Below are 72,089 nucleotides of genomic sequence, written 5' to 3' on the forward strand. Positions count from 1 at the left end.
GATTGCGTCTAAGCGCAGAAGGCAGTTTGCAGTTATAAATGGAATCAAAATGTAAACGTAAACTGCAAAGAAACTCGTTCGTAAAAGCGCAGAAGACAGTTTGCAGTTATAAATAGAATCAAAACGTAAATGTAAATTGTAATGTAAAGATCGTACGAAAACACCGATTTACGTCTGAATGCAGATTCGGAAAGATCAGAACTTAGAAACTTGTTCGTAAAAGCGCAGAGAGCAGTAGCTATGTAGGAGGTTTGCAGTAATGATAAAGTGCTCAAAATAAAAGCAAACCAGAGATTTAGAGTGGTTCGGTCAGTCTTGACCTACTCCACTTTTGGCTTCCTCCACCGACGAGGTCACATACGTCAACTAGAGGCCTTCCTTCAATAGGCGAAGGCCAACTGCCCTTTTATAGTTTCACTCCTTTTGACGGGCTCAGGAGACAACCCTTACAGAACCTTTCTCTCCTCTCTTTACAACTCAAGACTTGAAGAACAGAAAGACGAGAACTTTTGGACTTTACACAAATTTGAGCTCTTAGAATCACAGAAAAGATCAAGAATTCGGTGTAGGTCTATATATTTTCAGTGCTGAATGGGTGGGGTATTTATAGGCCCCAACCCAATTCAAATTTGGAGCTCAAAACGATCAAATCCCGGAATTCCGGGATCAGGCGGTTGCACCTCCTCACTGGAGAGGTTGCACCGCCTGGCAGAGCTCGAGGACTGAGTCCAAGCGGTTGCACCTCTCTGTCAGGGGCGGTTGCACCGCTCTGCCAGAGCTCGAAGACCGAGCTCAGGCAGTTGCACTGCCTGACTGGAGTGGTTGCACCGCCTGGCAGAGCTCGAAACTTGAGCTCTAGCGGTGCTACCTCCTAACAGAGGAGGTTGCACCGCCCAGTCTCGCTCGGAGACTGAGCCCTGGGCGGTTGCACCTCTTGGCTGGGGCGGTTGCACCGCCCAGTCTCGTTGGGAGACATAGCCTGGGCGGTGCTACCTCCCTACCTGGGCGATTGCACCTCCCACAGCAACCTGGGTCCGAATGGGTTGAACCATTCGACCCAATTTGAGTTCTTCAAGGGCCCAATTGCCCTAGGATTAAGCTAATGGGATCACCTCCCATTTCTAACTTAATCAAAGTGCTAACTACGATTGTTTCCTAAGACATATTCTGCAGCTTGCTTCGGTGCGTCACTCTCTTCTTCCGGCGAGTTTCCAGCGAACTTCCGTCGATCATCCGATGAACCCTCGGTGATGCTCCTGCGGACTTCCGGCAAACTCCTGGACTGCGATGATCCACTTGGCAAGTTCCGACGAGCTCCTTTGGCAATCTTTTGGACTTCTCGGATTTGTTCCCGCAGAACCTCCGACGACTGTCCGAACTTCCGTCGAGCTCTCGAACTCCCAACGTGATCATTGTCATGACTCCGGCGCAACTCCTACTGCATGTCTTTCTTCCATCGTAATTAATCCTGCACACTCAAAACAAAAACTTCGATCGAGACAAATAATCCTAAGTAATTAACCAAGTTGTCGGGCATGTCATTGGTCCCTCGACGCTTCGTCCGATTCTTCGGCGCATCGTCCTTTCCTGCAGCCTATTGCCCAATCGGCCAGTTGACTCCGCAACTCCGATATCCTTGGCACAATACCCGCTCTTCTTGGCCCGATGCCCGAGTCCACGGCCTGAAGCCTTCTGTCGATACGTCGACCGATCCATCGTCCCGACGTTCAATATTCTGACATGTTCCTCCGGCACAACATGATTTTCTTGCTTTAATTGTCTTATCCTGATCGAAGCATCCTGCGTCACTCAAAATGCAGATTAAATCATAAACATATATCAAGTAGTTTCATCATCAAAATACGAGATTCAACAATCTCCCCCTTTTTTATGATGACAACCACTTGATGACGGAGTTAAACTTAACTCCCGGAGTTTAAACAAACTCCCCCTATCAATATGCCATATTGATAGAATCTTGAATTCAAACTGAATTCAAGTCATTGCAATATTCATCATGAATACTTGCAACATGAACTTATGCATAAACTTATGCATAATATGTCATGTCATCAACATACTTCTCCCCCTTTGTCATCAACAAAAAGGAGAAGTACCACAATCAAGTGTTTGTGAATTTGGTTCAACTCATTACATGAAAAACATAATATCTATTGTTATCATCATGCAAGTTTGCTATTATCAAATGGTAAGATATCAACATGTAAAATTACGATTCAAGTTGTTGATATCTTAACATGATATGACATTCATAGCACCTATTCATATGAATGCTGCTTTTGATATCTCATCATAATATGGCATTCATAACATCTATTCATATTCTTCAAATATGGCACTCATAGTATCAATTATATATTTCTCCCCCTTTGTCATCAACAACAAGGAGAACGATATAAGTAAATTTTAAATATAAGTGCGATGCCATAAGTTGGTTCATGTCATTTTCCAACAGTGAGTGATAGGATACCAATTATGCAAACATCTCGAGGAAAACATGACATGGAGATAGCTTTTATTGCTTCTTCCTTTTTGTTTGTTATCTTTTTACATGAAGGAGGAAAGCCATATGTGAAGTTCAAATCGATAAGATATTAAAGCACACTTCATTTTTGCAAGGATTAAGATATGTAAGTGAGTCAAATCCTTGTATGTAAAAATATCTTCCTTTTATAAGAGGGAACCATCAAATATGTTTCTCGAAAAATATTTTTCACATGATAAGTGCATTTGCTAGATGATTCCATATGTCAAAAATCAATGATGTGAATTAAACTTGATATGACATATGCTTGTTAAATTCGGAAGAGGATATTGTATCAAGAAAATCCAATTGTTAGGATCAAGAAAATCCGAAAATGAAATTTGACACTTTCATACATTCGGACAGGGTTTTACTAGAGATATTCAATTACAATCATCAAGGTAAAACATGCTTATTATCATGGAAATTTTTGTATTCAAGCACATAATTTCTAACATGTAATCAGGGCAAGTAATTGTGTAAAATCATTATGGCAATCAAGTGATTTGATCATTTAATAAAAAAAGTCCGAAAAATAATTTTAACTCGTTTAATCATTCGGACATATTTTTGCCATAGTTTTTCAAATATAATCATGAAGATAAGACATGCTCATCATCATGATAGTATGATAGCAAGTTTACAGTATACAAGCTAGCAAAAAACTTTTCAACATTTTAAGACACGAAAGCTAGCAATTTTCTCTTTGAGATATGCACATTAGCAACTCTTTCTCCCCCTATGTCATTGGGAAAGAGAAAGGAAGATCCTTTACATTAATTTCTAAATCATGACAAGGGAAGGTTTCAATCTTATTTGTGCATCATTATATTTTCAAATTTGAACATGCACAATTTCAAAAACCTTATATTTCATTCATGCATGATACTGAATAAATCAATCAATATTATGAGCATATCATACATGATACTTAAATTTTTAACTATTTATCAACATTTTGATCATGATACCAAACATTCATCATTTAGAGTATTCATGACATTAAATCAACATACATCATTTTAGTAACAACTCATAGCATTTTAAATCATGATTTACATTATATGCAATACATCACATCATAATTAAAAAGCTCAAGTATTGCATGCATCATTGTAAATCATAAATGCTTCATATCATGATGGTATCAATTTTGTCAAATTATATCTTACCATGCATGATCATAACTTTTCATTTGTATACATCAAAATAAATTAATGAATATTTCATGTATTCATATCATCACATAATGAATATCAAGAAGAGTTGGTAATGAGATTTACGAATCATGTAGACAAATTATGAATATTAAGAGACATATTATGATTCATTTTAGATAACTCAAATAGCAAAAAGAAAGAATCACAGTAAGTTATTTTGATTTATAAAAAGAATTTTCAAGTTATAATTCCAAGAAATCACGATTCATTTCAATAAATTTCAATAAGAACACATCATCAAAATCTCAACATTACTTTCAAGAGATTCAAAATGGCATAGATAATTTTATTGATCTCTTAGTGAAAAAGTCAATACGGTAGAGAAAAATAAATTTTCAAGAAAAATACTTTTCTCTTTTTAGTTGTTTTAGTTCATATGATTTTATTTCATCTATGCCAAACATGTAGCATGTTTTAAAATCGAAAGTCCAAGTTTTATTACGACAAGGATCAATAAGGCACTTTCATTACCGTGAAAATTGAAAATCGCAAGATTCATCATCCATAATTATAAAACCAATAAACACGATTTTAAAATCTCATGCATAGAATAAAATCATAGTATCAAAACATCATTATATCATCAAGCATGATTTTATATTTTCAATCAAAATCATTTTGTTTGTTTATCATAAAATATGTATTTTCCATGATTATTTTCAAAACTACTAGCATGATCATAAATTTTGCATTTTCATCATAAAATTATTAAACATGCAATTTTCAAGAAAATTAAAAAAAAAGAAAAATGCTTTATGAAAAGCATCATGTAATTTCAAAGTAAATTAAAGGCATTTTGATTACCTTAGCATCGAAAGGCGTAAAGGCGTAGTTTGCCACCTCGCCTTTGTTGATTTTCTTCTCGTCTTCAGAGGAGCTCGATTCATCCCAATTTTTGTTCTTTTTCTTGCATTCAAAGCAAGTAGTTCCGTTCTTTTACTTTTTAATTTTTGTTTCATTTGTAGTTTAAGTTCACCATTACTTGAGCTTATGCTCGAGTGATCTTCAAATGTTCTATGTCCCAAATCCTTCCTGTTTTTTGGAAGGTGGTTCTCAGGTTCTTCACGTGCATTGCACGTCATTTCATATGTGATCAAGGAACCAATTAGTTCTCCAAGTGGAAATTGGTTCAAGTTTTTCGATTCTTGAATAGCAGTTACTTTTGAATCCCAAGGTTTAGAAAGTGAGCGCAAAATCTTGTTTACGAGTTCAAAATCCGAAAAATATTTTCCAAGAGCTCTTAAACTATTGACGACATCCGTGAAACGGGTGTACATGTCGCCTATAGTCTCGCTTGGTTGCATTCGAAAAAGCTCAAAATCATGCAATAACATGTTAACTTTCGAGTCTTTAACTCTACTAGTTCCCTCGTGTGTGATTTCAAGTGTTCGCCAAATGTCAAAAGCCATTTCGCACGTAGAAATCCGATTGAACTCATTTTTGTCCAAAGTGCAAAATAAGGCATTCATAGCCTTTGCGTTTAAAGAAAAATACTTCTCCAAATCCGACCATTCATTCATCGGTTTAGAGGGAAGTTGAAAATCATTTTCAACGATATTCCATAAATCCAAATTCAAAGAAATCAAGAAAACTCTCATTCGAGTTTTCCAATAAGTGTAGTCCAATCCATTAAACAACGGTGGACGAAAGACCGATAAGCCCTCTTTAAAGCCTTGAAGAGCCATTTCTCTCGGGTGTAAATCCGAAATGAGAAATACCCTGCTCTGATACCAATTGTTAGGATCGAGAGCACTAAGAGGGGGGGTGAATTAGTGCAGCGGAAATCTTTCAGCGATTAAAAACGAAAGCTGCATTCGTTCGATAAAAACTATTTTGATGCAAAAGCCGATTCTAAGATTACTTATGATTAAGTGCAGTTTACGTCTAAACACAGTTTGTGTCTAAGCGTAGTTTACGCAGTTTGCGTCTAAATGCAGTTTGCGTCTAAATGCAGATTGCGTCTAAGCGCAGTTTGCATCTAAGCGCAGTTTGCGTCTAAGCTCAGATTGCGTCTAAGTGCAGTTTGCGTCTAAGTGCAGTTTGTGTCTAAGCGCAGAAGGCAGTTTGCAGTTATAAATGGAATCAAAACGTAAACATAAACTGCAAAGAAACTCGTTCGTAAAAGCGCAGAAGACAGTTTGCAGTTATAAATAGAATCAAAACGTAAATGTAAACTGCAATGTAAAGATCGTACGAAAACACCGATTTACGTCTGAATGCAGATTCGGAAAGATCAGAACTTAGAAACTTGTTCATAAAAGCGCAGAGAGCAGTAGCTATGTAGGAGGTTTGCAGTAATGATAAAGTGCTCAAAATAAAAGCAAACCAGAGATTTAGAGTAGTTCGGTCAGTCTTGACCTACTCCACTTTTGGCTTCCTCCACCGACAAGGTCACCGACGTCAACTAGAGGCCTTCCTTCAATAGGCGAAGGCCAACTGCCCTTTTACAGTTTCACTCCTTTTGACGGGCTCAGGAGACAACCCTTACAGAGCCTTTCTCTCCTCTCTTTACAACTCAAGACTTGAAGAACAGAAAGAGGAGAACTTTTGGACTTTACACAAATTTGAGCTCTTAGAATCACAGAAAAGATCAAGAATTCGGTGTAGGTCTATATCTTTTCAGTGCTGAATGGGTGGGGTATTTATAGGCCCCAACCCAGTTTAAATTTGGAGCTCAAAACGATCAAATCCCGGAATTCCGGGATCAGGTGGTTGCACCTCCTAACTGGAGAGGTTGCACCGCCTGGCAGAGCTCGAGCACTGAGCCTAAGCGGTTGCACCTCTCTGTCAGGGGTGGTTGTACCGCTCTGCCAGAGCTCGAAGACCGAGCTCAGGTGGTTGCACCGCCTGACTGGAGAGGTTGCACCGCCTAGCAGAGCTCGAAACTTGAGCTCTAGCGGTGCTACCTCCTGACAGAGGAGGTTGCACCGCCCAGTCTCGCTCGGAGACTGAGCCTTGGGCGGTTGCACCTCTTGGCTGGGGCGGTTGCACCGCCTAGTCTCGCTGGGAGACATAGCCTAGGCGGTGCTACCTCCCTGCCTGGGCGGTTGCACCTCCCACAGCAACCTAGGTCCGAATGGGTTGAACCATTCGACCCAATTTGAGTTCTTCAGGGGCCCAATTGCCCCAGGATTAAGCTAATGGGATCACCTCCCATTTCTAACTTAATCAAAGTGCTAACTATGATTATTTCCTAAGACATATTCTGCAGCTTGCTTCGGTGCGTCACTCTCTTCTTCCGGCGAGTTTCCGGCGAACTTCCGTCGATCATCCGATGAACCCTCGGTAATGCTCCTGCAGACTTCCGGCAAACACCTGGACTGCGACGATCCACTTGGCAAGTTCCGACAAGCTCCTTTGGCAAGCTTCTGGACTTCTCGGATTTGTTCCCGCAGAACCTCCGACGACTGTCCGAACTTTCGTCGAGCTCTCGAACTCCCAACGTGATCATTGTCATGACTCCGGTGCAACTCCTGCTGCATGTCTTTCTTCCATCGTAGTTAATCCTGCACACTCAAAACAAAAACTTCGATCGAGACAAATAATCCTAAGCAATTAACCAAATTGTCCGGCATGTCATTGGTCCCTCGACGCTTCGTCCGATTCTTCGGCGCATCATCCTTTCCTGCAGCCTATTGCCCAATCGGCCAGTTGACTCCGCAACTCCGATATCCTTGGCACAATACCCGCTCTTCTTGGCTCGATGCCCAAGTCTATGGCCCGAAGCCTTCTGTCGATACGTCGACCGATCCATCGGCCCGACGTTCAATATTCTGACATGTTCCTCTGGCACAACATGATTTTCCTGCTTTAATTGTCTCATCCTGATCGAAGCATCCTGCGTCACTCAAAACGCAGATTAAATCATAAACATATATCAAGTAGTTTCATCATCAAAATACGAGATTCAACAATTACAGAGATAATAATTCATTGAGTTGGAAGGAGTTCTGATAGGTATGACTCATGGCCAGCTCGATATTGGGCCTAGAGGGTCACACATATATGGTAGGCATTGCGATGAGTAGAGGTTCGGATATGAGATATCCGACAGAGCCCTTGTCTTATTGGATGCAGATCCAATACCCACTTGGGGAGGACCCATTAGGGTTTGACAAGGGACCTCTATAAATAGGAGGGATTCAGAGCCTCATAGGCTAGAGCCTTTGCTTGCCTCTCCTATTCTCCTCCCCCTCTCCACCTTAGAGCAGGCCTGGAGTTTGGAGGAGCGTCGTCACAGCCCTACTGTGTGGATCACCGCAAGAGAGGAGGACACTTGACCTTCTTCACCCTCTCCTAAAGATATGCAAGGAAACATGGATATACGATCTCCCTAGGTAACACAATCTACTCTATACGCAGTTTTAAGTTTTGCGGATTTTGCGCACCAATCTTCGCACGACGATGAACATCTCTTTAGGAATTTTGGATTTTGATTTCTTATTCTTCCGCTGCGCATGTGATGTCGCCCCCACGATTTTCCAACATATTCATCATGAATACTTGCAACACGTCATCATGAACTTATGCATAGACTTATGCATTAACATGTAATGTCATCAACATACTTCTCCCCCTTTGTCATCAACAAAAAGGAGAAGTACAACTATTCTTTATGTTTGTAATATATGTTCAACTCATTGCATGAAAAACATAATATTAAATTTTTATCATCATGCAATCTAGCAATTTTACAACATTTTAGAACTTGCAAGCTAGCAATTTAGAGATGTTCAAGAAAGCAACTCTTGCTTCTTGAAATATGCAAGTTTTACAAGCTAGCAAATTCAAAGATATGCAAGTTGGTATATTTGCTTTTCTTGAGATAGGCACGATAGCACATTTTTGCATTTTCTTGATGTTTCAAGCTAGCAATTCTCGGTGATGTTCAATATAGCAATTTCTTCTCTTTTGAGAAGTGCAGTTTTTGCTTTCTTCTTGAATTGTGCAAGCTAGCTTTCTCCCCCTTAGTCATTGTCAAAAAGAAGGGAAGACCCTTTCTAAAGAAGGGAAGACCCTTTATGTCAATTTCTAAATCATGACAAATGTGAGTAATCATTCTTATTTCAAAATTTCATAATTGAGATAAACCTTGAATTCAAATTAAGGTAATTTTAATCATAATTCATATCATATGCAATACATCACATAAAAAGCATAAGTATTGCATGCATCATTTTAGTAACAAATCGTAGCATTTCATCACATGGCAAGATATCATCGAGTAAAATTACGATGTAAGTTCTTGATATCTTAGCATGATGCAAACATGGCATATGGCAATCATAGCATTTCGATTATCAATTTACCATATATTTCGATACAAGCTTCTTTTGATATCTTGACATAATTCAAATTCAAATATGGCACTTATAGCATTAATTCATATATTTCTCATTCAAATATGGCACTCATAGTATCAATTCATATATTTCTCCCCCTTTGTCATCAACAAAAGGAGAAGTAGCTCTAGCTATTTTAAAAGATATGCAAGTTTTTGTAACATGAAGCTAGATTTTCATCACAACATATAAGCACAAAAGCATAGCAAGATTCTTAAGTTCAATCATGGCAATTCAACACTTGCTTCTTGTGCAAGATTGCACTTTGCTTTTCTTTGCATGTTCTAACTAGCAAAAGCTTTCTCCCCTTTGTTTTTGTCGAAAAGAAGGGCAGAGTACAGGCTAGCCAGCATTTGCCTTGAGCTAGCAATCTTTCTCCCCCTATATCATTACCGAAAAGAAGGGAGAAATCAATGGCCAAAAAATTTTAATCATTATACAGGCCATATTACAAAATCTTATCATGATATCAAGAAAATTCAAGAAGTACATGATTCATTCGACAAATCCTTTTAATAGAGCAAAAGAATTATACAACTAAGGATCATGATTAAAATATATCAATATCATAGATCAAGTCATGATTCGTGATAAAGCAAATTAATTTTCAGTCATCACATAAGGCATTTAAAGAATTTTTGAAACATAGGAGAATGATAAATTTAAGCATGCAATGTTTCAATCAAATTCAAGTCATGAATACCAATACTTTCATATTGTGAGTATCAATTCATGAATACCAAAAGATATTATTTATGATTCCAATTTTGCAAGATTAAGATTATGATTTAGATAAAACTCATTCAAATCAAATCGTTAACTTGAAACTCATAATCAAGTCATCAAAATCAATTTCGAGATTCACAAAATATCATGAAATTATTAATCTCGATCAGATGGGAAAAGCATTTTTTAAGTGATTCTTTTTCATCTAAGCATGCCTTAGTCTTTATATGCCAAATCAAGATAAGCATGAAAGTTCAAGATGTAAAGGCAAAATCTTAGAAAACAACTCATCAAGTAAGATTTTAAACATCCATTTTCAAGCCATATAAAGAGTATTCAATTATCTCATGTCATGAATTCCAATAGGCATATCAAAATATCAACATCATATTAAAAAGATATTTCAAAAAGATATATCAATAAGTGATTCATTTGTATCATTTCATTCATTCGGAAGATTCTCCTCTTTGGTAAATAAATGTAGGAGAACAAAATGAATTAAGGAGATTTAACATGATTGAAGCATTGAACATGATTCATATTTAAAATGTGTCTCATGTCATAAGCATGAATCAAGCATTTGTAAAATCCGAAATCATCCTCAAAGTCACATTCAATAATTTCATACATGACAAGCATAGATTTATTGAAAAGACGATAAGATAGAGGATCACATTTTGTTTTTATAAATTTCTATTCATATGATTTGCTTATTATAAGCATGCCTTTACCTTTAATAAAACAAGTGTCAACATTTAAGACGGAAAGGTAAAAAAACAAATCATCAAGCATGATTCCATGATAACATCCTTTTAATATCTTGATATTCATCATCAAGTATGATTTCAAAAAGTATGTTAAAGAGAAATCATTAAGGCCAAATGCATGATACACTCATTTATTTTCAAAATATTCATCATGTTTATTTTCATGAGATTCACAAGATTGGTAAAATAAATTCATTAATCTCAATATGATAGAAAATTATTTCCATTTCATACAATTGATTTCATGTGAGGGTATTCAAGTCTTTTGTGAAAACATGTATCATCATTTAAACTCAAAACATAAGTTTCGTCATGAAGTCGTCAAGACCAGACACATCATGATATCACATCTATCATCAAATGACTATCAAGAAATTCTTACATAGATGTACATGCACTATGTCATCTTAATATGTCATGAGAATGTCATCTTAATTCGTCAAAGAAACAATTAGACCAAAAATAAATTAATCTAAAATGAGAGTTTCAAATCAACATTTACTTCAAAAACTCATGCATTAAATTGTCAATCATTGTATAAAAAACATTTAATATTTTCATTACATCATTATGCATTACTTCAAATCAAACATAATTTCATTCAACAATGTTAATGAAACATAATACACATTATTACTTCTTAACCATGATTTCATATTTTCAATCAAAATCATTTTGTTTGTTTATCATAAAATATATAATATTATCATTTTTGAAATTACTAGCATGATCATAATTTTTGTATTTTTATTTTTAAACATGTAATTTTTAAGAAAATTAATTCAAAAAAAGGAAATACATCATGAATGCATCAAGTAATTTTAAAATAAATCAGGGGGATTTCGATTACCATATCATTGAAAGTAGTTAAGCCGTAGTTTGCTACCTCGCCTTTCTTGATTTTCTCCTCGTCTTCGTAGGAGCTCGATTCATCCCACTTTGTGTTCTTCTTCTTTGGCCTCTTCCTCCGTTCAAGTTCATTGTTTATTTTAGATTTTTGTTTAATAAACTTATTAAGATTTAGTGTTCGAAGTTCAAGTTCATCATTGTCCTCATCACTTGAGTCATCGCTCAAGTGGTATTCATTTGTCCGGAGTTCTAAATCCTTCTTGTTCTTTGGAAGGTGATTTTGTTCATCATGTTCATCATATGCATTGTGCACCATTTCATATGTCATTAATGAATCAATTAGTTCTTCAAGTGGTAAGTTGTGTAGGTTTTTAGCTTCTTGTATTGTAGTTACTTTTGAATCCCACTTCTTAGAAAGAGAATGCAAAATCCTGTTTACGAGTTCAAAATCCAAAAAACATTTGCCAAGAGCTCTTAAACCATTGACGACATCCGTAAAACGGGTGTACATGTCACCAATGGTTTCGCTTGGCTTCATTTGAAAATGCTCGAAATCATGCATCAAAAAGTTGATTTCGAATCTTTAACTCTAGAAATGCCTTCGTGTGTGATTTCGAAATCATGCATCAAAAAGCCGTTTCCCACAAAGAAACCCGATTGAACTCATTTTTATCTAAAGAGCAAAATAAGGCATTCATAGCCTTTGCGTTTAAAGAAAAATACTTCTTCTCCAAATCCGACCATTCGTTCATCGGTTTAGAGGGAAGTTGAAAACCGTTTTCCATAATATTCCATAAATCCAAATTCATAGAAATCAAGAAAACTCTCATTCGAGTTTTCCAATAAGTGTAGTCCAATTCGTTAAACAACGGTGGACGAACAACCGAAAAACCCTCTTTAAAGCCATGAAGAGCCATTTCTCTCGGGTGTAAATCCGAAATGAGAAATACCGGGCTCTGATACCAATTGAGAGGATCAAGAGCACTAAGAGGGGGGGGGGGTGAATTAGTGCAGTGGAAAACTTTCGACGATTAAAACTGAGTTCGTACGATAAGAGCGATTTCGGTTCAAAAGCCGATTCGTAAATCACTTTAACTTGTGATCAAGCAAGATGCAGTTAAAGCAAGTCTATGAAGGCAATTTGCAGTTATGATGGAAATTAGAATGTAAGCGTAAACTAAAATATTATGTTCGTACGATAAAACTGATTTACGTCTAAATGTCGATTCGGAAAATATTGAACTTTGAAACACTATCGTAAATGCACAAAAGGCAGTAAGCTATTGAGAAGGTTTGCAGTAAAAATAATATACTCAAAGTAAATGCAAACCAATATTTAGAGTGGTTCGGTCAATCTTGACCTACATCCACTTTTGGCTTCCTCCACCGACGAGGTCACCGACATCCACTAGAGGCCATCCTTCAATAGGCGAAGGTCAACCACCTTTTTACAGTTTCACTCATTTTGACGGACTTAGGAGACAACCCTTACAGAATTTTCTTTCCTCTCTTGAAAGATTAAAACTTGAAAGAAGAACTTTTAACTCATACAACACTTTTGAGCTCTAAAAATCACAGAGTAAGATCAGGATTTTAGTGGTTTTTAGTTGCAATTTCATTGCTGAAAGAGTGGGGTATTTATAGGCCCCAAACCAATTTGAATTTTGAGCACAAAACTATCATCTCTCGGAATTCCTAGGTCTGCTGGTTGCACCGCCTGGCAGAGCTCGAAGACTGAGCCTCTAGGCCGTGCCACCGCTTGTCAGGGGCTGTTGCACCTCCTGCTAGAGCTTGGAGACCAAGCTCAGGCGGTGCCACCGCCTGACTGGGGCGGTTGCACCGCCTAGCCAGAGCTCGGAGACCGAGCTCAAGCGGTTGCACCTCTGTCAGAGGCAGTTGAACCGCCCAGCCAGAGCTCGGAGAGTGATCCCTGGGTGGTGCCACCGCCGACCCAGGCGGTGCCACCTTTGGCCAAGTAATCTGGGTTCGAATGGGCTGATCCATTCGGCCCAATTTGGGTCTATCAAGGGCCCAATTGCCCCAAGATTAAGTTAATGGGATCACCTCCCATTTCTAACTTAATCATCATGCTAACTATAAATCTCTAAAGACATTTACTACAACTTGCTCCGGTGCATCAATCGCTTCTTCAAGCAAGCTTCCGACGAACTTCCGGCGAACATCCGACGAACCTAAAGCGATGCTCCGACGGACTTCCAGCAAACTCCTAGACTTACGACGATCCACTTGGTGAGTTCCGATGAGCTTCTTTTGGCAAGCTCCTGGACTTCTTGGATTTGTTCCCGCAGAACCTCCGACGACCGTCCAGACTTCCGTTGAGCTCTTGAACTCCCAACGTGATCATAGTCTTGACTCCAGCGCAACTCCTATTGCATGTCTTACTTTCATCATAGTTAATCCTACACACTTAAAACAAAACTTTGATTTGTTAAATCTTGGATTTTGATGATGAAACTAATTAATTGTGTTTAGATGTTTAACTGCATTTTGAGTGATGCATGTCTACTCGATCAGGATTAGACAGTTAATGCAGGAGGAATTGACGTTGCGCTAGAGGCGATCACGTTAGGATATTGGATGGCAAAAGGCTTTGGACGTCAGGCATTGGGCCAAGAGCGGAATTGCTCCAAGTATATCGGGGTTACGGAGGTCAATCGTCGATTGGGCAACAAGCCGCAAGAGAGGACGATGCACCGAAGAATCAGACAAAGCACCAACCAATGACGTGCTGGGCAACAGAATGTCAATTCACTTTGTAATAATTCTCTAGATCGGAGTAGAGTTTTGGCTTGTGTGTGCAGGATTAACTACGATAACGACGAAGACATAAAGCAAAATAAAGTGTCGGAGTCAAGCGCGAAGGATTTGTTGTGAGTTCGAGAGTTCGACAAAGGTCCGAAGGTTCATCGGGAATGCTGCCAGAACTAGGCGAGAATGAGTAGGGAGCTTGCCGAAGGGTTTTTCAGAAGCCCGCCGGAAGGTTCGTTGGAAGTTCGCGGTGCTCGCCAAGAAAGATCGGAGCTTGCCGAAGAAGCTCATTGGAACTCGCCAAGATCAAATCATGAAGCCTAGGAGCTTGCCGGGAGTCCGTAGAATGGTTTCTAAGAGTTCGTCGAAGACCGTCGGAAGTTCGCCGGAAGCTCGTTGGAAAAAGTCTTGACTTGCGGACTTTGTAATAGCTTAGAAAATGTCTTTAAATTCATAGTTAGCACATTAATTAGGGTTAGGATTATGTGTTAATCCTATAAATCAAGTAGGGGCCAATAGGGCTCGAGTTCGGACTGGTTTGGGCCAAGTTTGGAGCCCAACCAGTGAGCTGAAATAGTGTAGGCGGTGGCACCGCTAGATTAGGCGGTGGCACCGCCTAGAACCCGAGAACCAAGTGGTGGCACCGCTGGACTGAGAGGTGACTCCGTCCAGCACCCGAGAGGTCCGGTGGTGGCACCGCCGGACTGGGCGGTGGCACCGCCAATACACTATCAGTGTCAGACACTGACAGGCGGTGGCACCACCACTGACAGGTGGTAGCACCGTAGTTCACTGTCAGTGTCAGACACTGACAGGCGGTGGCACCGCCAGCATCGGGAACAAAATAGAATTCAAAATTTGGAGCCCAAATTTGAATCCTCTTGAGGCCTATAAATACCCCTCAATTTTCAACTGAGATAACAACTTTTTGAGAAGCAATAGATTGAGAAAAAGGTCTTATAAAAGTCTTAGCAAGTCTTGTTTTCAATTTGTTACAGTGTTCACCTCCTTTCTTGCTGAAAATTTGTAAGAGTGTGAACCGCTTGTAAAAGGTTGTAAGAGTGGTATTTGTCCTTCCCCTTCAAGAGATTTGCTAGTGGAAGGTAGGAGCCTCATCGTAGAGGGCCTCGCAAGTGGATGTAGGTCATTTGACCGAACCACTTTAAAATTGGCGTGATCTCTGGTTTGCATTTTCTTATTGCTATTTACATTACTGCAAACCTTCTTACGTGCTTTATTTCCTCATTACCTTTCCTACACACCTTTACGAACACGCGTTCAAGTTAAGCTTTTCATGTTCGATTTTTATCGTACGAAAGATTTTCCAAAACCGACGTTTTAATCCGCTGCACTAATTCACCCCCCCCCCTCTTAGTGCCACTCCGATCCTAACAATTGATATTAGAGCCCGGTATTTCTCATTTCGGATTTACACCCGAGAGAAATGGCTCTTCATGGCTTTCAAGAGGGCTTATCGGTTTTTCGTCCATCGTTGTTTAACGGATTGGACTACACTTATTGGAAAACTCGAATGAGAGTTTTCTTGATTTCTATGAATTTGGATTTATGGAATATTGTTGAAAACAGTTTTCAACTTCCCTCTAAACTGATGAACGAATGGTTGGATTTGGAGAAGAAGTATTTTTCTTTAAACGCAAAGGCTATGAATGCCTTTTTTTGCGCTTTGGACAAAAATGAGTTCAATCGGGTTTCTTTGTGTGAAACGGCTTACGGCATATGGCACACTCTTGAAATCACACACGAAGGCACTTCTAGAGTTAAAGATTCGAAAATCAACATTTTAATGCATGATTTCGAGCTTTTTCGAATGAAGCCGAGCGAAACCATTGTTGACATGTACACTCGTTTTACGGATGTCGTCAATGGTTTACAAGCTCTTGGCAAATGTTTCTCGAATTTTAAACTTGTTAGTAAAGTTTTACGATCACTTTCTAAAGCTTGGGAATCAAAAGTAACGGCAATACAAGAAACAAAAGATTTAAATATTTTTCCACTTGAAGAACTTATCGGCTCATTGATGACATATGAAATGGTGCACAATGTATATGATGAACACAATCAACACTTGAACCACCTTCCAAAGAATAGGAAGGATTTGGAACTCCGGACAAATGAATACCACTTGAGTGATGACTCAAGTGATGAGGACAATGATGAACTTGAACTTCGAACACTAACTCTTAATAAGTTTATTAAACAAAAATCTAAAATAAACAATGAAATTGAATGGAGGAAGAGGCCAAAGGAAAGGAAGGCACCCAAGGATGAATCAAGAACTTCCAAAGGTGAAACGGTGAATTGGGCTTTGACGGGCTTCGACTATAAGGTAAGTAACTCAACTCTCTTGAATTATTTTGAAATTACTTGAATTTTTTCATGAGTGCTTAATTTAGATAGTAGGAATAGGAAATAAAAAATTGTTTTCCAAAAATTATATCATGTTTTTTTTCTAGCATCTTTGAAAAATTAAAAAAATTAAAGCATGAAAAGATAGATTCACCTAAAAAGAAAAATGTATGACTACAACAAATAACAAAATGATTTTGTTTGAAAATACCTTATGCCCAATGAAACCATCATTGATGAATATGCTTTATATTTAATAGTTTCTTTGGCTTATATGCCTTATCATGATAAACGTTTTGAAAAGTTTGTATCATACTTGATGATTGTTAGACATGATGATTTATTGGTCTTGAAGTTATTCAATTTTGATTAAATGAAATCATGTTTGACTTGAAGTAATGAGCTGAAATAAATTTTTTTTTTGAATTATGTGTTGCACTTTTATTTATGATTTTTGATCTTTCTGTTTTAAATGATGATGCATGGATTTAAAAAAAAAAAAGAAAAAAAAAGGGGCATGCATGTATGGAATTAATTAATAAGTTGAAACAAAAGGAGGAAAGAATTTTTTATTAAAAATTTTCTTTTTCTCTATCTTATTGATTTCTACCTAAGAGACCAATAAACTTATTTATGCCATTTTGAATCTCTTGAAAGAAATGTTGAGATTTTGATTATTTGGACGATTTGAATTTAAATGAGTTTTATCCAAATTCAAGATCTTGATTCCGTGATATTTACAAATTAAGATTTATTATGAATCAATATTTTTTCATTAATCGATCTCTTAAGATTTTCTTTTGATTATTTATGAGTAGGTTTTTCAAAAAGAAATCATGCCTTTTGGTATTCACATGTTCTAATCTTTTATGATATGATTTTTATGCAATTCCTTGTATTCATGAAATGTTTATCGTATCACCCAATTACTCTCTTCTTGATATTCCTTATGTGGTGATATAAAATTATGCATGAAATACTCTTGATATTATTTTGATGCATACAAATGAAAAGTAATGATCATGAATGGGATGAAATTTGACAAGTTAATACCATCATGATTTGAAACATTTATGATTTGAAATTATGCATGCAATTACTTTTTATTGTGATGATATATGCATATAATGTGTATCATGAATACTTTATTATCATACATGAAAATAGTGATAAATATTTTGAAAATAAATGTTTGTATCATGTTAGATGATTTTACATTTTGTGCATGATGAGTTATAGTGATGATTGAAACAATGATTGAAATAATATGAATGATGATTTAGAATCATGCATATAATGATGAGTTTATATGTTTTAAAAATATATATGATGATTTGGTATTATGTATGCAATACTTTAATGTACAATAATGATGCATACAATGATGAAATATTCATGATAAAATTATTATTTTGATATTCATGACTTGAATCTTCCTTTATTTTTGCCAATGACAAAGGGAGAGAAAGAGTTGCTAATGTGCTATCTTGAATTGATGTAAAGGGTAATCTCAAAGATAAATTAGCTACCTTGCACAAGTCAAGAAAATGCAAAAACTTTTACTTTCTTGCACATCTAAAGAAAAGATACAAATGTAACACTTGCCAAATTGTTTGCTTGCCTCATGTCAAACATGGTCCCTTGCTAGTTTGGTATTTTGCTAAGGAAGCAAAAATGACACTTCTCAAAAGAGAAGAAAGAGCTTACTTTCTTGAACATCTTTAATATGCTAGCTAGCATGATGTACAATTGCTATCTTGAACATTACAAAGAAATACTATCATGCACATTGCAAAGAAAAGCAAATATGCCAACTTGCACATCTTTAAATTTGCTAGCTTGTATGTAGTAAAACTTGCATATCGTAAAAGTTGCTAGCTTATAGAGAAGCAAAGAATTGCTATCTCAAAAGAAGCAAAAAATGCAAAACTTAGAAAACTTGCAATATAATTGCCCTTGCCATGCTTTGTATCAAAAACAGGTTGATATCCTTAAAAGTATTGCATTAAATTTTTTAGTATTGCAATGTATCACATGTATTGCAAATTGAAAATTTTGAGACTATTATCATATCATGTTTAACAATTGATGTCTTTCATGATATGATTTCTTTGCATTTTTGTCTTATATATATCATGTGATGATTGAAATATTGATTGATGCAAATTCATAATTTATATATAAGTCTAAATCATTGGTTCCTCTCCTATTTTTTTGGCAATGACATAGGGAGAGAAAGATTGCTAGCTCAAGGCAAATGCTGGCTAGCTTGTACTCTTCCCTTCTTTTCAGTAAAAACAAAGGGGAGAAAGCTTTTGCTAGTTAGAACATGCAAAGAAAAGCAAAGTGCAATCTTGCACAAGAAGCAAGTGTTGAATTGCCATGATTGAACTTAAGAATCTTACTATGCTTTTGTGCTTATAAGTTGTGATGAAAATCTAGCTTCATGTTATAAAAACTTGAATATCTTTTAAAATAGCTAGAGCTACTTCTCTTTTTTGTTGATGACATAGGGGGAGAAGTATATTGATGACTTCATGCATTGAATTAAATATTTTATATATATTTACATGATGGTTTAAATGTTTTTCATAACATGTGATGAATGTTACTAGGATTTGGGATAATCCAAGTATTCTATTAATGGCATATTGATAGGGGGAGTTTGGTTAAACTCCGGGAAGTTAAGGTTAACTCCGTTAGTCATCAATTAGTTGTTATCATAAAAAAGGGGGAGATTGTTGAATCTCAGATTTTGATGATGAAACTAATTGATTGTGTTTAGATGTTTAACTGCATTTTGAGTGATGCAGGTCTACTCGATCAGGATTAGACAGTTAAAGTAGGAGGAATTGACGTTGCGTCGGAGGAGATCACGTTAGGATATTGGATGGCAGAAGGCTTCGGACGTTGGGCATCGGGCCAAGAGCGGAATTGCGCCAAGGATATCGGGATTGCGAAGGTCAATCGCCGATTGGGCAACAAGCCACAAGAGAGGACGATGCACCGAAGAATCGGACGAAGTGCCAACCAATGACGTGCCGGGCGATAGAATGTCAATTCGCTTTGTAATAATTGTCTAGATCGGAGTAGAGTTTTGGCTTGTGTGTGCAGGATTAACTACGATAACGACGAAGACATAAAGTGAAACAAAGTGTCGGAGTCAAGCGCGAAGGATTTGTTATGAGTTCGAGAGTTCGACGAAAGTCCGAAGGTTCGTCGGGAAAGCTGCCGGAACTAGCCGAGAATGAGAAGGGAGCTTACCGAAGGGTTTTTCGGAAGCTCGTCGGAAGGTTCGTTGGAAGTTCGCGGAGCTCGCCGAGAAAGATCGGAGCTTGCCGAATAAGCTCATTAGAACACGCCAAGATCAAATCATGAAGCCTAGGAGCTTGCCGGGTGTCCGTAGAATGGTTTCTAAGAGTTCATAGGAAGACCGTCGGAAGTTCGCCGGAAGCTCGCTGGAAAAAGTCTTGACTTGTGGACTTTGTAAAAGCTTAGAAAATGTCTTTAAATTCATATTTAGCACGTTAATTAGGGTTAGGATTACGTGTTAATCCTATAACTCAAGTAGAGGCCAACCAGTGAGCTGAATTAGTGTAGGCGGTGGCACCGCCTAGAACCCGAGAACCAAGCAGTGGCACCGCTGAACTGAGCGGTGGCACCGCCCAGCACCCGAGAGGTCCAGCGGTGGCACTGCCGGACTAGGCGGTGGCACCGCCAGTACACTGTCAGTGTTAGACACTGACAGGCGGTGGCACCGCAAGCATCGGGAACAAAAGAGAATTCAAATTTTGGAGCCCAAATTTGAATCCTCTTGAGGCCTATAAATACCTCTCAATTCTTAGCTGAGATAACAACTTTTTGAGAAGCAATAGATTTAGAAAAAGGTCTTAGAAAAGTCTTAGCAAGTCTTGTTTTCAATTTGTAAGAGTGTTCACCTCCTTCTTTCTTACTGAAAATTTGTAAGAGTGTGAACCGCTTGTAAAAGGTTGTAAGAGGGGTGTTTGTCCTTCCCCTTCAAGAGATTTGCTAGTGGAAGGTGGGAGCCTCATCGAAGAGGGCCTCGCAAGTGGATGTAGGTCAGTTGACCGAACCACTTTAAAATTGGTATGATCTCTGGTTTACATTTTCTTATTGCTATTTACAATACTGCAAACCTTCTTACGTGCTTTATTTCCTCATTACCTTTGCTGCACACCTTTACGAACACGCGTTCAAGTTAAGCTTTTCAAATTTGATTTTTATCGTACGAAAGATTTTCCAAAACTGATGTTTTAATCCGCTGCACTAATTTACCCCCCCCCCCTTCTTAGTGCCACTCCGATCCTGACATGATCAAGATAATTAATCTTAAGTAATTAACTAAGTTGTCCGGCATGTCATTGGTCCCTCGACGCTTCGTCCGATTCTTCGGTGCATCGTCCTCTCCTGCGGCCTATTGCATAATCGGCCAGTTGACTTCGCAACTCCGATATCCTTGGCGCAATACCCGCTCTTCTTGGCCCGATCCATCAGCCCGACGTCTAATCTTCTGACATGTTCCTCCAGCATAACATGATTTTTCCTGCTTATTGTCTCATCCAGAACAAAGCATCCTACGTCACTCAAAACGCGGATTAAAACATAAACACAATTATCATTTGGTTTCATCATCAAAATATGAGATTCAACATAGTTTGGGCATCAAGCTAAGAAGAGCAGAAATTGTGCTAAGGAAATAGTAGTTACGAAGGTCAATTGGCCGATTGGGCAATAGGTCGCAAGATAGAATGATGCACCGAAGAATCGGATGAAGCATCGATGAACCAATGATACGCTGGATAAAATTTGATTCAAGCTTTGTAATAATTATCTAGATTGAACTAGGTTTCAAGTGTGTAGGATTCACTGTTATAGCGATCAAGGCATAAAGCAAAATGAAGTCCCGGAGTTGAGAACGAGATTTCGTTGGGAGTTCAAGAGTTCATCAGAAGTTCGGACGTTCGTCAGAAGTTCTATCAGAATTGACCCAGAAGTCCAAAAGCTTACCAAAAAAGCTCATCAGAACTCACCAAGAAGATCGTCGTGAAGTCCAGGAGCTTGCCGGGAGTCCACTCGAACATTACCGAGAGATCGTTGGATGTTTATCGGAAGATCACCGGAAGAAACCTAGACATACCAGACTTATTTAGCTTAGTGTATATCTTAAAATTCGTAGTTAGCACATAATTGGGTTGGAATTGGGTCAACTTAATTAGAGGTCAATTGGGCTCAAGTTTGAGCTATGTTGGGCTAAGTAAAAAGGCTCAAACAGTGACCCAACCGGTGAAACCATCATGGCACAGTCTCCGAAAGACTGTTAAGTGATGGTACTGCCCAATGGCATTATGTCAGGCGATGGTACCACCAAACTGGGCGATGGTACCATCCAGTATCAGTGCTACACGCGGTGGTACTACCCAGTATAGGCGATGGTACCGCTAGTACCCCGAAAACTGGGGATGTGATACTTTAGGCTCCATGTTTGAATCCGCTTGAGTCCTATAAATACCCCTCTCATCCCTAGTTAATATATACAAGCACAGAGAGCTTAAAAGTGAGAAAATGCTATAACAATCACTGGAGAGAATCCTATTAGGATCAAGAATGGCACTAAGAGGGGGGGGGGGGGGGGTGAATTAGTGTAGCGGATAAAAATATCGGTTTCGTGAAATCTTTGTACGTTGAAAACCGAACTCAGAAATGCTTAACTTTAAAAGAGAAGTAAAAGTGTATTGAAGGCAGTTTGTAGTTAATGTAAATTGCAGGAAGTAAATGCAAACCAGAGAACACGCCAATTTTATAGTGGTTCGGTCGTCGTGACCTACATCCACTCTGCCGATTCCTCTTCCGTCGAGGCCACCGGCATTCACTATCGATCTTCCTTTAACATATGAAGATCAACCTCTTTCTTACACCTCTCTTCTCCTTTTCTCAGGTTTAGGAGTCAACCTTTATATGCACTCGCTCCTCTCTTACAGAATTCTAACACTTAGACTACAGGAGAATTCTCACAAGAGATTTCTATAGTGTTTTTCTACTTTTTAAACTCTCTGTGCTTGTGTCTCTTAACCAGGGATGAGAGGGGTATTTATTGATAGGATATAAAGAGAAATAAACTTTTGTATATGAACAAATACTAGCAGGCCATAACACACAGCGGAATTAAATGGAACCACAATCAAATAGAATACTAAGATATACGTGGAAAACCCCTTCAACGTGAAGGGTAAAAACCGTGGGGCAAACTAGAGATAGTCCATTATAATAATAATGAATATACAAATCTCAATCTCTTACCCAAGACCCTAGCAACAATCATAAGAGAATAATTGGGATACAAGGATCACGTCACTGTGCACAATATCTAAATCCTCCCTAATTCTCCCCAAGTAATCACAGTAAGAATCTACTGTAGATCTGATCTAACCTGAGATGAAAGCACTGTTAGATGACTGAAAACAATCTCTTTGTGTTTTCTTTATCTTCTTCTCTTCCTTTTCTGCCTTGTTCTCCTCCTTTTCTTTGGAATCCCATGGTTGCCAAAAACTACCCCTATTGTTGCCTTTTTCTATCTCTTTTTTATAGCCACCACACCCCCTCTAATATAAATTAGCCACCATGTTGGGCTGAATATGGCTTGTCAGCCCAACGATCTCCCTCTTCAACCCATAAGGGAGGCTGTCCTATGACTCCTCAATGTGAAGCCATACCGACCAACTATCGGCATATCTCCTGTCTTTCTTTTGGTAAAGTCTTTGTCAACATGTATGCTCTGTTGTCATCTGTGTGAATTTTTTGAAGCTGCAACTGCTTCTCTTCAAAAACATTTCAAATCTAGTGGTATCTAACATCTATATGCTTTGACTTAGAATGAAATATTGGGTTAATACAAAAATGGATAGCACTCTGGCTATCACAATGCACCACATAGTTTTCCTGTTTCACCCTCAATTCTTGTAAGAATTCTTTCATCCAAAACATTTCTTTGCATACCTCTGTAACAGCAATATATTCTGCCTCTATGGTCGAGAGAGCAATACACCTTTGTAATCTGGATTGCCATTATTGAATCTCATATTTTGATGATGAAACCAATTGATATATGCTTATTTTTTAATCTGTGTTTTGAGTGACGTAGGATGATTTGATCAGGATGAGACAATTAAAGCAGGAAAAATCATGTTGTGCCGGGGGAAAACATGTTAGAAGATTCGATGTCGAGCTAGAGGAACGGTCGACGTATCGACAAAAGGCTTTGGGCCGTGGATTCGGGCATCGGGCCAAGAAGAGTGGATATTACGCTAAGGATATCGGAGTTGCTGAGTCAATTGGCCGATTAGGTAATAGGCCGTAAGAGAGGACGAAGAGCCAAAGAATCGGATGAAGCATCGAGGGACCAATGACATTCCGGACAACTTGATTAATGCTTAGTATTAATTGTCTAGATCGAAGTATGTTTTACTTGTGCAGGATTAACAAAGAAAGCAAGGCATGTAGCAAAATGAAGTCCCAAAGTCAAGATCGAGATCACGTTGGGAGTTTAAGAGTTCGTCGGAAGTATAGACATTCATCGAAAGTTCTGTCGGAACCAGCCGAGAAGTCTCGGAACTTGCTAGAGAAGCTCGTCGTAACTTGCCAAGAAGATTGTCGTGAAGTCCAGAAGCTTTTCGGGAGTCAGCCGGAACATTGCCGAGAGATCGTCGGAAGTTCGTCGGAAGATCACCGAAAGCTCGCCGGAAGAATAGACATAGGGACTTGTTTAGCTTAGCAAATGTCTTAGGATTTCGTAGTTAGCACGTAATTGGACTTAGATTTGGCCAACCCAATTAGGGGCCAACTAGGCCCATGTGAGAACTATGTTGGGCCCAATAAGAGGCCCAAATAGTGCCCCAAGAAATCTCACCGTCGTGGCACAATCTTCGAGACTATATCAAGCGGTGGTACCACCAATCTAGGCGGTTGTACCGCCCTTAGCAAGGTGCCAGGTGGTGGTACCGCCAGTCTGGGCGGTGGTACCGCCCAGCACTACCCCCTAGGCGGTGGTACCGCCAGACCTGGGTGGTGGTACCACCTAGGGCAATGTCAGTGTCAGACTGACACTGGGCAGTGGTACCGCCCAACGCAGGCAGTGGTACCACCTGTGCCCGGGGAACCCGGGATGGGAAAATTTTAGGCTCCAAGTTTGAATTAACTTGAAGCCTATAAATACCCCTCTCATCCCTAGTTAAAGGACACAAGCATAGAGTATTCAAAATTGAGAAAATACTGTTGCAATCTCTCTAGAAATTTTCTCCTCCACTCTAAGTTTAGAATTATGTAAGAGGAGTGTGAGTGCTTGTAAGAATTGTCTCCTAAGCCTAGGAAAAGGAGAAAAGCTGTAAAAGGGTGGTTGCCTTCGCCTATTGAAGGAAGGCTTCTAGTGGACACCGATGACTCATCGAAGGAGGAAGCGGAAAATGGATTTAGGTCACGTTGACCGAACTACTCTAAAACTCTGGTTTTCATTTACTTTCTGCCATTTACATACTACAAACCTCTTTAATAGCTTACTGCCTTCAATACGTTTACGTACGCTCTCAAAGTATTACCTTTACAAAATGGTTTTACGTCGAAAATGGTTTTAATCGAAATGAAGTTTTGAAGACGTAATTTTTACCACTGCACTAATTCACCCCCCCCTCTTAGTGCCGACCTCGATTCTTGATCCTAACAATTTGTATCAGAGTGAGATTGACTCTTAGTTGGATTAAAACCCAAGAGAGATGGCATTTGCCGAAAACCAAGAGGGTCACTCAATTACATGTCCGCCCATGTTCAATGGGACGAATTACACCTATTGGAAGACTAGAATGAGAATCTTCCTAATTTCTATGGATTTTGAGCTTCGGAATATTGTAGAATTTGATTTTTAAAGGTATTCTCTTCTAATGAAAGATTGGGATGATTTGGGAAAGAAGAATTTTTCTTTAAATGCTAGAGCTATAAATGCTCTATTTTGCGCCGTAGATAAAATAGAGTTTAATCGGGTTTCTTTGTACGAAATGGCCTTCGATATTTGGCATATTTTTGAAATCACACACGAAGGCACAAGTAGTGTCAAAGATTCTAAAGTAAATTTGTTGATGCACGATTTTGAGATGTTTTGTATAGAACCAAGAGAGACTATTGGAGACATGTACACCCGTTTTACAGATGTTGTCAATAATCTAAAAGCACTTGGTAGAAGCTTTTCGAATTTTGAACTTGTTAACAAGATTTTGCACTCAATTTCTAAAACTTGGGATTCAAAAGTAATCACTATTCAAGAATCAAAAAATTTAAATACTTTTTTGATTGAAGAACTAATAGGGTTTTTGATGACCAATGAAAAGACGTGTAATGCACGTGAAGAACTCGAGAACCACCTTCCAAAATATAGGAAGGATTTCAAACTTAGAACATTTGAAGACCACTTGAGCATAAGCTCAAGTGATGGTGAACTTGAACTCACTAAGAAATTTAAAAAGTTCATAAAACAAAAATTAAATAACAAAAAGAACGTAACTACTTGCTGTTAAATCTTGGATTTTGATGATGAAGTCAATTGTCATTTGTTATATAATCTATATGTTGAGATAAGTGTGTAGGATTAACTACAATGGAAGTAAGACATATAGCAGGAGTTGCATCGGAGTCAAGACCATGATCACGTTGGGGGTTCGAGAGTTCGACGGAAGTTCGGATGGTTATCGAAGGTTCTGCGGGAACAAATCCAAGAAGTCCAGGAGCTTGCCAAAGAAGCTCATCGGAACTCGCTAAGTGGATCGTCGCAAGTCTAGGAGTTTGCCGAAAGTCCGTCGGAGCATCGCTAAGGGTTCATCGGATGTTCGTCGGAAGTTCGCCGAAAGCTCGTTGGAAGAAGCGATTGATGCACCGGAGCAAGTTGTAGTATTAATGTCTTAAATATCATAGTTAGCATGTAGATTAAGTTAGGAATGGGAGGTGATCCTATTAACTTAATCTGGGGGCAATTGGACCCTTGGCAGACCCAAATTGAGCCGAATGGATTACTATTCGGACCCAGAATTCCTGGCCGACGGTGGCACTACCTAGGAGCTCAGTCTCCCAAGAATGCCAAGCAATGGTACCGCCCATATCAGGAAGCGGTACCGCTTGAGCTCGGTCTCCGAGCAATGTCAGGTAGTAGAACCGCTCAGTTATGGTGGTAGTATCGCTAGGACCCCAAAAATCCGAGAGATGACATTTTTGAGCTCCAAATTCAAACTAGTTGGGGCCTATATAAACCCCACCCTTTCCTGTATGAAAGGGCACCAAAATCTTGATCTTATTCTGAGAATTTGAGAGCTCAAAAGTGTTGTAAAAGGCCAAAAGTTCTTCTCCCTCTTTTCATCTAAGTTTTGATCATTCAAGAGAGGAGTGAAAATCTGTAAGGGTTGTCTCCTAAGCCTGTCAAAAGGAGTAAAGCTGTAAAATGGTGGTTGGCCTTCGACTATTGAAGGAAGACCTCTAGTGGACATCGGTGACCTCATCATAGGAGGAAGCCAAAAGTGGATGTAGGTCAAGATTGACCGAACCACTCTAAATCTCGGTTTGCATTTACATTTTGCCCTCTATCTTAACTGCAAACTGCCTCCATTACTTTTCTTCAACTATACTATAAGGATCAAGAGAACTAAGAGGGGGGGGGGGGGGGGTGAATTAGTGCAGTGGAAATCTTTCAACGATAAAAATAATTCGAACGATAAAAATGATTTCGGTGTGAAAGCTGATTCTAAGATTACTTTAACTTAAGATCAAGCGAGTTGACATTAAAGTCAATCTATGAAGGCAGTTTGCAGTTATGATGAAAATCAGAATATAAGCGCAAACTGAAATACGACGTTCGAATGATAAAAACGATTTCGGTGTGAAAGCCGATTCGTAAACCACTTTAACTTGAGATGAAGCGAGATGTAGTTAAAGCAAAGATATAAAGGCAGTTTGCAGTTATGATGGAAATCAGAATATAAGCGCAAACTGAAATACGACGTTCGTACGATAAAAGCGATTTCGTCTAAACGCCGATTCGGAAAGCACTGAATTTTGAAACACGTTCGTAAAAACACAAAACGCAGTAAGCTATTGAGGAGGTTTGCAGTAAAGATAATATGCTCAAAGTAAATGCAAACCGAGATTTAGAATGGTTCGGTCAATCTTGACCTACTCCACTTTTGGCTTCCTCCACCGACGAGGTCACCGACGTCAACTAGAGGCTTTCCTTCAATAGGCGAAGGCCAACCACCCTTTTACAGTTTTACTTCTTTTGACGGGCTTAGGAGATAACCCTTACAGAATTTTCTCTCCTCTCTTTAAAGCTCAGAACTTGGAAGAAAAGAGGGAGAAGAACTTTTGGCCTTTATAACAATTTTGAGCTCTAAAAATCACAGAACAAGATCAAGACTTCAGTGTATGTTCATTGCTCTTTCAGTGCTGAATGGGTGGGGTATTTATAGGCCCCAACCCAGTTCAAATTTGGAGCTCAAAACTGTCAATTCCCAGAATTCTGGGATCTGGCGGTTGCACCTCCTAATTGAAGCGGTTGCACCGCCTAGCAGAGCTCGAAGACTGAGCCTCTAGGCGGTGCCACCTCCTGTCAGGGGCGGTTGCACCTCCTGCCAGAGCTCGAAGACCAAGCTCAGGCGGTGCCACCTTTTGACTGAGGAGGTTGCACCGCTCAGCCAGAGCTCGGAGACCGAGCCCAAGCGGTGCCACCTCCTGTTAGGGGAGGTTGCACCGCCCAGTCTCGCTCGGAGATTGAGCCCAAGCAGTGCCACCTCCTGGCTGTGGCGGTTGCACCGCCCAGTCTCGCTTGGAGACCTAGCCCAAGCGGTGCCACCTCCTGGCTTAGGCGGTTCAACCGCCTGGCAGAAATCAAGGTCCGAATTGGTTGATCTATTCTGCCCAATTTGGGTTTTTCAGCGGCCCAATTGCCCCAAGATTAAGTTAATGGGATCACCTCCCATTTCCAACTTAATCATTGTGCTAACTACGATATTCCCTAAGACATTTACTGCAACTTGCTCCGGTGCGTCAATCGCTTCTTCTGGCGAACTTCCGTCGATCATCCGATGAACCCTCGGTGATGCTCCTACGGACTTCCGGCAAACTCCTGGACTTACGACGATCCACTTGGCGAGTTCCGACAAGCTTCTTTGGCAAACTCATGGACTTCTCGGATTTGTTCCCGCAGAACTACCGACGACTGTCCGAACTTCCGTCGAACTCTCGAACTCCCAACGTGTTCATTGTCTTGACTCCGACGCAACTCCTACTGCATATCTTATCATAGTTACTCCTACACACTTAAAACAAAACTTCGATCGAGATAATTAATCCTAAGCAATTAACCAAGTTGTCCGGCATGTCATTGGTCTCTCGATGCTTCGTCTGATTCTTCGGCGCATCGTCCTCTCCTGCAGCCTATTGCCTAATCGGCCAGTTGACTCCGCAACTCCGATATCCTTGGCACAATACCCACTCTTCTTGGCCCGATGCCCGAGTCCATGGCCCGAAGCCTTCTATCGATACGTGGACCGATCCACCGGCTAGACGTCCAATCTTCTGACATGTTCCTCCGGCACAACATGATTTTGCTGCTTTAATTGTCTCATCCTGATCGAAGCATTCTGCGTCACTCAAAACGCAGATTAAATCATAAATATATATCAAGTAGTTTCATCATCAAAATACGAGATTCAACAATCTCCCCCTTTTTGATGATGACAACCACTTGATGACGGAGTTAAACTTAACTCCCAGAGTTTAAACAAACTCCCCCTATCAATATGCCATATTGATAGAACCTTGAATTCAAACTGAATTCAAGTCATTGCAATATTCATCATGAAGTTGCAATGTGCAAGTTGCAAGTTTTGCTTCTTGAGATAGGCAAGATAGCACTTTTGTAATTTTTGTTTGGCAAGCTTGTGATGTTCAAGGTAACAAGCTCTTTATTCTCTTTTGAGAAGTGTCATTTTTGCTTTCTTTGCAATGTGCAAGCTAGCAAAATGCCAAACTAGCAAGAGATAATGTTTTACATGAGGCAAGCAAACAATTTGGCAAGTGTTACATTTGCATTTTCTCTTTAGAGGAGTGTAATTTTTGCTTTCATCTTGAATTGTGTAAGCTAGCTAGTTTGCCTCTTTTCATGATGTCCACGCTAGAAATTCTTGTTCCCCCTTTGTCATTGTTAAAAAGAAGGGAAGACCCCCCCTTTTTTTTCTCTTTTTTTTTCAGATTATGACAAAGGTAAGTATCAATTTTATTTGTGTATCATTATATATTCAAATTAAAATATACACAATTTCAAAAACCTTATTTTTCATGCACGATACCGAAAAACAAATCAATCATCATTATGAGCATATCATACATGATACTCAAGTATTAAATTTTTTAAGCATTTATCAACATGTTGATCATGATACCAAACATTCATCATTTAAAGCATTCATGATACATATCATATGCAATACATCATGTACATCATTGTCATAAGTATTGCATGCATCATTTCAAATTCATGAATATTTCATCATTGCATGCATCATGCCAAATCATAAAATATACAATCATCATTAATGCATGATTCCTAATCATCATTTATTTTGCAACATGATGGTACCAAATTTATCAAATTACATCCTACCATACATGATCGAAACTTCTTATTTGTATACATCAAAACAAATTAATGAATATTTCATGTATTCTTTTCATCACATAAGGAATATCAAGAAGAATTATTAGGTGATGAGATAAACATTTCATGAATACAAGGAATTGCATAAAAATCATATCATAAGTGTTTCATGTATTCATATTATCACATGAAGCATACAAGATAACAATGCAAAAAAATCATGTCATGAAGAATATCAATGTGAAAATTCAGCAAAGATCACATGATACAATCGCAAAGCATGATATAATTATGCGATATATCATGAGATGATAATTTATCATATCAATGAAAGATATCAATGAGGATCAATTGTTAGGATCAATTCATGAATATCAAAGATATGATTCATGGTTCATTAAAATTCTTCTTAACAAGTTCACGATCAAGATTCATATAATTCATAATAAAACAAATTGATGTACAATCATCACACAATACATATAAGGCAAAGAAATCTTGTTATTTCTATATTATGAAATATATGATATCAAGGCTCATGATTCATTTGAAAAGATATAGCACAAAGAGCAACTTGAAACATTCTTATCAAGATCACATTTTAAAATATTCCAAGTATCAAGATATCAATATGACACTTCATTGGATTTTGAGAAATCAAAAGACAAGTTACACTTCATTTAAAGAATTCTTTTTTGATAAATGTAGGGAGCATAATGAACGATCTTGATTTATAAAGAACTTCAAGTTATAATTATCAAGATCATGATTTTAATAATTATTTTCTTTAGCAAAGAATCACAAAAGCACTTCATTTTTGCATAAGAAATCTCATTGTATTGTTAGGATTAAGATATTTATGTGAAACAAATCTTTGCAAGTAAAAACACTATCATCCATATTTCAAGATGGAATTTATAAGCAGGAATCATTTCATCAAATCCATTTCAGAAAAATATTTTATAATAAGTGTATGAGAAAATCCGATTGTTAGGATACCAATTGTTAAGCGAATCTGAAAATGAAATTAACACTTTCATGCATTCGGACAAGATTTTGCTATAGATTTTCAAGTTCAATCATGAAGATAAAACATGCTCATGATCATAAAAATTTTGTATCCAAAACACATAATTTCCAACATGTTATCTTAACAAGTGATTTGAACATTGAATAGTGTAAAATCATCATGGCAATTAAGCGATTTGAACATTGAATCAAGAAAGTCCGAAAAATAATTTTAACAAGTTCATGTATTCGAGCACATTTTTGCCATAGTTTTTCAAATACACTCATGAAAATAACACATGCTTATCATCATGTATAGCTTAAAATCTCATGCATAAAATTGTTAATCAAAATATCATTATGCATTTCTTCAAATCAAACATGATTTTTTTTTTAATCAAAATCGAGAAATAACAATGGAAATATACGTAATACACATTATTACTTCTTAACCATGATTTCATATTTTCAATCAAGATCATTTTATTTGTTTATCATAAAATATGCAATATTATCAATTTCGAAATTACTTAGCATGATCATAATTTTTTATTTTTAAACATGTAATTTTTAAGAAAATTAATTCTAAACTTAAAAAAGAAAATACATCATGAAAGCATTAAGTAATTTCAAAATATATTAGGGAGATTTCAATTACCTCATCATTGAAAGCGATTTAGGCGTAGTTTGCCACCTTGCCTTTCTTGATTTTCTCCTCGTCTTCGGAGGAGGTCGATTCATCCCACTTTGTGTTCTTCTTCTTTGGCCTCTTCCTTCGTTCAAGTTTATTATTTATTTTAGATTTTTATTTAATAAACTTATTAAGATTTAGTGTGCGAAGTTTAAGTTCATCATTGTCCTCATCACTTGAGTCATCGCTCAAGTGGTATTCATTTGTTCGGAGTTCCAAATCCTTCATGTTCTTTGGGAGGTGATTTTGTTCATCATGTGCATTGCGCACCATTTCATATGTCATCAATGAACCAATTAGTTCTTCAAGTAGTAAGTTGTTTAGGTTTTTAGCTTCTTGTATTGCAGTTACTTTTGAATCCCATTTCTTAGAAAGTGAACGCAAAATCTTGTTTACGAGTTCAAAATCCGAAAAACATTTTCCAAGAGCTCTTAAACTATTGACGACATCCGTGAAACGGGTGTACATGTCACCTATAGTCTCGCTTGGTTGCATTCGAAAAAGCTCAAAATCATACAATAAAATGTTAACTTTCGAGTCTTTGACTCTACTAGTTCCCTCGTGCGTGATTTCAAGTGTTCGCCAAATGTCAAAAGTCGTTTCGCACGTAGAAATCCGATTGAACTCATTTTTGTCCAAAACGCAAAATAAGGCATTCATAGCCTTTGCGTTTAAAGAAAAATACTTCTTCTCCAAATCTGACCAATCGTTCATCGGTTTAGAGGGAAATTGAAAACTATTTTCAACGATATTCCATAAATCCAAATTCATAGAAATCAAGAACACTCTCATTCGAGTTTTCCAATAAGTGTAGTCCGTCCCATTGAACATGGGTGGACGTGTACTAGGATGGCCCTCTTGGTTTCCGGCGTATGTCATCTCTCTTGGGTTTTAATCCGTTTGAGAGTTAACCCTGCTCTGATACCAATTGTTAGGATCAAGAGCACTAAGAGGGGGGGGGGTGAATTAGTGCAGCGAAAATCTTTCAACGATAAAAATCGTTCGAACGATAAAAATGATTTCGGTGTGAAAGCCGATTCTAAGATTACTTTAACTTAAGATCAAGCGAGATGACGTTAAAGTCAATCTATGAAGGCAGTTTGCAGTTATGATGAAAATCAGAATATAAGCGCAAACTGAAATACGACGTTCGTACGATAAAAGTGATTTCGGTGTGAAAGCCGATTCGTAAACCACTTTAACTTGAGATGAAGTGAGATGTAGTTAAAGCAAAGATATAAAGGCAGTTTGCAGTTATGATGGAAATCAGAATATAAGTGCAAACTGAAATACGATGTTCGTACGATAAAAGCGATTTCGTCTAAACGCCGATTCGGAAAGCACTGAACTTTGAAACACGTTCATAAAAACACAGAAGATAGTAAGCTATTGAGGAGGTTTGCAGTAAAGATAATATGCTCAAAGTAAATGCAAACCGAGATTTAGAGTGGTTCGGTCAATCTTGACCTACGCCACTTTTGGCTTTCTCCACCGACGAGGACACCAACGTCAACTAGAGGCCTTCCTTCAATAGGCGAAGGCCAACCACCCTTTTACAGTTTTACTCCTTTTGACAAGCTTAGGAGACAACCCTTACAGAATTTTCTCTCCTCTCTTTAAAGCTCAGAACTTGGAAGAAAAGAGGGAGAAGAACTTTTGGCCTTTACAACAATTTTGAGCTCTAAAAATCACAGAACAAGATCAAGATTTCGGTGTATGTTCAGTGCTCTTTCAGTGCTGAATGGGTGGGGTATTTATAGGCCCCAACCCAGTTCAAATTTGGAGATCAAAACTGTCAATTCCCGAAATTTCGAGATCTGGCGGTTCACCTCCTGACTAGAGCGGTTGCACTGCTTAGTAGAGCTCGAAGACTGAGCTTCTAGGCGGTTGCACCTCCTGCCAGAGCTCGAAGACCGAGCTCAGGCGGTGCCACCTCCTGACTGAGAAGGTTGCACCGCTCAGCCAGAGCTTGGAGACCGAGCCCAAGTGGTGCCACCTCCTGTCAGGGGAGGTTGCACCGCCCAGTCTCGCTCGAAGACTAAGCCCAAGCGATGCCACATCCTGGCTTGGGCGGTTGCACCACCTAGTCTCGCTTGGAGACCTAGCCCAGGTGGTGCCACCTCTTGGCTTGGGCGGTTCAACCGCCTGGCAGAAATCAGGGTCCGAATGGGTTGATCCATTCGGCCCAATTTGGGTTTTTCTAGGGCCCAATTGCCCCAAGATTAAGTTAATGGGATCACCTTCCATTTCCAACTTAATCATTGTGCTAACTATGATATTCCCTATGACATTTACTGCAACTTGCTCCGGTGCGTCAATCGCTTCTTCCGGCGAGCTTCCGGCGAACTTCCGTCGATCATCCGATGAACCCTCGGTGATGCTCCTACGGACTTCCGGCAAACTCCTGGACTTGCGACAATCCACTTGGCAAGTTCCGACGAGCTTCTTTGGCAAGCTCATGGACTTATCGGAGTTGTTCCTGTAGAACCACCGACGACTGTCCGAACTTCCGTCGAACTCTCGAACTCCCAACGTGATCATTGTCTTGACTCCGGCGCAACTCCTGCTGCATATCTTATCGTAGTTACTCCTGAACACTTAAAATAAAACTTTGATCGAGACAATTAATTCTAAGTAATTAACCAAGTTGTCCGGCATGTCATTGGTCCCTCGACGCTTCGTCCGATTCTTCGGCGCATCGTCCTCTTTTGCAACCTATTGCCCAATCGGCCAGTTAACTCCGCAACTCCGATATCCTTGGCACAATACCCGCTCTTCTTGGCCCGATGCCCGAGTCCACGGCCCGAAGCCTTCTGTCGATACATCGACCGATCCACCGGCCAGACGTCCAATCTTCTGACATGTTCCTCCGGCACAATATGATTTTTCTGCTTTAATTGTCTCATCTTGATCGAAGCATCCTGCGTCACTCAAAACGCAGATTAAATCATAAACATATATCAAGTAGTTTCATCATCAAAATACGAGATTCAACATGTACCTCACTTAACCTTGAGTTGAAGAACTTTCTAAAATGGTTTTTCATCGAAAGTGTTCTTATCGTACGAACGTCATTTTAAATCATCGAAAGTTATCTGCTGCACTAATTCACCCCCCTTCTTAGAGCTCTTGATCCTAACAATTGGTATGAGAGCGGGGTTAACTCTCAATCGGATTAAAACCCAAGAGAGATGGCATACGCCGAAAACCAAGAGGGCCACTCTATTACACGTCCACCAATGTTCAATGGGATGGACTACACCTATTGGAAGACCCGAATGAGGATCTTCCTTATTTCCATGGATTTTGAACTTTGGAATATTGTTGAAAATGGATTTTCAAAGTTTTCTCTTCCAATGATCAATTGGAATGAATTGGAGAAGAAGACTTTCGCTCTTAATGCAAAGGCTATGAATGCCTTATTTTGTGCGTTTAATAAAAACGAGTTCAATCGTGTTTCAGTTTGTGAAACTGCATTTGATATTTGGCATACACTTGAAGTGACTAACGAAAGCACGAGTAGAGTGAAAGAGTTAAAAATCAATCTTTTATTACATTCTTTTAAACTTTTTCAAATGAAATCGAGCGAGACCATAGGCAACATGTACACCTGTTTCACGGATGTCGTCAATGGTCTAAAAGGACTCGGTAAATGTTTTTTGGATTTTGAGTTCGTGAATAAGATTCTAAGATCCCTTCCAAAGACTTGGGACCCTAAAGTCACTACTATTCATAAGGCTAAAGATTTAAACAACTTCCCTCTTGAAGAATTAATCGGGTCATTAATGACCTACGAAATGACTTGCAAAGCTCATGAAGAGCAAGAAGACATCCTTCCAAAGAGCAAAAAGGATATGACACTTAGAACTTTAGAAGACCACTTGAGAGAAAACTTAAGTTATGAGGACTATGACGATGACTTGACACTTCTAACAAGAAAATTTTAAAAATTCATTAAAAGAAACAAGTTTAAAAATGACACAAAAAATAAATTTGAACCTAAGAAGGACCAAGTTATTTGCTATGAATGCAAGAAGCCGGGACACTACAAAAGTAATTGTCCCCAAGCCAAGAAGAGAACACCAAAGAAGAAGACGCTCAAAGCAACGTGGGATGACTCAAGCGCGTCCGAAGAAGAGGAGTCCAACACCGAGCAAGTTGCTCACTATGCCCTAATGGCCATCGGAAAGGAGATAAGGAATTTAATTGATGTAGATTTATCGTTTGATGAATTATTAAATGCTTTCCATGACTTATTTGATGAATGTAAAATAATTAGTAGAAAATATAAATTGTTAGAAAAGGAGCATAAGAGTCTTATTAATTTCGATAAATTAAAAACTGAATATCTTGATAGTTTAGCTCCATGTATAAAATGTCATGATCTAGAAACTCTCCAAAAGGAGAACTTGCTACTTAAGGACACCTTGAAGAAATTTGAGGTTGGTAGCAAATCTCTGAATATGATCCTTACAAATAAGGGTCACGTTCCTAAAAGAAGCGGAATCGGATTTGTGAGAAGTCTTTACCAAAATCCAACCACCTTCATTAAAGGCCCTATCTTACATGTTCAGCACCAAAGCAAATGTAACTTTTATTGCAAACATGGATATAGAACTTATCATTGTCTATTCAAGAAAGTTAGTCCGAACAAACTGATTTGGGTTCCTAAAGGAACCATGATAAATTCTATGCAATATGATAAATAATTTAGATCAATTTTTAAGGCACCCAAAGCTAAATAGGTACCTAAAAATCATCCTTTCTTATAGAAACATACACCATCACAAGCTCGGAGCAAGAGATGGTACCTCGATAGTGGATGCTCAAGGCATATGACTGGAGATCCATCTCAATTCTCTAAGCTCACTAGCATAGATGTGTTAGGATCAAGAGCACTAAGAGGGGGGGAGGGTGAATTAGTGTAGCTGAAAAATTTCGTCGATTTAAAACTGCGTTCATACGATGAAATCGTTTCCGACGTAAAACCATTTTCGAAAACTTAACTTGAAAGCGAGTTCGTAAATGAGTGCAGCAAAAGTAATGAGGAAGTAAAGCACATATGGAGGTTTGCAGTAAGGTAAGCAGCAAGAGTAAATGCAAACCAGAGAAGACGAGAGTTTATAGTGGTTCGGTCAATCATGACCTACATCCACTCCTCCGATTCCTCTTCCGTCGAGGCCATCGGCATCTACTAACGATCTTCCTTTACTAGGCGAATATCAACCTCCTTCTTACACCCCTTTTCTCCTTTTACCGGGTTTAGGAGACAACCCTTACAAGCATTCACTCTCCTCTCTTAAACAGAATTCTAACACTTAAGCCAGAGGAGGAAAATTCTAGAGATTGCAGCAGCGTTTTCTCTCTTTTAATCTCGTTGTGCTTGTGTGTTTTACCCAGGGATGGGAGGGGTATTTATAGGCTCCAAACTAGTTTGAATTTGGAGCTCAAAAATATCATCTCCCGGATTTCTAGGGTCCTGGCGGTACCACCTCCTAACTGGGGCAGTACAACCGCCTGGTAGCTCGGAGACTGAGCCTCTAGGCAGTGCCACCGCCTGACAGGGACAGTTGCACTGCCCAGTCTCGCTCGGAGATTGAGCCTTGGTAGTGCCACCACTTGACTGGGGCGGTTGCACCGCTTGGCAGAGCTCAGAGACCGAGCTCAAGCGGTTCCATCGCCTATTAAGGGCGGTTGCATTGCCAAGTCTCACTCGGAGACTGAGCCCAAGCAGTGATACCACCTGACTGGAGCGGTTGCACCGCCCAACTTTCCTGGGAGACCCTCACCTGGGCGGTGCCACTGTCGATCCCAGCGGTGCCACCGCTTGGCATAAATTCTGGTCCGAATGGGTTGATCCATTCGGCCCAATTTGGGTCTATCAAGGGCCCAATTGCCCCCAGATTAAGTTAATGGGATCACCTCCCATTCCTAACTTAATCTACATTCTAACTACGACATTTCTTAAGACATTTACTACAACTTGCTCCGGTGCGTCAATAGCTTCTTCCGGCGAGCTTCCAGTGAACTTCCGTCGATCATCCGATGAACCCTCGATGATGCTCCTGCGGACTTCCGGCAAACTCCTGAACTTGCGACAATCCACTTGGCAAGTTCCACCAAGCTTCTTTTGACAAGCTCCTGGACTTCTCGGATTTGTTCCCGTAGAACCTCCGACGACCGTCCGGACTTCCGTCGAACTCTCGAACTCCCAACGTGATCATAGTCTTGACTCTGATGCAACTCCAACTGCAGGTCTTACTTCCATCGTAGTTGATCCTGCACATGTAAAACAAAACTTTGATCGAGACAATTAATCCTAAGCAATTAACCAAGTTGTTTGGCATGTCATTGGTCCCTCGACGCTTCGTCCGATTCTGCGGCACATCGTCCTCACCTACGACCTATTGCCCAATCGGTCAGTTGACTCTACAACTATGATATCCTTGGCGCAATACCCACTCTTCTTGGCCCGATGCCCGAGTCCACGACCCCAAGCCTTCTATCGATACATCGACCAATCCACCGGCCCGACGTCCAATCTTCTGACATGTTCCTCTAGCACAACATGATTTTTCCTACTTTAATTATCTCATCCTGATCGAAGTATCCTGCATCACTCAAAATACATATTAAAACATAAACACATATTAAGTGGTTTCATCATCAAAATACGAGATTCAACAAGACGAAGGCTATGTCACCTTTGGAGACAACAACAAGGGTAAAATCATTAGTAAAGGAACCATAGGTAACAAATCCAACTTCTTTATTGAAAATGTTTTGCTAGTTGATGGTTTCAAACATAACCTCTCGAGCATTTATCAACTATGTGATAAAGGATATATTATCAAATTCGAATCTAATGCTTGCATCATTGAAAAACCACACAAATACACCTCTATGATTGTATTAAAATAAAATAACGTATACACCATTGACATCAATGATCTTTTTAATGAAATGTGTTTCTCGATTTTGAATGAGGATGCTTGGCTTTTGCATAAGAGATTAGGTCATGTTAGCATGAAACTAATCACTCAAACATCATCCAAAGAACTTGTAAGAGAAATTCCTCATATCAAATTCATCAAAGATAATGTGTGTGATGCTTGTCAATTAGGAAAACAAATTAAGGGTAGCTTCAAATCTAAAAATCAAATAAGCACCTCTAGGCCCTTGCAATTGATCCATATGGACCTGTTCGGACCAATCTCTACATCAAGCCTAAGAGGTAGCAAATATGCCTTTGTTTTTGTAGATAACTATAGTAGATACACATGGACTTATTTCTTGAAACACAAAAATGAATGCTTTAGATATTTCACTAAGTTTTGTAAACTTGTTCAAAATGAAAAAGGTTCTATAATTTCAAAACTATGATTTTTAAGAATTTTATGAATTTAATGGATACAATCACAACTTCTCTACTCTAAGAAATCCTCAACAAAATGGAGTAGTAGAAAGAAAAAATAGAAATTTACAAGAAATGTCGAGAACCATGTTGAATGAACATAACCTACCTAAATATTTTTGGGTCGAAGCCATAAACACTACATGCTATATTTTGAATAGAGTTCTAGTAAAACCCTTACTCACCAAAACTCCCTATGAGTTGTGGAACAATAAAAAACCCAATGTTTCCTATTTTAAAGTTTTTGGGTGTAAGTGTTTTATCTTGAATGAAAAAGATGCCTTAGGAAAATTTGATGCTAAATCCGATGAAGGAATTTTTCTTGGTTATTCTTAGGTTTCTAAAGCTTTTCGTATCTTCAATAAAAGAACTTTAATTATAGAAGAATCCATTCATGTTGTTTTCAATGAGATATCCGAAATCAAGAAAAATGATTTTGATGATGATATTAATTTTGATTATTTGAATTTAAATGAAACCCCTTCTCCAACTAGCAACTTGGATGCATCCACTTCCGAAACATCCTTACCTAAGGAGCTAATCCTAGGAGACACATCTAAGGGGGTTCAAACACATTCTTCTCTTAAAAATTTTTGTGTCAATGTCACTTTTCTCTCCCAAATTGAACCTAAATGTATTGACGAAGCCATGAAAGATGATTCATGGATTATCGTAATGTAAGATGAGTTAAATCAATTTGAGAGAAATGAGGTATGGAAGCTTGTTCCTAGACCAAATGATCATTTAGTTATTAGTACTAAATGGGTCTTTAGAAATAAGTAAGATGAATATGGTATCGTGGTTAGAAACAAAGCTAGATTAGTGGCCAAAGGTTTCAACCAAAAAGAAGGTATCGATTACAAAGAAACATTTGCTCATGTGGCTCGATTAGAAGCCATAAGGATGCTCCTTGCCTATGCTAATAATAACAATTTTAAGTTGTTTTAAATGGATGTTAAAAGTACTTTTTTTAATAGCTTTATTTCCAAAAAAGTTTATGTTGAACAACCTCACGGATTTGAAAATAATAGCCTCCCTAATCATGTGTTTAAATTAACTAAAGCTCTCTATGGTTTAAAACAAGCCCCAAGGGCTTGGTATGAGAGACTTAGTTCATTTCTTATTGAAAATAATTTCACAAAAGGCATTGTAGATACTATGTTGTTTATCTAGAAATTTGAAAATAATTTTTTTATTATTTAAATTTATGTTGATGATATTATCTTTGGTTCTACGAATGAATCTCTTTGTGAATCTTTTGCTAAAACTATGAATCTCGAATTTGAAATGAGTTTGATGAGAGAATTAACCTTCTTCTTAGGCTTACAAATTAAGCAACTAAGCAATGACATCTTTATTAGTCAAACTAAATATGCTTTAGATTTATTAAAAAGGTTTAATATGGATAGCTCAAAAGCTATCAACACTCCTATGAGCACCTCCACTAAGTTAGAAGTTGATGAAAGTAGAGAAAGCGTCGATAAAAAAACTTATAGGGGTATGATAAGAAGTTTATTTGACCTCACTACAACTAGACCAAATATCATGTTTAGTGTAGGACTTTGTGCTAGGTTTCAATCGAACCCTAAGATATCTCATCTCAAAGCAATTAAAAGAATACTTAGATATATTAAAGGTACCACAAATCTAGGATTATGGTATCCACAAACCGAAAATTTTGAGTTAATTGCTTATACTGATGCGGATTTTGTTGAGTGTAGACTAGATAGAAAAAGCACATCAGGAACATGTCAATTTTTGGGACATGCCCTTGTCTCCTGGTCATCTAAGAAATAAAACTCTATTGCACTATCAACAACCGAAGCTAAGTATATTGCAGCTAGTGCATGCTGTGCACAAGTTGTATGGATGAAAAATACCATAGAAGATTATAAAGTTCATCTTAAAAATATTCCTCTTAAATGTGATAATACAAGTGTAATATGTTTAACAAATAATCTCATTCAACACTCAAGAACAAAACATATTGATATAAGACATCACTTTATACGAGATCATGTCACTAATCATGATATAATTATAGAGTTCATTGATACTAAACATCAACTAGCTAATATTTTTACAAAGCCTCTAAGTGAAAAATAATTTGATTTCATTAAAAGAGAATTAGGAATGTTGATGTGTCCGAACGCATGAACTTATTTTTTGGACTTTCTTGATTCAATGATCAATCACTTAATGCTATGATGAGAAGTTTACACGATTACATGTCTTAATAACATATTGAAAATTATATGTTTTCGATACAAAAATTTTCATGATGATAAGCATGTGTTATTTTCATGAGTGTATTTGAAAAACAAATGGCAAAAATGTGTCTGTATGCATGAACTTATTAAAATTATTTTTTGGACATTCTTAATTCATTCACTTAATTGCTATAATGAGAATATTACACTATTGCATGCCTTAATAACATGTTGAAAATTATATGTTTTGGATACAAAAATTTTCATGATCATAAGCATGTTTTATCTTTATGATTATGTTTGAAAATCTATAGCAAAACCATGTCCGAATACATGAAAGTTTTAAATTTTATTTTCGGATTTTCTTGATCCTAACATGATTTAGTATTTCTCTTCCAGACTTAATGTAGCTTTCATAAGCATATGTCATATCGAGTTTGTTTTATATCATTGACATATGAAATCAATTAACAAATGCATCTCTCATAGACTTCTCGTGTGAAAAATATTTTTTCGAGAAATGGATTTGATGAAATGATTCCTTCTTATGAATTCCTTCTTGAAAAATGAAGATCTTTTTTAACACTTGCAAGGATTTGATTCATATACATATCTTGATCCTTGCGAAAATGAAGCGTGATTTAATCTCTTATCGATTTTAACTTCATTCACGTAAGCTCACAAATGACTTTCTTCCTTCATATAAAAAGATAATGACAAATAAAATGGAAGAAGTAATGAAGCTATATCCATGTCATGTTTTCCTTGACATGTTTGTATAATTGGTATCCTATCACTCATTGTTGAAAAATGACATGAATCATTACCGCACTTATGCTTAAAGTTTGCTTAAATAGTTCTCCTTTTTGTTGATGACAAAGGGGGAGAAATACATGGTAAATTGATGATAGAATTGCTATGAGTGCCATATTTGAATTATGTTAAGATATCAAAAGCTTGTATCAAAATATATGATAAATTGGTGATAGAATTGCTATGATTGTCATATTTGCACTATGCCATATTTAAGATATCCAAAGCTTACATCGTAATTCTACAAATCGATATCTTGTCATATGATGAAATGCTATGATTGCTAAACACTTGAAATGTTTGCATTATATTAAGATATCAAGAACTTATATCACAATTTTACGTGTTGATATCTTACCATATGATGAATTGCTACGATTGCTATCTTTCACATTTAAAATGTAAAACCTGAAAATGGATGTCAAGCCTTGACATCATTTTCGGAGAGATACATCATGATAGGAATCATGATGGGAGTACTGATAAAGTTAAACGATCTTAACTTATCAATAAGTCTCTTGAATTCAAAGGCTTTGAATTCAAGAATGACTTATCTCAAGTATGGCATATAGATAGGGGGAGTTAAGGTTAACTCCGTTATCAATTGATTGTCATCATCAAAAAGGGAAAGATTGTTGAATCTTGGATTTTGATGATGAAGTCAATTGTCATTTGTTATCTAATCCATATATTTAGATAAGTGTGCAGGATTAACTATGATGGAAGTAAGACATGCAGCAGGAGTTACGTCAGAGTCAAGACCATGATCACGTTGGGGGTTCGAGAGTTCGACGGAAGTCCGGACGGTCGTCGGAGGTTCTACGGGAACAAATCTAAAAAGTCCAGAAACTTACCAAAGAAGCTCGTCGAAACTCGCCAAGTGGATCATCACAAGTCCAGGAGTTTGTTGGAAGTCTGGAGCTTCGCTGAGGGTTCATTGGATGTTCGTTAGAAGTTCGCTGGAAGCTCGTTAGAAGAAGCGATTGACACACCAGAGCAAGTTGCAGTATTAATGTCTTAAATATCATAGTTAGCATGTAAATTAAGTTAGGAATCAGAGGTGTTCCCATTAACTTAATCTAGGGGCAATTGGGCCCTTGACAGATCCAAATTGGGCCAAATGGATCAGCCCATTCAGACTCAGAATTCCTGGCCGGCGGTGGCACTGCCTAGGAGCTCAGTCTCCCAGGAATGCCAGGTGGTGGTACCGCCCCCTGTCAGATGGTGGTACCGCCTAAGCTTAGTCTTCGAGTGAAGTTTAGCGGTGGTACCGCCTAAGCTCGGTCTCCGAGCAATGCTAGGTGGTAGTACCGCCCAGTTATGGTAGTAGTATTGCCAGGACACTAGAAATCCAGGAGATGACATTTTTGAGCTCCAAATTTGAACCAGTTGGGGCCTATATAAACCCCACCCTCTCCTACATGAAAGGGCTCCGAAATCTTGATCTTATTCTGAGAATTTAAGAGTTCAAAAGTATTGTAAAAGACCAAAAGTTCTTCCTCTTTTCATCTAAGTTTTGATCATTCAAGAGAGGAGTGAAAATCTATAAGGGTTGTCTCCTAGGTGTTGAATCTTGGATTTTGATGATGAAATCAATTGATGGGTTAATTGATCTAATCCATATTATTGAGTTAAGTGTGCAGGATTAACTACGATAACCAGAAAACACAAAGCAAGAATACCGGAGTCAAGATTGATGGACGTTTAAGAGTCCGAAGAATCGTCGGAGATGCTGCCGGAACCAACCGAGAAGAAATCGGGAACCTATCAGAATTTTTGGAAGTTCGCCGAAGAGATCGTCGGAGATTCACGGAGATCACCGAGAAGGCTCGGCTACTCGTTAAAGTCATCACAAGATCGGGAGCTTGATGGGAGTCCGTCGGAAGAAGTTCGTCGGAAAGCTCGCCGAAACAAGACTCGACGTTCGCGGTTGAAAGCTTGCTTAGGATATGTTTTTGTTATGTAATTCACTTGTAATTAGGATTAAGATTAAGAGATAATCCTATATCCTGGTTAGGGGCCAACTGGGCCCAAAGTCGGATATGGTTTGGGCTAAAATTAAGCCAAACCAGTGAAATCGGAGAGCTAGGCGGTGGCACCGCCTGGCTGGGCGGTAGCACCGCCCAGCACCCGAGAGCTAGGCGGTGACACCTCTTGGGCTGGGCGGTTGCACCTCCCAGCACCCGAACGCTGGACGATGGCACCGCTTGGCTGGGTGGTGGCACCGCCAGCATCGGGAACCCAAAGAGAATTCAAATTTTGGAGCCCAAAATTTGAATCCTCTTGAGGCCTATAAATACCCCTCAAATCTCAGCTGAGATTACTACTTTTGAGAAGCATTTGATTGAGAGAAAAGTCTTAGAAAGTCTTAGCAAGTCTTGTTTTCAATTTGCTAGAGAGTTCTCCTCCTTCTTTCTTATTGAAATCTTGTAAGAGGTTGAACTGCTTGTAAAAGGTTGTAAGACGGGTACTTACCCTTCCATTTCAAGAGATTTGCTAGTGGAAGGTGGGAGCCTCATCGAAGAGGGGCCTCGCAAGTGGATGTAGGTCATTTGACCGAACCACTCTAAAATCAGGCGTAATCTCTGGTTTGCATTTCATTATCGCTATTTACATTACTGCAAACCTTCTTACATGCATTAGTTCCTTAATACCTTTGCTGCGCAACTCTAAGAATACATTTTCAAGTTAAGCTTTTCAAGTTCCGTTCTTATCGTACGAAAGATTTTTCTAAAACCGAAGTTTTAATCCGTTGCACTAATTCACCCACCCCTCTTAGTGCCGCTCCGATCCTAACAAGTGGTATCAGAGCGAGTTTATCTCTCATATTTGGTTTAATACCCAAGAGAGATGGCTTACTCCGGCATGCAAGAGGGCCATTCTATTGCACGACCACCTTTGTTTAATGGGTCGGATTACACATATTGGAAGACTCGCATGAGGATCTTCCTCATTTCTATGGACTTTGAGCTTTGGTCTATTGTCGAGAATGGATTTCAAAAATCTTCTCTTCCGATGAGCGAATGGAATGAATCGGAGAAGAAGGTTTTTGCTTTAAATGCAAAGGCTATGAATGCCTTGTTTTGTGCACTAGACAAAAACGAATTTAATCGTGTTTCAATTTGTGATTCGGCTTTTGATATTTAGAGAACTCTTGAGGTCACTCATGAAGGCACTAGCCGAGTGAAAGAGTCCAAAATCAACATCCTTGTGTACTCTTACAAACTTTTCCGAATGAAACCAAGTGAGTCCATCGGAGACATGTACACCCGGTTTACGGATGTCATCAATGGACTCAAAGCTCTTGGTAAAGATTTTACTAACTTTGAACTAGTAACTAAAATCTTAAGATCCCTCCCTAAAAGTTGGGATCCAAAAGTTACGGCCATTCAAGAGGCCAAAGACCTTAAAGCATTCCCTCTTGAAGAACTCATTGGGTCTCTAATGACCTACGAAATGACATGTCAAGCTCATGACGAGCTCAAGAACCCCCTTCCAAAGAACAGGAAGGATATGGCACTCAAATCACAAGAAGACCACTTGAAAGGAACATCAAGTGATGAGGACAGTGACAATGACATTGCACTTTTGACTCAAAAATTTAAAAAATATTTAAGAAAGAACAAATTTAAAAATAATATAAAAAATAAATTTGAACAAAAGAAGGACCAAGTGATTTGCTACGAATGCAAAAAACCGAGACACTACAAGAACGATTGTCCTCAAGCCAAAAAGAGGACATCAAAGAAGAAGGCGCTCAAGGCAACGTGGGATGATTCAAGCGCGTCCGAAGAATAGGAGTCCAACACCGAGCAAGTTGCTCATTACGCGCTAATGGCTTTAGGAGAAGAGGTATGTGATTTATTTAATGAAGATTTATCTTTTGAAGAACTCTCTATCGCTTTTCATGAATTATTTGATGAATGTAGAATTGTTAGCAAGAAGTTAAGTATCTTAAAGAAAGAGCATGCTTTGCTACAAGATAAGTTTGAGAATCTTCAAACTCCTCCATGCTCTAAGTGTGAGCATTTAGAAGCAATAAAAAATGAAAATTTGCTTCTTAAAGAAACCTTAAACAAGTTTAAGGTTGGTAGCAAAGGATTAGATATGATCCTTGCACACAAGGGTCACATCGCAAATAGAAATGGAATTGGATTTGTAAAAGGATTACATCAAAATCCTACCACTTTCATAAAAGGACCTACATTACATGTTTCCTTTTATATGAAATGCAACTTCTGTTGCAAATCCGGACATATTGCCTACAAATGTCCATTTAGGAAAATTAGTTCACAAAAATTAATATGGGTTCCTAAAGGAACTATAAAGGATTCAATAATAAATAACAAAATTAGTGGGTCAATTTTTGAGGCACCCAAAATCAAATGGGTACCTAAAAATCATCCTCTTTTGTAGACAAACCCACAAGCTAGGAGCAAGAGATGGTATCTCGATAGTGGATGCTCAAGACATATGACTGGAAATCCATCTCATTTCTCTATGCTCACTAGCAAAGAAGAAGGGTACGTCACCTTCGGAGACAACAACAAAAGCAAAATCATTGGCAAGGGAACTATTGGTAACAAATTTAGTTTTTCCATTGATGATGTTTTACTAGTTGATGGATTGAAACACAATCTCTTAAGTATTAGTCAACTATGCGATAAAGGTTATATCGTTAGATTTGAATCAAATATGTGCATTATTGAAAAACCAAATCATAACATGACTATGATTGCTTTAAAACAAAATAATGTCTATACCATCAATCTTGATGAACTAGGTAATAAAATGTGTTTCTCCGCCGTAAATGATGATGCTTGGCTTTGGCATAGGAGTTTAGGTCATACAAGCATGAAAACAATATCTAAAATCTCATCTCAAGAATTAGTACGAGGGATTCCAAATATGAAGTTTATTAAGGATAAGGTATGCGATGCATGTCAACTAGGCAAACAAATAAAAACAAGCTTCAAACCAAAAAATCAAATTAGCACCACTAGACCATTACAATTGATCCATTTGGACTTATTTGGACCAATTGATACAACAAGTCTAGGTGGAAGCAAATATGCTTTTGTGATTGTGGATGACTACTCTAGATACACTTGGACCTATTTCTTAGCTCACAAAAGTGATTGCTTCAAGTGTTTCTCTAAGTTTTATAAACTCACTCAAAACGAAAAAGGCTTCATGATTTCATCAATTCAGAGTGATCACGGTGGTGAATTCCAAAACCGTGACTTTCAAAATTTTTGCGAAGTTAATGGGTACAATCATAACTTCTTAACTCCAAGAAATCCTCAACAAAATGGAGTAGTTGAAAGGAAAAATAGAAACCTACAAGAAATGGCAAGAACTATGTTAAATGAACATAGTTTACCCAAATATTTTTGGGCCGAAGCCGTAAATACGGCTTGTTACATCATGAATAGGGTCCTAATAAGACCATCTCTATCAAAAACTCCCTATGAATTATGGAATAACAAAAAACCAAATATTTCTTATTTTAAAGTTTTTGGTTGTAAATGCTTCATTTTAAATGAAAAGGATGCCCTAGGTAAATTTGATGCTAAATCCGATGAAGGCATTTTTCTTGGTTACTCCGTTTCTAAGGCCTTTCGTGTATTTAACAAAAGGACCTTAGTAATAGAAGAATCTATTCATGTAGTTTTTAATGAAATTTCTGATTTAAAGAAAAATGATTTTGATGATGATCTTGGTTTTGATAATTTGAATTTAAACGAACCCCCTCCTCAAAATAGCCATTTGAATACATCTTCTTCTGAAATTTCTTTACCCAAAGAATGGAAGTATGTAGATGCTCATCCAAAGGAGCTAATTATAGGAGATACAACAAAAGGGGTTCAAACTCGTTCTTCTTTCAAAAATTTTTGTGCTAACGCCGCTTTCCTTTCTCAAATTGAACCTAAATGCATTGACGAAGCCTTAAAAGATGATTTTTGGGTCATTGCAATGCAAGAAGAATTGAACCAATTTGAGAGGAATGAGGTATGGAAGATTGTTCCTAGACCAAGTGACCAATTAGTCATAGGTACTAAGTGGGTCTTTAGAAACAAGCAAGACGAAAATGGTATCGTGGTTAGAAACAAGGCTAGATTAGTGGCCAAAGGTTTCAACCAAGAAGAAGGTATCGATTACGAAGAAACCTTCGCTCCCGTGGCTCAATTAGAAGCCATAAGGATGCTCCTTGCCTATGCTAGTAGTAATAATTTTAAACTATTTCAAATGGATGTCAAAAGTGCTTTCTTGAATGGTTTTATTTCCGAAGAATAATATGTCGAACAACCTCCCGGATTTGAAAATTCTCTTCTTCCTAATCATGTATTCAAATTGACTAAAGCTCTCTATGGCTTGAAACAAGCTCCTAGAGCTTGGTATGAAAGACTTAGTTCCTTTCTTATTTTAAATAATTTTACCAAAGGCAAGGTTGATACTACATTGTTTATTAAACATTTTGAAAATAATTTTCTTATTGTTCAAATTTATGTTGACGATATTATTTTTGGCTCTTCGGATGAATCACTATGTGAATCATTTGCCAAATGTATGAGTCATGAATTTGAAATGAGTTTAATGGGTGAATTAACTTTCTTTTTAGGATTACAAATCAAACAACTTAGTGATGGTATATTTCTTAACCAATCCAAATATACATTAGAATTGTTAAAATGATTTAACATGTATAATTCAAAAGCAATAAACACCCCTATTAGTACTGCGACTAAGTTAGATATGGATGAAAATAGTGAAAATTTCGATCAAAAAACATATAGGGGAATGATAGGTAGTCTACTCTACCTCACCGCGACTAGACCAGATATTATGTTTAGTGTAGGACTTTGCGCTAGGTTTCAATCTAATCCTAAATTATCTCATCTAAAGAGTGTTAAAATAATATTTAGGTATCTTAAAGGAACTCCAAATTTAGGATTATGGTATCCAAAATCTGAAAAATTCGATCTAATAGCTTATGCAGATGCCGATTTTGGCGGATGCAGGATAGATAGAAAAAGTACATCCGGAACATGCCAATTTTTAGCACATGCACTTGTTTCTTGGACTTCGAAGAAACAAAATTCAGTTGCACTATCTACGGCGGAAGCCGAATACATTGCTGCAAGTGCATGTTGTGCACAAGTCATTTGGATAAAAAATACATTAGAAGGCTATGGAATTCACTTTAAAAATTTTTCCATAAAATGTGATAATACTAGTGCCCTATGTCTTACTAAAAATCCAATTCTGCACTCTAGAACTAAGCACATCGACGTTAGACATCATTTCATACGCGATCATGTCCTTAACAATGATGTTGTTCTGGAATTCATTGACACAAAGCATCAATTAGCAAATATATTTACAAAAGCTTTGAACGAAGATCAATTTGAATTCATTAGAAGGGAATTAGGCATGTTAAATTATCCCTAAAATGAGCTTCACGAAAAATGACTCGTCCTTTTCCTTTCTTTTGTGGATTTGATTTCTTTCTTCTTCTTCAATTCAAAATGATCCATTAAAGTATAACTTATGATCTTGAGGGAAGAAGCTAAACAAAAGGGAGGAAGAAAAATTTTTTTCTTTCCTCCGCGGGATGCCAGCGGTGGCACCGCCAGATCCGGCGGTTGCACTGCCTGGCGCTCGGGCGCCAGGCGGTGACACCGCTCGGTTTGGCGGTGGCACCGACCGAGCAACCCTTATTAACCCGGGGGGTTAGGGCCGGCGGTGACACCGCCCCCAACCCGGAAAAAAGCTCTCAAAACCCTCTCCCATTCTCTCTAAACCTCATTCTAACTCTTAGAAGCATTGGAGAAGGATTCTTGGTGGTCCAAGCTTTCCATCTCTCAACATAATCTCCATAAGGTAACACTTGAAATCCCTCTTTTTGGTATCTCATTCCCTCTTTTCTTTCCTCTTTCCCTTACTTATTTTTCACAATTTCATCATCATCTTGTCTAGATAATGGCTCCTAAGAGATCAAAAGGAAAAAGGATTGAAGGAGATTCATTTGACCATGATCTTTTTAGATCAAAAGAGGTAGCCCTTAGCTTTCCAAAATTTGAAACACGATGTATCCATAATGGAAAATACGTTGATCTGGATGAACTAGAGGGCTTAGAACCCATTAGGTGGTTTGCACACCTAGAAGCTCTACCTCTACTACAAATAGATGAACCAATCTATCCGCGATTAGTTAGATTGTTCTATGCCAACCTATATGAGGACAACGATAGCCTAAGCACTTACCTTCTAGGAACACCCATTAGAATATTTGACAGCACTATTTGTGAGCTAATTGGCATAACTGAAAAAGATAGGGGATGCTATTTTAAAGGTAAATGGGACGTCAACACAATAGGAGCAACCTATACCGAAGCCGTAGAAACAATTTTTGCAAATCCAAACCTTGACTTCCTACCCAAGAGCTGTGAACACCTACTGCCTTTCAACTCTAAAATTCTTCATCACATTATCACAAGCATCATATTCCCCAAACAATTTCATCTTGACGAAATAAGTCAAATAGAGATAGGAACCATGTATTGGATTATGACCGGTCAGCATAATTGTTTTGGGTACTTAATTCGTCAACACATGTAGGATATTATGGCTAAAGATACTATATTGCCATATGGGAGGTTAATCACTAGATTTCTTCATGCCTATAACATTTGCATTCCACCCGATGAAGAATCTATTCAAAATGATCGATATAACATAATAAATAAAAACCTACTGAAAAGACTTAGGTGCACTTTTAGCAATGGCATATGGGTTAGGCAGCCTAGAAGGACGGATTCAATTCCTCAACCAATAGAACACCCCGAAACACCAATTCTTATGGGAAATGAATCTCCTCCTCCTAGTCCCTTTGGCACAGCACCTTCAGCTCCTGTTCCCTCCTCTGAAGATCTCATTATGGCGGAACTGTCTCAGATCAAATCTCAGCAAGTACAAATTCAGAATCAACAAGTTGAAATTTTGAAGACACTACGACAAATGAATGAAAAAATAGATATCCTGTATCAGCACTGTGGATTACCTCCTAAGGATTAAACTGATGTATCTTTTTATTCTGTTCTGTTTGCTTTTAACAACAAGTTCAAAGTTTGTCATCGATTGAACGATAACTGATCCTTCCTTTTAGATAACTACTGTTTTGATCTGCATAAATGATGATGTCTTTTGGATAAACTATTTTTGGCAAATTTGAATGATAAACTTTGGTTCCTATTAAATGCTAAACCTTTTTTCTATGATCATAAGTTAGCTGGCTTGTCTCTTTTTGTTGATGACAAAGGGGGAGAAATGATGACTAAGTGATGACTTACACCATAACAATAGCATGACTTATATGAATTACAAAAACTTGTGTGATATGAATGTCTTATATGCCTTGCAAAATCCTTGAAAATATTGCAAGATTGATTGATCATATTGAAGGCATGCCTTACATTTACATCATGAAATTCATGTTGAAAATCTTTATCTTCTATCGTAGTAAAAATTCTCTTATCATAATTTTCATCGAAGTTTTGTATTTACTATTGCTTAATGAGAATGATGATAAGTTCAACGGTTAGAACTTATCGGTTTATGCTTGAATTCTATGGATGGAATTTAAGTGTTTTCATCTTCTCATAATATTGCATATAGATAGGGGGAGTTATGTTTAACTCCGTCATCAATTGATTGTCATCATCAAAAAGGGGGAGATTGTTGAATCTCGGATTTTGATGATGAAATCAATTGATGGGTTAATTGATCTAATCCATATTATTGAGTTAAGTGTGCAGGATTAACTACGATAACCAGAAAACACAAAGCAAGAATACCGGAGTCAAGATTGATGGACGTTTAAGAGTCCGAAGAATCGTCGGAGATGTTGCCGGAACCAACCGAGAAGAAATCGAGAACCTATCAGAATTTTCGGAAGTTCGCCGAAGAGATCGTCGGAGGTTCACGGAGATCACCGAGAAGGCTCGGCTACTCGTTAAAGTCATCACAAGATCGGGAGCTTGATGGGAGTCCATCGGAAGAAGTTCGTCGGAAAGCTCGCCGAAACAAGACTCGACGTTAGCGGTTGAAAGCTTGCTTAGGATGTGTTTTTGTTATGTAGTTCACTTGTAATTAGGATTAGGATTAAGAGATAATCCTATATCCTGGTTAGGGGCCAACTAGGCCCAAAGTCGGATATGGTTTGGGCTAAAATTAAGACAAACCAGTGAAATCGGAGAGCTAGGCGGTGGCACCGCCTGGCTGGGCGGTAGCACCGCCCAGCACCCGAGAGCTGGGCGGTGACACCTCCTGGGCTGGGCGGTTGCACCTCCCAACACCCGAACGCTGGACGGTGGCACCGCTTGGCTGGGCGGTGGCACCGCCAGCATCGGGAACCCAAAGAGAATTCAAATTTTGGAGCCCAAAATTTGAATCCTCTTGAGGCCTATAAATACCCCTCAAATCTCAGCTGAGATTACAACTTTTGAGAAGCATTTGATTGAGAGAAAAGTCTTAGAAAGTCTTAACAAGTCTTGTTTTCAATTTGCTAGAGAGTTCTCCTCCTTCTTTCTTATTGAAATCTTGTAAGAGGTTGAACTGCTTGTAAAAGGTTGTAAGAGGGGTACTTACCCTTCCATTTCAAGAGATTTGCTAGTGGAAGATAGGAGCCTCATCGAAGAGGGGCCTCGCAAGTGGATGTAGGTCATTTGACCGAACCACTCTAAAATCAGGCGTAATCTCTGGTTTGCATTTCATTATCGCTATTTACATTACTGCAAACCTTCTTACATGCATTAGTTCCTTATTACCTTTGCTGCGCAACTCTAAGAATATGTTTTCAAGTTAAGCTTTTCAAGTTCCGTTCTTATAGTACGAAAGATTTTTCTAAAACCGAAGTTTTAATCCGCTGCACTAATTCACCCCCCCCTCTTAGTGCCGCTCCGATCCTAACACTAGGCCCGTCAAATGGAGTAAAGCTATAAAAGGGTGGTTGATCTTGGCCTATTGAAGGAAGGCCTCTAGTAGACATCGGTGATCTCATCGGAGGAAGAAGCCAAAAGTGGATGTAGGTCAAGATTGACCGAACCACTCTAAATCTTGGTTTGTATTTACATTTTGCTCTCTATCTTAACTGCAAACTGCCTCGATTGCTTTTATTCAACTGTACTTTGCTTAATCTTAAGTTAAAGAACTTTTCGAAATGGTTTTTCATCGAAAGTGTTTTTATCGTGCGAACGTCGTTTTAAATCATCGAAAGTAATCCACTATACTAATTCACCCCCCCTCCCCCCTCTTAGTGCTCTTGATCCTAACATTTGCTTTCAACGCAAGAAGAAGAACAAAAATTGGGATGAATCGATCTCGTCCGAAAATGAGGAGAAAATCAAGAAAGTTGAGGTGGCAAACTACGCCTTAACGACTTTCGACAGTGAGGTAATCGAAACCCCATTAATTTACTTCAAAATTACATAATGCTTTTCATGATGCATTTTTTTAATTTAGTTTAGAATTATTTTTTCTTGAAAATTGCATGTTTAAAAATAAAAATGCAAAAATTATGATCATGCTAGTAATTTTGAAAATGATAATGAAAATTATATGTTTTATATTAATGGAATAAAATGTTAGATTTAAATCTAATGATGATCCTATGAATGTTTTTTTAAGAAGTAATAATGTGTATCATGTTGATTTCCATTGTTATTTCTCGATTTTGATTAAATGAAATCATGTTTGATTTGAAGTAATGCATAATGATGTAATGAAAATATTAAATATTTTGATACCATGATTGATGACTTATGCATGAGATTTTAAAGTTATACATGATCATTTTTATGATTTATTGGTCTTGATGGTTTTTATGACAAAATTCACTTTTCGATCCTAAAAGTTGATGTATGTTTTTATTTATAATAAAAAGATAAATGTATACTTGTATGAAACCAATAACTTTAGATGAAACATCTCTATCTTATTGATTTTTCAATAAAAGATTAATGAATCCATGTATATTATGCTTTTGTGAATCTCTTGGATTATGAAAATGATTTGATGAATTTGAATGAGTTTTATCAAAATCATAATCTCTCATGAAATCTTTTACATGAATCAAGATTTTTCATAATCTCCTAAGAATTCTTTATGTTATTTATTTAAGTGAAGATTTGTTAAAATGAATCACAGTTTGTCTTGATTTTTTAAAATTATAATTTTTATGATTCATAATGAATTAAGATATATTATACATGAATCTAGATCATTTATGTGTTCTCTCATGACATCTCTTAAGGTTTATGACTTGAATTTTATTATGTAAAATTCTTTAAATTTATGAAGTATATCTCATCACCAAGTTCTTTTTGATATTCTTCATGTGATGATATGAATGCATGAAACACTCATGATATTATTTTGATGCATCCAATGATGAAATATTCATGATAAAAAATTATTTTGATATTCACGACTTGATTTTTCATCTTTGTTACCTTACCTTTGTCATAATTTGAAAATTGATGTAAAGGGTCTTCCTTTCTTTTTGACAATGACAAAGGGGGAGTAAAACTTAATAGAAATCAAATTTGCTAGCTTACACAATACGAAAAGAGGCAAACTTGCTAGCTTGCTAATCTCAAAAAGGAAGTAAGAAGTGCTATCTTGCAAATCTCAAGAGAAGCAATGTTTGCCAAGTTACACATTTCAAAAAGAGGCAAAATAGTCCAACTTCCACATCTCAAAAGATGTAAAATTTTGCTAACTTTTTTATGTATAAAATTTGATAGCTTGCATACTATAAATTTGCATTCCAAAAGTGCTATCTTGCCTATCTCAAGATGCAAAATATGCTAACCTACACTTTGCATTGGAAACAAAATTGCTAGCTTAAACATTGCAAAGGAAGCAAAAAATTGCTAGCTTACAACTTGCATATTTCAAGAAGCAAGTATTGCTTTCTTGAACATCTCAAAACTGCTAGCTTGCATATTCTAAAATGTTATAAAATTTGCTAGCTTGTATGTTGTAGAAATTGCTATCTTACTACTTTGCATATATATGATGATAGCAATATTGCATGATGGTAGAACTTGAAGATTTATTATGCAACGATTTGAAACTTTTATGTCAAACACCTAGAAAGTGGAACTTCTCCTTTTTGTTGATGACAAAGGGAGAGAAGTATGTTGATGTCATGCATGATTTGATAATGATATGTTGCTTGGATTTTTGAATCCAAGAGTTTCTATCAATATGACATATTGATATGGGGAGTTTGTATAAACTCTAGGAGTTATGGTTAACTCGATCATCAATTGGTTTTCATTATAAAAAGAAAGAGATTATTGAATCTCGTATTTTGATGATGAAACCAATTGATATGTGTTTATATTTTAATCTGCATTTTGAGTGACGCAGGATGCTTCGATTAGGATGAGACAATTAAAGCAGGAAAAATCATGTTGTGTCGGGGGAAAACATATCAGAAGATTGGTCGTTAAGTCGGAGGAACGGTCGACCTATCGACAGAAGGCTTCAGGTTATGGATTCGGGCATTGGGCCAAGAAGAGTGGATATTGCACCAAGAATATTAGAGTTGCAGAGTCAACTGGCCGATTGGGCAATAGGCCGCAAGAGAGGACGATGCGCCAAAGAATCGGACGAAGCATCGAGAGACCAATGACATGCCGGACAACTTGATTAAAGCTTAATATTAATTGTCTAGATCGAAGTATATTTTACATGTATAAGATTAACTATGATAACAAGGCATGTAGCAAAATGAAGTCCCAGAGTCAAGATCGAGTTCACGTTGGGAGTTCGAGAGTTCGTCGGAAGTCCAGACATTAGTCAAAAGTTCTATCGGAACTAGCCGAGAAGTCTTAGAGCTTGCCAGAGAAGCTCATCAGAACTCACCAAGAAGATCATTGTGAAGTCCAGGAGCTTGCCAGGAGTCCGTCGGAACATTATTGAGAGATTATCGGAAGTTCACCAGAAGATCGCTGGAAGCTCGCCAGAAGAATAGACATAGGGACTTGTTTAGCTTCGTAAATATCTTAGGATTTCAAAGTTAGCACGTAATTGGGCTTGGATTTGGGCCAACGCAATTAGGGGTCAGTTAGGCCCATGTAAGAACTATGTTGGGCCCAATAAGAGGCCCAAATAGTGCCCCAAGAAGTCTCACCATCATGGCATAATCTTCGAGACTGTGTCAAGTGGTGGTACCGCCAGTCTGGGTGGTGGTCTCGCCTAGCACTGCTCCTCAAGCAGTGGTACCGCTAGACCTAGGCTTTGGTACCACCCAGGGTAGTGTTAGTGTCAGACTGACACTAGCTAGTGGTACCGCCCAACGCAGGCGGTGGTACCGCCCGTGCCCGGGGAACCCGGGATGGGAAAGTTTTAGCCTCCAAATTTAAATCAACTTGAAGCCTATAAATACCCCTCTCATCCCTGGTTAAAGGACACAAGCATAGAGTATTCAAAAGTGAGAAAATGCTACTACAATCTCTTTAGAAATTTCCTCCTCCACTCTAAGTTTAGAATTCTGTAAGAGGAGTGTGAGTGCTTGTAAGGGTTGTCTCCTAAGCCCGACAAAAGGAGAAAAGCTATAAAAGGGTAGTTGGCCTTCGCCTATTAAAGGAAGGCCTCTAGTGGATGCCGATGACCTCGTCGGAGGAGCAAGCCAAAAGTGGATGTAGGTCACGTTGACCGAACCACTCTAAAACTCTGGTTTGCATTTACTTCCTGCCATTTATATACTGCAAACCTCTTTAATAGCTTTCTGCTTTCAATATGTTTACGTACACTTTCAAAGTTTTACCTTTACAAAATGGTTTTACATCGATAATGGTTTTAATCGAAACGAAGTTTTGAAGACGTAATTTTTACCGCTGCAATAATTCACCCCCCCCCCCTCTTAGTGCCGACCTCGACTCTTAATCCTAAAGCCATGACACAGCTCCTCCTGTAAAGGTAAGTACATAACCTAATGTGGACTTCCTCGTATCTATATCTTTTGCCATATTTGCATCTGTGTAAGTTGTCAACACAGGTGATCCACCTCCAAAGCTTAAACAAATATTAGAGCTCCCTCTGAGATATCTCAAAATCCACTTCACTGCTACTCAGTACCCTTTGCCTAGATTTGCAAGAAATCTACTAGTAACACCCACTATATATGCGATGTCCGGCCTCCTACATACCATCGCGTACATTATACTTCCAACTGCTGAAGCATAAGGAACCTTTTGCATCTTTTCCTTCTCCTCGTACCTTGACTGACTCTGTTCTGAGCACAACTTGAAGTGACCTGTAAGAGGAGAACCAACTAGTTTTACATTGCTCATACTGAATCTTTCTAATACCTTCTCGATATACTTCTCCTATGGTAATCAAATCTTCTTATTTTTTCTGTCATGAGAAATCTGCATACCCAGTATTTGCTTTGCTGGCCCCATATCCTTCATTGCAAAAGACTCACTTAATTCCTTCTTCAACCTATCAATTTTAGACATATAATGATTTGAAGCTGTTCTTTTATATTCATTTTCTGTTATAAATGAATCAAACTTTCTGTACTACTATCTTGGAGCTTGCTTCAGCCCATACAAGCTCTTCTTCAACTTATAGACAAAGTTCTCTTTACCTTTGACTTTGACGCCTTCTGGTTGCTCCATATAAATTTCTTCCTCCAAATCACCATGAAGGAAAGTTTTGTTCACATCTAACTACTCAACCTCCAAGTCCTGGCTAGTGGCAATATCAAGAGTAACATGAATAGAAGATATTTTAACAACAGGAGAAAAAATATCTTCAAAGCCAATACCTTTCTTTTGACCAAAGCCTTTCACAACCAATCTAGCTTTGTACTTTGGTTGAGAATAATATTCTTGAGTCTTCAACTTAAAAACCCACTTGTTCATCAATGCCTTCATTCCAATTGGTAGTAGTACTAAATCATAAGTGTGGTTCTTCTGAAGAGCATCCATCTCTTCCTGCATAGCAACTAACCACTTCTCTTTCTACTCACTTTCAACTGCTTCCTAGTAACTCTCTAGTTCACCTACATTAGTAAGCATCACATACCCATCTGTAGAGCATCTTTTGGAAGTTTGATGTTGTCTAAAAGATCTTCTCAACTGAGGTTCTGCAGGAAGTTGCTCTCCAACTTCTTCTTACTCAACATGTCTTGTAGATAGATCAACATCAGGCTCTATACCATCTTTCTGCACATCTTTCCCATCACCCTGATATACTGGAGGAATAACTGGGTCACAATCTGCTAATCCTTCTATAGAAGTCTTGGCCAATATCTTCTTCTTAAAATCTTCAAAGGTTTGATCATCAAAGAAGACTACATCTCTGCTTCTGAACACCTTCTGCTTTTTTGGATCCCAAATCTTATAACCAAATTGATCATGTGAGTAACCAAGAAAAATATATTCTTTAGTCATACCATCTAGCTTGGACCTCTCATTGTTTGGAACATGTGCAAATACACGACAACCAAACACTCTCAAATGCCTGTAGGAAATATCTTTCCCTGACCATACATACTCTGCAACATCACCATCTAGGGCTGTACATGGTGACAAGTTGATCGCATCAAGTGCAGTCCTCAAAACCTCATCCCAAAACCTTTTGGGTAGCTTGGCCTGTGAAAGCATATATCTGATCTTTTTCATGATGGTGCGGTTCATCCTCTCTGCAATTACATTATGCTAAGGTGTACCAGAAACTATCATCTCATGTTGGATCCTATGTGACCGACAATAATCATTAAATAATCCTATGTACTCACCACCATTATTTGATCTTATGCATTTCAATTGCCTTTCTGTCTCCCTTTCAACCTTGGCATGAAACTCTTTGAAGACATTAATCACCTGATCTTTGGTCTTCAAAGCATAAGCTCAAATTTTTCTAGAAAAATCATCTATAAAAGTGACAAAATAAAGTGCACCACTTATACCAAGAACGTCAACAAATCCACCAAGAGATTTTGTCCTCAAAGGACCACATACATCTGTATAAACATAGTCTAAGACCTGCATTTTTCTACATATAGTAGGACTAGCAAATGAAACTCTGTGTTATGTACTAGCCAAACAATCAATACAAGGGTTCAGATGTATACATTTGAGGTCTAGCAATATCTCTCTTTTAGAAAGAGCTTGCAGCTCCTTCTCGCTCACATGTCCCAATTGCCTATGCCACAACTTCGTACTAAAGTCTTTCTCTGTAGCATTTAATTGCTCATCACAAGCTTTGGCATGCAACTTGTATAAGGTGTGACATTTCTTTCCACTAGCTATAACAAGAGAACCCTTACTAAGCTACCATTGCCCTTTGTAAAATCTGCTATCATAGTATTCATCATCTAGCCTTCCAACTGAAATTAAATTCAGCCTCAAGTCAATCACATGCCTCACATCCTTAAGCACGAACTTGCAGCCAAGGTTGGTCTTTAAATGGATATCACCCATGCCAATAATGTCTGTTGTGCCATAGTTGCCCATTTTTAAAACACCAAAATTTTCAGACTTGTATGTAGCAAAAAACTCCCTCCGTGGTGTAGCATGATAAGAAGCACATGCATCAATCACTCACTCAAGATCCTGACACATATAAGAAAAAATATCATCAAAAGGAAACAAAATCAAATAATCACCACCCTGCACTATAGCTGTAGTATTATCCTTTGACTCTGTAGACTCCACTTCTTTTCCTTTTTTCTTGCTCTTCTTAGGTTGCTTATATTGGTTCTTGTAATGTCCTTTCTTGCCATAGTTATAGCAAACAATATCTTTTCTTGATCTTGACTTGCTCCTACCCATGCATGAACTACTTCTAGACTTTGACCTTCCTCTGTTCTCTGAGATAAGTGCCTGTGAATCATTTTGAGATGTTGCTGAATTCTTTCTTCTCAACTCCTCATTCAACAAACTGCTTGTTACTTGACTTATGATGACAACACCATCTGGCGTAGAATTACTGAGGGAAACCATCAATATCTCCCAACTTTCTGGTAATAAACTGAGAAGTAACAATGCCTGCAACTCATCATCAAGAGATATTTTCATAGAGGATAACTAGTTAGTAATACTATGTATTTCGTTGAAATGCTCAGCAATAGGAGCACCCTATTTATATTTTAGATTCACAAGTTTTTTGATCAAAAAAACTTTGTTACTAGTTGTTTTTCTTTCATAGAGACCTTCCAATTTTTTCCAAAGAGAATATGTGGAACTTTCAGTAGAAATATGGTAAAAGACACTATCATCAAGCCACTATCGAATAAACCCAACTGTTTTTCAATCTAACCTATTCCACTCATCATCTGTCATAGTTGTGGGTTTTGCACTATCCCCCTACAAAGGTCCATACAAATATTTGCAATACAAGAGATCTTCCATTCTTGGTTTCCATATCATCCAATTGTTTCCATTTAAACTAATCATGCGAGAAACATTACTGGCCTCCACATTCAAATACAAAAATTAAATCACCACAACCCTACTCTGATACCATTTGATGGGATATAAAGAGAAATAAACTTTTGTATATAAACAAATACTAGTAAGCCATAACACACAGCGAAATTAAATGGAACCACAATCAAATAGAACACCAAGATATACATGGAAAACCCCTTCAATGTGAAGAGTAAAAACCATGGGGCAAACTAGAGATAATCCACTATAAAAATAATGAATATACAAATCTCAATCTCATGCCCAAAACCCTAGCAACAATCACAAGAGAATAACTAGGAAATAAGGATCACGTTACTGTGCACAATATCTAAATCCTCCCTAATTCTCCCTAAGTAATCATAGTAAGAATCTACAGTAGATCTGATCTAACTTGAGATGAAAGAACTACTAGATGATTGAGAATAGTCTCTCTACGTTGTCCTTGTCTTCTTCCCTTTCTTTCTCTTCCTTTTCTGCCTTGTTCTCCTCCTTTTCTTTGGAATCCCATGGATGCCAAAAACTGCTCTTGTTGCTGTCTTTTTCTGCCTCTTTTTTATAGCCACCACACCCCCTTCCTAATATAAATTAGGGTTAGGTTAAGAAGGGGTGAGTTGTGGGCTGATAAAGCTCACCTTAGGCTGAATATGGGCTATTAGCCCAACATTTATAGGCTTCAAGTGGATTCAAACTTGGAGCCTAAAAACATCTCATCCTGGGTTTCCCGGGCATAGGCGATACCACCGCTAGTGTCAGTCTGACACTGACACTGCACTGGGCGGTATCATCACCCAATTTGATGGTACCACCGCCTGGGGGGCTATGCTAGGCGGTACCACCACCTAGACTAGCGGTACCACCACCTGGCACCCTGCTAGAGGCGGTATAACCACCCAGACTAGCAGTACTACGGCCTGACATAATCTCGAAGACTATGCCACGATGGTGCCACTTCTTGGGGTACTGTTTGAGCCTCTTATTATGCCTAACACAGTCTTTACAAGTCCCTATGTCTTGGTTTCTTCCGGTGATCTTCCGACGATGTTCTGGTAGACTCTCGGCAAGCTCCTGGACTTCATGATGATCTTCTTGGTGAGTTCTCTAGCAAACTCCGAGACTTCATGGCTGGTTCCGATAGAACTTTCGACGAACGTCCGGACTTCTGATGAACTCTCGACTCCCAACAAAATCGCGTCCTTGACTCCAAGACTTCATTTTGCTTCATGCCTTGCTATCATAGTTAATTATGCACATGTAAAACACACTTCGATCTAGACAATTAATACTAAGCATTAATCATGTTGTCCGGCATGACATTGGTCCCTCGATGCTTCGTCCGATTTTTCAACGTATCGTCCTCTCTTGTGGCCTATTGCCCAATCGGCCAATTGACTCCACAACTCCAATATCCTTGATGCAATATCTATTAGGATCGAGAGCACTAAGAGGGGGGGGGGGGTGAATTAGTGCAGCGGAAATCTTTCAGCGATTAAAATCGAAAGCTGCGTTTGTTCGATAAGAACTGTTTCGATGCAAAAGCCGATTCTAAGATTACTTATGATTGAGTATAGTTTACGTCTAAACACAGTTTGAGTCTAAGCGCAGTTTACGCAGTTTGCGTCTAAATGTAGTTTATGTCTAAATGCAGATTGCGACTAAGCGCAGTTTGCATCTAAGTGCAGTTTGCGTCTTAGGCTCAGATTGCGTCTAAGCGCAGTTTGCACAGTTTGCGTCTAAGCACAGATTGCGTTGAAGCTCAGATTGCGTTTAAGCGCAGTTTGCGTTTAAGCGCAGTTTGCGTCTTAAGCGCAGATTGCGTCTAAGCGCAGTTTGCATCTAAACACAGTTTTACGTCAAAACGTAGATTCAGAAAGATTTGAACTTAGACACTCATTCGTAAAAGCGCAGAAGTTAGTTTGCAGTTATAAATGGAATGTAAACGTAAACTGCAGAGAAACTCGTTCATAAAAGCGCAGAAATCAGTTTGCAGTTATAAACAGAATCAAGACGTAAACGTAAACTGCAAGGAAACTCGTTCGTAAAAGCGCAAAAGACAGTTTGCAGTTATAAATAGAATCAAAACGTAAGTGTAAACCGCAATGTAGAGATCGTACGAAAACACCGATTTACGTCTGAATGCAGATTCAGAAAGAACAGAACTTAGAAACTTGTTCGTAAAAGCGCAGAGAGCAGTAGCTATGTAGGAGGTTTGCAGTAATGATAAAGTGCTCAAAATGAAAGCAAACCAGAGATTTAGAGTGGTTCGGTCAGTCTTGACCTACTCCACTTTTGGCTTCCTCCACCGACGAGGTCACCGACGTCAACTAGAAGCCTTCCTTCAATAGGCGAAGGCCAACTACCCTCTTACAGATTCACTCCTTTTGACGGGCTTAGGAGACAACCCTTACAGAAGTTTTCTCTCCTCTCTTTACAACTCAAACTTGAAGAATAGAAAGAGGAGAACTAGCAGTTTTGAGCTCTAAGAAACACAGAAAGATAGCAAGATTTCGAGTGTGTGTTCTATACTTTCAGTGCTGAATGGGTGGGGTATTTATAGACCCCAACCCAATTCAAATTTGGAGCTCAAAACGATCAAATCCCGGAATTCCGGGATCAGGCGGTTGCACCTCCTGACTGGAGAGGTTGCACCGCCTGGCAGAGCTCGAAGACTGAGCTCAGGCGGTTGCACCTCTCTATCAGGGGCGGTTGCACCTCCTGAGTCTGGCTCGGAGACTGAGCCCCAGGCGGTGCCACCTCTTGACTGAGGCGGTTGCACCTCTCTGCCAGAGCTCGAAGACCGAGCTCAGGCGGTACCACCTCTCTGTCAAGGAGGTTGCACCGCCCAGTCTAGCTCGAAGACTGAGCTCAGGCGGTTGCACCTCTCTATCAGGGGCGGTTGCACCTCCTGAGTCTGGCTCGGAGATTGAGCCCCAGGCGGTGCCACCTCTTGACTGAGGCGGTTGCACCTCTCTGCCAGAGCTCGAAGACCGAGCTCAGGCGGTACCACCTCGCTGTCAAGGAGGTTGCACCGCCCAGTCTAGCTCGAAGACTGAGCTCAGGCGGTGCCACCTCCTGGCTGGGGAGGTTGCACCGCCCAGTCTCGCTGGGAGGCTTAGCCCAGGCGGTGCCACCTCCTGGCTGGGGCGGTGCCACCTCTTTCACTATTTCAGCTCACTTGGTTTGGCTCCAAACTTGGCCCAAACCAGTCCGAACTTGGGCCTAATTGGCTCCTACTTGGGTTATAGGATTAACACCTAATCCTAACCCTAATTAATGTGCTAACTATGATTTTAAAGACATTTTCTAAGCTATTACAAAGTCCGCAAGTCAAGACTTCTTCTGGCGAGCTTCCAGCAAACTTCCGACGGTCTTCCGATGAACTCTCGGAAACCATTCTACGGACTCCTGGCAAGCTTCTAGACTTCACGATTTGTTCTTAGCGAGTTCCAACAAGCTTCTTCGGCAAGCTCCGATCTTTCTCGGCGAGCTCCGCGAACTCCCAACGAACCTTCCGGCGAGCTTCCGAAAAACCCTTCGGCAAGCTCCCAACTCATTCTCGGCTAGTTCCGGTAGCATTCCCGATGAACCTTCGGACTTCCGTCGAACTCTCGAACTCGCAACAAATCCTTCGCGCTTGACTCCGACACTTTGTTTCGCTTTATGTCTTCATCGTTATCATAGTTAATCCTGCATAATTAAAACAAAACTTCGATCGAGACAATTAATCCTAAGCAATTAACCAAGTTGTCCGGCATGTCATTGGTCCCTCGACGCTTCATCTGATTCTTCGGCGCATCGTCCTCTCCTGCGGCCTATTGCCCAATCGGCCAGTTGACTCCGCAACTCCGATATCCTTGGCACAATAACCGCTCTTCTTGGCCCGATGCCCGAGTCTACTGCCCGAAGCCTTCTGTCGATACGTCGACCGATCTACCGGCCCGACGTCCAATCTTCTGACATGTTCCTCCGGCACAACATGATTTTCCTGCTTTAATTGTCTCATCCTGATCAAGGCATCCTGCGTCACTCAAAACGCAGATTAAATCATAAACATATATCAAGTAGTTTCATCATCAAAATACGAGATTCAATAATCTCCCCCTTTTTGATGATGACAACCACTTGATGACGGAGTTAAACTTAACTCCCGGAGTTTAAACAAAACTCCCTCTATCAATATGCCGTATTGATAGAAACTCTTAGATTCAAAAATCTAAGCAACATGTCATCATAAACGGAGTTAACCTTAACTCCCAGAGTTTAAACAAACTCCCCCTATCAATAAGCCATATTGATAGAACCTTGAATTCAAACTGAATTCAAGTCATTGCAATATTCATCATGAATACTTGCAACACGTTATCATGAACATATGCATAAACTTATGCATCACATGTCATGTCAGCAACATACTTTGCTATCATGTCATCAAATACTTCTCCCCCTTTGTCATCAACAAAAAGGAGAAGTATCAAAATCAAGTGTTTGTGATATTGGTTCAACTCATTGCATGAAAAACATAATATCAAGTTTTATCATCATGCAGTTTTGAAGCCAGAAAATTTAGCAAATGTTGCATCATGCTTAGAACATTCAAGCTATCAAGTTTTAGATATGCAAGTTTTACAGCATACAAGATAGCACTTTTATAACATGCAAGCTAGCAATGTTGCAACATTTTAGAACTTGCAAGTTAGCAATTTAGAGATGTTCAAGAAGGCAACTCTTGCTTCTTGAAATATGCAAGTTGCAAGCTAGCAAATTTTTACGATATGCAAGTTTTGCTTCTTGAGATAGGCAAGATAGCACTTTTGCAATTTTTGTTTGGCAAGCTTGTGATGTTCAAGATAACAAGCTCTTTCTTCTCTTTTGAGAAGTGTCATTTTTGCTTTCGTTGCAAAGTGCAAGCTAGCAAAATGCCAAACTAGCAAGAGATAATGTTTTACATGAGGCAAGCAAACAATTTGGCAAGTGTTACATTTGCATCTTCTCTTTAGATGTGCAAGAAAATAAACAAGTTTTTGCATTTTCTTGACATTTCAAGCTAGCAATTATCGGTGATGTTCAAGATAGCAATTTCTTCTTTTTTGTAATTTTTGTCTTTTTCTTGAATTGTGCTAGCAATCTATCTCCCCCTTTGTCATTGTCAAAAAGAAGGGAAAAACCTTTTACATCAATTTCTAAATCATGACAAAGGTAAGTAATCATTCTTATTTGTGCATCATTATAGTTTCAATGCACAAATTCATTAACATTACATTTCATTTTTTTTATGCACGATACCGAAAAATCAATCATCATCATGAGCATATCAAACATGATATTCAAGCATTCATGATATATCATTTTGGCAACATAATCATAGATATTCAAACGATGGTATCTAAATGTCAGAATTCATTACATCCTATTATGCATGATCATTGACTCCTCATTTGTATTTCATGCATTATTTCATTTCATCTCATAAGCAATATCAAGAAGAGTTATTGGATGATGAGATAAATATTTTATGAATACACGGAATATCATAAGTGTTTCATATATTCATATTATCACATGAAGCATATTATCATTTTTAAGATTCACAACATGAATAACGTTATTACTATTTCATCAAAATCAATTTCGAGATTCACACAGTATTATGAAATTATTAATCTCGATAAGATGGGAAAAGCATTTTCGTTTTACGTGATTCTTTTAACACATCATAAAAAAAACATTCATAATTCAAGTGATTTACAAGATATCATAAATGAATTTATCACTTGTATTTCATCAAAATCGAGAACTCTAGAGATAGAAAATGATTGAAGCATTTAACATGATTGAAGCATGATTCATATTTAAAGTGTATCTTATGTCGTAAATACGAATCAAGCATTTGTCAAATCTGAAATCATCCTCAAAATTACATTCAATAAATTCATGTATGACAAGCATAGATTTATTGAAAAATCAATAAGATAGAGGATTACATTTCAAGTGTTCATCAATTGTAGCATTTCATCATATGGTAAGATATCAATGCGTAAAACTGTGAAGCAAGATTTTGTTTGATATCTTGATACAGGGCATGATGTACACATTTCGAATATTTTAGCAAGTGTAGCATTGCATCACATGGTAAGATATCAGCTCGTATGATGCAAATTTTTGTTTGATACAGGGCATATAGCAATGATAGCAATCATATATTTCTTGGTGATGCAAGTATAGCCTTATCATAGCATCAGTGATAGCAATCAGTGATAGCAACCATATCATCATTAGTGATAGCAAACATATCAGCATCAGTGATAGTAACCATATCATCGTTAGTAAACATTTCAGCATCAACCATATCAACATTAGTGATAGTAAACATATCAATTCATATATTTCTCCCCCCTTTTTTTTTAAGTGTTTCATCTTAAGTGATCGATTTCATGTTAGCATGCCTTTTCATTTATGTCAAATGAAAACATGCATCAACGTTTAGGATCATAAAACCATGAATCACAAAAATCATCATGTATAACTTTAAAATCTCATGCATAAAATCGTCAAATCATAGTATCAAAACTTTAATATTTTCATTGCAACATTAAGCAAGGTTTCATTGAACATCATTTTGAATGATTCTTATAAATGCCTAAAACTTCTTTAGTTTTAATTTATATGATTGACTTTATAATAGCATGCTCAAATCTTTAATCTTATGTCAAAATCATACATCATATTTAACAAACAAAGACAATGAAAAATATCAAGCCTTCCAGACAAAAGCCATGTATCGTCACTGAAAAGCAATATGAAAATCATCAAAATATACATTCTTGCTTCTCAAGCACATAAATAAGATTTAATCTCACTAGGTGTACAATCATTAGATTTCTATCTTGCATTAACATAAGACATGCAATTTTCATTTTCATTTTCAAAATTACAAGCATGATCATATTTTTGCATTATTAAATTGTTAAAAATGTAATTTTCAAGAAAATTTAAAAAAAAGAAAAATGCATCATGAAAAATATCATGTAATTTCAAAGTAAATTAAAGGCATTTTGATTACCTCAGCGTCGAAAGGCGTAAAGGCGTAGTTTGCCACCTCGCCTTTGTTGATTTTCTCCTCGTCTTCAGAGGAGCTCGATTCATCCCAATTTTTGTTCTTCTTCTTGCGTTCAAAGCAAGTAGTTCCGTTCTTTTTACTTTTTAATTTTTGTTTCATTTGTTGTTTAAGTTCACCATCACTTGAGCTTATGCTCGAGTGGTCTTCAAATGTTCTATGTCCCAAATCCTTCCTGTTCTTTGGAAGGTGGTTCTCAAGTTCTTCACGTGCATTGCACGTCATTTCATATGTGATCAATGAACCAATTAGTTCTTCAAGTGGAAATTGGTTCAAGTTTTTCGACTCTTGAATAGCAGTTACTTTTGAATCCCAAGTTTTAGAAAGTGAGTGCAAAACTTTGTTAACGAGTTCAAAATCCGAAAAGCTTTTACCAAGTGATTTTAAACCATTGACGACATCCGTAAAACGGGTGTACATGTCAACAACGGTTTCGCTTGGTTTCATATGAAAAAGCTCGAAATCATGCAGTAAAATATTAACTTTCGAGTCTTTGACTCTACTAGTTCCCTCGTGCGTGATTTCAAGAGTGCGCCAAATATCGAAAGCCGTTTCGCACAAAGAAACCCGATTGAACTCATTTTTGTCCAAAGCGCAAAATAAGGCATTCATAGCCTTTGCATTTAAAGAAAAATACTTCTTCTCTAAATCCGACCATTCGTTCATCAGTTTAGAGGGAAGTTGAAAACTGTTTTCAACGATATTCCATAAATCCAGATTTAGAGAAATCAAGAAAACTCTCATTCGAGTTTTCCAATAAGTGTAGTCCAATCCGTTAAAGAACGGTGGACGAAAGATCGAAAAGCCCTCTTGAAGAGCCATTTCTCTCGGGTGTAAATCCGAAATGAGAAATACCCCGCTCTAATACCAATTGTTAGGATCGAGAGCACTAAGAGGGGGGGGGTGAATTAGTGCAGCGGAAATCTTTCAGCGATTAAAATCGAAAGCTGCGTTTGTAGTTATAAATAGAATCAAAACGTAAGTGTAAACCGCAATATAGAGATCGTACGAAAACACCGATTTACGTCTGAATGCATATTCGGAAAGAACAGAACTTAGAAACTTGTTCGTAAAAGCGCAGAGAGCAGTAGCTATGTAGGAGGTTTGCAGTAATGATAAAGTGCTCAAAATGAAAGCAAACCAGAGATTTAGAGTGGTTCGGTCAGTCTTGACCTACTCCACTTTTGGCTTCTTCCACCGACGAGGTCATCGACGTCAACAAGAAGCCTTCCTTCAATAGGCGAAGGCCAACTACCCTCTTACAGATTCACTCCTTTCGACAGGCTTAGGAGACAACCCTTACAGAAGTTTTCTCTCCTCTCTTTACAACTCAAACTTGAAGAATAGAAAGAGGAGAACTAGCAGTTTTGAGCTCTAAGAAACACAGAAAGATAGCAAGATTTCGAGTGTGTGTTCTATACTTTCAGTGCTGAATGGGTGGGGTATTTATAGGCCCCAACCCAGTTCAAATTTGGAGCTCAAAACGATCAAATCCCGGAATTCCGGGATCAGGCGGTTGCACCTCCTGACTGGAGAGGTTGAACCGCCTGGCAGAGCTCGAAGACTGAGCTCAGGCGGTTGCACCTCTCTATCAGGGGCGATTGCACCTCCTGAGTCTGGCTCAGAGACTGAGCCCCAGGCGGTGCCACCTCTTGACTGAGGTGGTTGCACCTCTCTGCCAGAGCTCGAAGACCGAGCTCAGGCGGTGCCACCTCTCTGTTAGGGAGGTTGCACCGCCCAGTCTAGCTCGAAGACTGAGCTCAGGCGGTGCCACCTCCTGGCTGGGGAGGTTGCACCGCCCAGTCTCGCTGGGAGGCTTAGCCGAGGCGGTGCCACCTCCTGGCTGGGGCAGTGCCACCCCTTTCACTATTTCAGCTCACTTGGTTTGGCTCCAAACTTGGCCCAAACCAGTCCGAACTTGGGCCTAATTGGCCCCTACTTGGGTTATAGGATTAACACCTAATCCTAACCCTAATTAATGTGCTAACTATGATTTTAAAGACATTTTCTAAGCTATTACAAAGTCCGCAAGTCAAGACTTCTTCTAGCGAGCTTCCGACAAACTTCCGACGGTTTTCCGATGAACTCTCGGAAACCATTCTGCGGAGTCCCGGCAAGCTCCTAGACTTCACGATTTGTTCTTAGCGAGTTCCAACAAGCTTCTTCGGCAAGCTCCGATCTTTCTCGGCGAGCTCCGCGAACTCCCAACGAACCTTCCGGCAAGCTTCCAAAAACCCTTCGGCAAGCTCCCAACTCATTCTCGGCTAGTTCCGATAGCATTCCCGATGAACCTTCGGACTGTTGAATCTCGGATTTTGATGATATAATCAATTGGTGGGTTAATTGATCTAATCCATATTATTGAGTTAAGTGTGTAGGATTAACTACGATAACCAGAAAACATAAAGCAAGGATACCGGAGTCGAGCTCGATGGACGTTTAAGAGACCGAAGAATCATCGGAGATGCTGCCGGAACCATCCGAGAAGAAATCGGGAACGTGTCGGAAGTTCACCGAAGAAATCGTCGGAGGCTTGCGGAGATAACCAAGAAGGCTCGGCTACTCGTTAAAGTCATCACAAAGATTGGGAGCTTGCAGGGAGTCCGTCGGAAGAAGTTCGTCGGAAAGCTCGCCGGAACAAGACTCGACGTTCGCAGTTAAAAAACTTGCTTAGGATGTTTTTTTTTTGTTATGTAGTTCACCTGTAATTAGGATTAGGATTAAGAGATAATCCTATATCCTGGTTAGGGGCCAACTATGCCCAAAGTCAGATTTGGTTTGGGCTAAAATTAAGCCAAACAAATGAATTGGAGAGCCAGGCGGTGGCACCGCATGGCTAGGCGGTGACACCTCCTTGGCTGGGCGGTTGCACCGTCCAGCACCCGAGCGCTGGGCGGTGGCACCTCCAGCACCGGGAACCCTAAGAGAATTCAAATTTTGAAGCCCAAAATTTGAATCCTCTTGAGGCCTATAAATACCCCTCAAATCTCAGCTGAGGTTACAACTTTTGAGAAGCATTTTGATTTAGAGAAATGTCTTAGAAAGTCTTAGCAAGTCTTGTTTTCAATTTGCTAGAGAGTTCTCCTCCTTCTTTTTTATTGAAAATTTGTAAGAGGTTGAGCTGCTTGTAAAAGGTTGTAAGAGGGGTGTTTACCCTTCCATTTCAAGAGACTTGCTAGTGGAAGGTGGGAGCCTCATCGAAGAGGGGCCTCGCAAGTGGAGTAGGTCATTTGACCGAACCACTCTAAAAATCGGCGTAATCTCTGGTTTGCATTTTATTATTGTCATTTACATTACTGCAAATCTTCTTACTGCTTTAGTTCCTTATTACCCTTGCTGCGCAACTTTAAGAATACGCTTTCAAGTTAAACTTTTCAAGTTCCGTTCTTATCGTACGAAAGATATTGTTAAAATCGAAGTTTTAATCCGCTGCACTAATTCACCCCCCCCCTCTTAGTGCCGCTCCGATCCTAACAAGTGGTATCAGAGCAAGGTTATCTCTCATATTTGGTTTAATACCCAAGAGAGATGGCTTACTCCGGCATGCAAGAGGGCCACTCTATTGCACGACCACCTTTGTTTAATGGGTCGGATTACATATATTGGAAGACTCGCATGAGGATCTTCCTCATTTCTATGGACTTTGAGCTTTGGTCTATTGTTGAGAATGGGTTTCAAAAATCTTCTCTTCCGATGAGCGAATGGAATGAATCGGAGAAGAAGGTTTTTGCTTTAAATGCAAAGGCTATGAATGCCTTGTTTTGTGCATTAGACAAAAACGAATTTAATCGTGTTTCAATGTGTGATTCGGCTTTTGATATTTGGAGAACTCTTGAGGTCACTCATGAAGGCACTAGCCGAGTGAAAGAGTCCAAAATCAACATCCTTGTGCACTCTTACGAACTTTTCAGAATGAAACCAAGTGAGTCCATCAGAGACATGTACACCCGGTTTACGGATGTCATCAATGGACTCAAAGCTCTTGGTAAAGATTTTACTAACTTTGAACTAGTAACTAAAATCTTAAGATCCCTCCCTAAAAGTTGGGATCCAAAAGTTAC

This window comes from Musa acuminata, chromosome BXJ3-2 (assembly GCF_036884655.1).
Source record: "Musa acuminata AAA Group cultivar baxijiao chromosome BXJ3-2, Cavendish_Baxijiao_AAA, whole genome shotgun sequence".
In the NCBI taxonomy this organism is placed as follows: domain Eukaryota; kingdom Viridiplantae; phylum Streptophyta; class Magnoliopsida; order Zingiberales; family Musaceae; genus Musa; species Musa acuminata.